The sequence below is a fragment of the Corvus kubaryi genome, unplaced genomic scaffold (genome assembly GCF_017639235.1).
Source record: "Corvus kubaryi isolate FWS band 111438036 unplaced genomic scaffold, C.kubaryi_AGA036_p1.0 37266, whole genome shotgun sequence".
NCBI lineage: Eukaryota > Metazoa > Chordata > Aves > Passeriformes > Corvidae > Corvus > Corvus kubaryi.
In genome coordinates this window covers 9,080,593-9,151,528 of record NW_024581081.1, presented here as the reverse complement: position 1 = coordinate 9,151,528, position 70,936 = coordinate 9,080,593, and the positions used below count along the sequence as shown (strand labels likewise).

The window sequence follows — 70,936 nt, the reverse complement described above, 5'->3', positions numbered from 1 at the left end:
GCTGCTGCTGCTGCTGCTGCTGCTGCTGCTGCTGCTGCTGCTGCTGCCGGTCCCTGTGGCTGACCCTGCGGAGGAGCCCGGGGCGGCTCTTTGCCGCGGGTTATTATCCCCGCCGGGCCGTCACGTGGCTCGGGCGGCGGCCCCGGCCCCGCCGCGGGCACCCGGGCGGGCAGGGCTGCGAGGTCAGCGCGGAGCGGAGGCTGCTCCCCTCAGCGCTCCGGCCCAAAACGACTGACCGTCGTGCCTGCCGGTCTGCTCTTCCAATCTGATACATACCCGTCCTTTTGTTTTGGTTCTTTCTCTCTTACTGACATGCAATCCCACTCCCCAAAACCCGCCTGCGAGCTGCTAATGCAGTTCGACATTGCTTATCGTTAGTCTGAAGCCCGTGTCCCGCCTTGAGTCACTTGGCGTTTTCAGATTAAGGATTACACGAGCCAGCGCAGACAAGGACACCCAAGAGATGAAACGTTTTCCAGTGAAAATAGGTCTGGAGTTAACCATACAGCATGGAAGCACAATTAAAAGGCAACACGTATCTTTTTGTCCAGGAAACACACTCAGTAAATCCAAAAGCAGGCACCAAGAAGCACATACAAAGCTCTGTGGAACCCAGTAACTTTACACGTGTGACAGGAACCATTTGCCGGTGCTTTCCACAGGGCAAAATCTCAAAGGATAGCGCTGAGATCAAGCATCCTGGCAAGCATGTCCGGTATCTCCCGTGCCGTATCATTTCAGTTGCTTTGGCAACAATGTTTCTTCTGGGAACTGGCAAGTTTACTACGTTCTTCATGTAGCTTGTCATTAATGCCTGCACCTATCATCAGCCAAGGTCATCTTCTCTAGCGGTGTTCACACTGGATACAATTCGAACCTCACTTAGAAAAAGAAAATGCTCACCAAAGCTGTGCTTTTGGAAGCCCTAAGTTACAAAACCAGGTGTAAGGGAAAACTATGTTCAGTAAAGGCTCAGTAGATCTCTAAACCATTGGGAATGAATAACCAGAATAATTTACACCTAGACAGCATATGCCCTCCATTTCATATTGCTAACTAAAGCTCTGCTTTCTTCCAAGTCACCTTCTATCCCATAACTCCAAGCAATATAGAAGAACATGCACACATGCACAGAAAATACCTACTCCTCAGTTCAAAAAAACTTCGTAAATGCAGCACTAAGGTTGCAAATTGGAATTCAGAAGAGGATTGCAACAACTTATGCAATAAAAGCAAGTTCAGCTTCTGAAAGACTGATGTGCATATTGTGAGAGAAACAGTCTAAAAATGAAATTCCAAATCTAAGCAGCCAGACAGAACCACATGCTTTTCCCCTGCTCAGTGCAAATATTCTCAAGGTTGCTACACTTCCACCTATGTAACAAAGTAAATGCTATGCTTAGACTTTTTTGCTCAAACACAAGTGAGCATTCCCTTTAGGATCCTCTGAGACAATATCAAATAGCAATTACAAAACAACATAACTCATGTACATATACATTATATGTGTGCTGGTGTAATTTGTGTGGTTTATTTTTATAGCCTGGTAGTCACTTCCGTTTGCAATACAAGTCTACCTGCAATCACGTAAATGATAATTCAAGTCTTCGAAGTCAGTAAAACCTTTTCTTCTTTTTCACTATATAGAGCACAGGAAAGTATCTTAAGGAAATGCAGGAAGAAGTCAGAGGAGTCCCAGAAGTACACACATAAATTGTAATACTGTGACCCAGAGCTGTTCCCCATGCGAAGAGCTCTCCTGCACTGATGAAACCTGTGACCTTCCATGCACTCCCTCATTAGAGGTGAGCCACTGCAACCAGCTTTGTGCCTTTCCTTGGCACTGCCTTGTCTGGGGATCTACATGGATGAAAATGGTTCTGCACCAGTCCCCACTGTGCACTACAGGTGAACCTTAAAGGTACTGATGGCTTCATACAGGGAGGTATTAGCTACAACCCATATTTCATTTGTTGGTCCTCACCCTCTAACACGGGCCAGGGTGCCTGTGTCATGAAATAAAAACTGAGGTGCTGTGGCAAAGAATTTATTTGACAAAGAATATCCAATCACACTGTGGATTAGGACTGGAATCAGACCCAGGCCTAGATTTCTAGAAGTCAAAGGACATTCTACCCAAATTTTCCAGAATTCTGAAAGAAGGCTATTAAGTTTTTTCATAAAATAACTGAATATTCTCAAAACATAGCTAGCCACTGCAGAAAAGGTACTGTTCATTTTCCCATGTTTACTTGGTACATAGGTAAACAGTACTTGATAACAAAGCAAATAAAACCAAAATGTCTTCATTGTTCCAAGGAACCTACAGCCAGAACCATAGCATCTCTCAGCTAGTCTGAGAGATTAAAAAAATCGAGTATTTCAAGACCCACTTTGGCTATATTAGCCAGGTTAGGTTGTATTAGTCCATTTTGGATCAAAAAATATTTCAGAATGAAAAATCTTTTTCATTCTGAAAATGTCAAAATAGGAGGCTTCAACATTGTCAGAGTGCATTTGGAGAACATTGGGGATTTTACCCATGAAACAGGAAGCTAAATGGAATAGCCTCATTAAAAAAAAAAAAAATTCCTGCCTATCTTGATGGAATCTGACCTGCTTTAGGTTCTCTAACTAACTGCTTACTGCCTCTTAATCAGACAGCATGAGTAGGCAGCAGAGATATTTATAGATGGAGCTTTAGAAGGAGTATCTGGTATTTTGTTTACTACTTTAATTTAATTTTATAAACTAACTGTGTGGATGGTAATGAGAAACATATGAATGGAGGTCCATAGTGGAAAGAGCCAAACTTGAAGTGGAAAGAGAGCTGCCTCTTTCAGCTCAAGAGAATAGGAAAGCTGTGCCCAGCACAACAGTATGAATAAGTTTGCTTCACTAAGGATCTTCTCACATCAGAGGTAGGTTAGGACTATCCCAAATAAAGCTGTCAAATAGCCATTAACTATGTGTGCCTAAGGAGAAAGAAAATAAAACCAAAACAGAAATTAGCAACCTGAGCAGGAAAGAAAGGACAAAAGCCTCAAATAGAGAAAGAAACACAATGAACCATGTGAATAGGGAATTTTAAGTTGACACGGCAAGACACCTGAGAGCCAGCAAGTATATTTAAGGCAGAAATGACACGGGTTATTTAAAATGTGACAAGATGAAAGAATACTCATGACTGCCAAACAGATTAGAAGAAGTAAGGTGGCAGGGGGAGATCAGAAATGGAGATGGCAGAGCTGAATTATCAATTATTTCTGTCTTTTATTTGGCAAAAGGTGTGCAGTTGTAGCTCATGCTAACATACACACTAGTAAAGGCCAATCCAGGAGAATGATGCCTTGAACCCAGGAGAACACTGTGGCAACCAGGCATCACTTCCCATGCATGAGGAGCACCAAAAAGGCCAGACCTTTCCTAGCAAGAGAAGGTGGTTTGTGAGTTCACACAAGTGAATACCACCCAAGTGAAAGCCTTCTGGTACGCTTTGCATGAAGTCCTTGAGAATCAAAGGGCTTTTCTGGCTAAAGGACATCAATCTTCATCATTCTTCTTAATGAAATTGAAAGTTTTTCACAGAGTTTATATTTAACATTCATTTACTTGTTAAAAGCCATCATATCATTCTTTCAAGAATTCTCTCCTTTGCATTTTTACTGTTTCTCAGACTTTCAATCCTTCAACATGTTTCTTATGCTTCCCTCTCACAAAATTGTAGAATAAACTGACAACTTCTATTAAAACTTAAAAAATGTTGAACACTACAAACAATGTTTCACCAGATCATTCTTCTATTTGAACTTAATGAGATCTAGAATAAGAAATGAGCCAGATTTCTCTACTTAAATAATAGCCTGTGAAACAATCAACTGACATGGAAATGGTCACCATTAGTTTTCAGCTGTAACCCTTCTGTGTAGGATCACAATAGTTTGTATCTGCCAAAACTGTCTCAGAAAGGCCACAGGAAGATAAAGAACCTTATGAGAACTCAATCAGTCATTAAGTCTTTAAGTAATCATCTTGTCATAGTCACAGCCTGTTTCTTTGTGAAAAAGAACAGTAGGATGCTTTCTCAAGAAAGAAGTCAATGAAAGGTAAAAAAAAATAAATTCAAAGTGACTATTTTTTTGTGTAAACTGTTAATAGAATCTTAAAAGAGGGATCAAAAAGCCCTTTTCTTTTCAAAGCATGCCGTAACTGTCACTGTACATAAAACATACTTTTGCTTGTAGCAAATATCCACTAGTTTAAAGCTTAACCAACAAAAATCTGAATTATTTAAGAAAATGATAATTTAGATTGGGCCAAAATGTTGGATTCTGTTAAAAAATTATGCATAAATTTCCCTAACAAAGCTAACCAGAAAGGTAAGGCATGTTATAAAATGTATTCATCATTTATTAGAGGTTTTGGGGTTTGGTTTTTTTGCAATACAATAAATATAACCTGCCTTCTTCAATGTAAGAAACACAATACATTGTAAGTTCACTAAAAGAAGAAAACCAAGGATCTAAATTCATTATGTAAAGGTAGCATGAATAAACTTTAAACTCACTTCCTATTTCTGAAATTAACACATACATAAAGGAAAATAGAGAACAGAGAACAGGGCCATACATCCAGGAACCAAAACCGTGATTTTGTCTGAGCTAAGGAAAAGCACTGTGGGCACTGAGCATATTTAGCCCTCCCACATTTAGCACCAAGAGGCACAAACTTTGACTGAAAAATCTCCATGCTACTTATACATGGTGATATTATCTATGCAGTAGCTAAATCCTTTTTTAAAAGTATATTATTTCAAGTGATAGGTTTGGAAATAAAAATTAAGAAAGAACAGAAAAAATTCACTTGCTGGCTTCATAGTAACAACTGTCATTGTCAGAAGATCCCAAAGTGTTTCATCAGCTATATATAGAGACGACTTACTCTGTCCCTGGAATTCAGCCACGGATGAAGTGTAGCAAGAAACATTTATGGGACCAACAAATACTACCAAAGCATAGCTTGGGCTTCAGGGGTATGGAGAAAATGCTGACTGCACTGACATCACTGGATTTTGCCAACCCTTTGTGCGGAAGGAAAATCACGGGGCTGAGACGTGGTGTGATAATGCCAGCTTAAGATGCCCTTATGTGACCTTGAGCAAGTCATGTCAGATAAAATTTTCCCAAAAATCTGCGTGTTAGCTCATCAGACTACTCTCACTGAGAGAAACAAGCTTATCATGCTGCACTCTGCCATCTCTGAAACAGTGTCAGCAATGCTTCCTTTGGTCCTTAATGTCCACCTAGAAAAGAATTCTCAGGAGCAGAGGCTTTGTCTGTTTAAAAGCCCCAAGGAATCGACACCAAAATGATGATTACGGTGTGCTTTACCTATCATACACCCTTCACCTCCATGTTCGCCGCTCCAGACTGGGTGTGGCCTGCACCCAAACACACCTAGCATTATTCTAGGACATCAGGCTTGCTCAGGCATTTAGGGTCCCTTACACCCTGGAGGCAGTGTTCCTACTGTTTGTAGGGCCCTGCTTAGAGCTCTGCATCCTGCACAGCAGATGGTCCTGGTTCTCAGCGAGGGTTCAGGGCAGGTAGCAGTAGGAAGCAATCAACATCTGGTCTCTGCCACAAAGTCACTCGGCAGTACTGTGATACGTACTAACAATCACAAACTGCAACGTGAGTGCTGAAAGATGTAACAGAGCTAGGCAAAGCCTCTGGCGATGGCACTGCCAGGCAGCACAGCACAAGACCATACCTTTCATGAATGAGAAGAGCCCTCAAACTTCACATACTGACACATTTGTATTCATAAGGAACCACGATATCTGAAGCCCCTTATCCCTTGAGCTAGCCTCTTTGAGGATGTCTTTTTGGTTTAAGCGTTCTTGTCAGGGTAGGTGCAACTCACAAAGACTGATCATGAACTAAATAATATCAGAAGCTTTGATAGATGCTTTGCACAAATTAGAAGTGGGTAAAGGAAAAACTGGGAAAAGTATATTGTAACTTATATACCACACTGCAGTCAGTCTGTTGGCACACTGAAGTCGTGGAGCAACATGCAGTCAGCTACAACGCAATACACACAGTAACAGGTGGGGAAACTACAAATAGGCCTGGCGTAAGAGTGGAAAAAATGGTGAGACAGATCCAGGATTTTAAAAATGGTTCAGTGACGAGAATGCAAGGGGCAGGACTAGGGGTATAGCATGGCCTATTACAAACCTTTTGAAGAAACCTTCTCACATAGTGTGTTCCCAGAACCCTGTCTGTGTTCCTATTTTATGTTGGCTTAGCCTTACCACACAGAGGTACTAAGCAAGGAAGAAACTGTGTGACTAGGGCAATATGAAAGCTGCAACTGATGATACAATTTGTAATTCATTAATAGAATCAGTTAAAAAAACCCCTTTGTAGGCCAGCCTGTGACCGTTAATGGTTTACCTGAGATTATCATCTAAAATGGCACCACATCGTTCAGCAATAGTTTCGGTCACAATGAGAGAGGAGAGCGTGTGAGAGACAAGGAATGCAAAGACAATATGCCTCTACTTATCTAGAAACAAACACCGTCAACTAAGTCAGAGTTTCCAGACAACAGTTATCTGAGGGGCACAGGTTTTAAATCACTGAGGTATGAGGTAGAGATTATGGGCACAGGATATCAGACACTGCTGTGTTCTAAACTCAGCATTTGTACAGATTGACTGACTGACCTTTGACAAGTTGCAGTCTCAATGCCCTCATTTCTCTTTCCAGATACACAAGTGTAATATCACTGACATCAATGATATTCAAGTTACACACACAGGAAGGCAATGTGATTGAACAAATTGCCAGTTTGTAAAAATGAATACTATCTACTTATTATTCATTCCACAGTAGAGATACAAAGATCAATAAAAGCAGTAAATTCATCCCTATACACAGCAGCGTTAGGCAGAACCTGAATTACTGCCAAACAGGGATAACATGTTCTTTACGTATAGCACAAATTTCCCTTTTCAGGAGCTGTTGTCTTTGCATGCTGTCCAACAAAGCTTTACTCTGACACTCATAAAGAACTGGCACTGAGAAAATGAGCAATGTTCCTGCCATGCCTGATGTGAAAAACAGCAAGGCCTGAATTTTCCAATTCCAATTCTAAAGGCAATTGTTTCCTCCCAGCTATGATCCCTCTCACCAACTTCAGACATATTCTTATGTCAGGAGAAATGAGTATCAGTTTTGCACACTTTCCAGTATCAGACTGGTTGCTCTTGAGATCTACCAGCAATAACCCACTCATGGTGAAGGCTCTTGTCTGTTCTCAACCCCTCTGAATGTGGAGAAGTCCTTTGTTTCTTAACTAGATCACCTCTCTCTCTGCCTAAGTTCAGTTAAGCATAAGCAAAGGAGGACAGGAAAGCATTTAAATGTTTCTTCACTTTGAAACTAGTTAGTCTATAGGATAAATGCAGTGGACCTGTGCTAAAGGGCAGTCTAGATTTCTGTTGTGTCTCATAGTTAAATTTGGAATAGCTGTAATCTTCCAGAATTTCACAACTGAACCAAATTCAACATGTGTGGGGTTTTTTTTCTAAGCCAGAAGCTGTTCTAGGTAATTTTCCAGTTCATATAAACAGTTACTGGAGGTGGAGTCAGCAACAAAGGTGAAATTACCCCTATAGCCTGTAAGGTTCCACATATATTTCTACAAACCCCCACATTAATTTTTCAGTAGATACAATCTGAACACATCTTCCCTGATAAAAATATTCTGCAGAAAGCTCATTGTGCAGTTCCAATTAATGGACTCAAATATATTTTAGATTTCTCTAGGGGAATTAATTTTGTCATGAATGTGCTTCTAGAACAGCATGACACTTTTTCATTTGTTCCCCACAGATCAGTAATCCCTCTTCTACCACTTTCATATGTAACCTCGGCACAGAGATGATCTATTGAAGATCAGGCTGTTCAGGCCCTAAATTTGTAGGGCCTGATTTTTTACTGTGAACGTACCACTGATGGGAGTCAGGAGAGTCACTGCACTTCCAATCACAGGAGAGAATGTTTAAAGCAATGCATGATGGAAATACCAAGAAAATAGAGGATTCTGCTGGGCCTAAAGGTTCAAACCATCAGGCTTACTCAGTGGGGAAAAGTGCAGTATGTAACTGTACTCAAGGGAAAAGACAAATTCCACACTAACAGCATTCATTACCCTAAAACTATCCAGTGTATGGGGAAATGGAAGTATATACAATTTGGAGCATGTGCCTCAGTTTTCTTTCTATAGACCAGGAATAACACTAATACTATGAAGTACAAGGAAGTGTGTGAAAATCAAATACCGGATAAATTTTGAATACTTGAAGACGAGTACAAATAATGTGATGACCAGAGCAGAAAACCATAAATTATGTATTTAGGAACATGCTTCAACTGAGTGCAACAGACGTTCACCGAATAAAGAAGAGGAATCACAATGCTGTTGAGCACTGCTTATGCAGTACACAGAACAAAGCACAATTTCTGGGAAGAAAGGTTTGTGACTATGCAAATAAAGTCTGCATTCTGACACATACAAAACAGCTTTGGCATAGTCCACTATGAATTAAATTGTGATCTTGATGTTTTTTTAAGATAACTGCCCTACAACTAATTATAAATAAATTATAAATTAAGTAATTATAAATAGGTTCTGAATAGGAAGACAATTCATACATAGTGTTAAGAAAAGCACTAAAGGCTTCCAATGCAACCCAGCAGTTGCATAACCCCTACAGCTTCTGCTCAAGAAATAGCATCGTGTTTTGCATTTCAGATCTGTCTGTTGCAGTTCGCACACAAGAGTCATTAAATGCGTTACAGTGACACAGACTAGACACATTTTTTGGATTGAATTAGCCCTAAATTGTTCAAAGTGTTTTGTTGCCCCCCTGCAAATTAAAACGAGGCACATACATCACCATACTGTTAAGAATCAGCAGGTAACACAAACCAAAGGGATCACACCATAAGTAAAGTGAGAAAGGTTCTGAAGTGTAACCTCTCCCATGCAGTACTTGAGAGTATGACAGCAGGAGTGTTTTGCCACCAGACTTATTTAAAAGAAATGTATCAGCATACTGATGCCAGAAGAACCTGATTCTTAGTGCTCCACTCTCCTGTTCCCTACATGTTCAAGTCCAGGCTGCCTTCCTAACCCTATACTAGGTGCCTGTCAAGCCTTTCTGTCAAGCACAGAAATAGTACCCTTGTCTCTGTGTATCCAAGGAATTGCCTCTGATGTCACGGGGTCTCTAAGTCTCTCTCAAATAGTTTCTCTGTAGAGAACTCCCTTAAGTCCCCAGTATAGACAGTGCAGGCAGAGTGTCAGAGAGTAATAAACACAGTGGAGAAACCACTGACATACACTTGTCAGTAAGAGCTGTTAGCAGTTATCTAGAACATTTCCAGTTGTCAAGACTACTTTATGCAAGGCTGCAAGGCACAGAGACAGCAGGGCCACTATTTTAAGTCTGAAAACACGACGCTTCTAGTAATCAGCAAATCTGGAGATGTAGGCTTATTAGTAAAACCCAGATGCATACCCTCATCTAACACAATATTTCTTCTAATAACAGGGATCTTTTTCCCCCAAGAATCCCCACAATACATAAGAGCATGAACAGTTTCCAGTTCACAATGAAAACAAACACAAAAGCCGAACATATTTTTAAATGGCACTGAAGCGCAGAGAAGATTGGGGGATTTATGTGACTGCAGATACTGTGTGACTCACTACCATGAAAATGCACTTTCTGACTCTTTAATACTTTTAAAATATAACAGTATTAATATCTCTCATATATGTATGCGCATATATCTATATACACACATTAAAAAATGTCCAGTTTTTCGCAGTGTTTACAGTGTCACTGTGCTAGGCATTACATAACTCATTCCTACACAAAAAAATATGCAAAATAATTAAACTTTAGAAAGCGTATAAACAAAATACATAACTGAATATAACTGAACAGCAAAACTGGCAGATAAATATTCTCCTCTCTGCTACGGAATGTGGATCATACCTGTTTTCAGGGATTATCACATAAAGTTTTGAGTTTATTGTCGTTCAAATCATGTATTCACCAGTTACAGAAAAGGCCCATGGACTAGAAGTGACTGGGACAAATGAAGAAATGTAAGCAGCACAGGCTTCAGTGGCCAGCCTGGGAAAAAGGCTGAAATTTGTATTTAGTGCATTCAGATAGGAACGACACCATTTCTTCTTCAGGGAAAGAGCTGTGATTCAGCCTAACTTTTTTTTTTAAAAAGACCCAGAAAGTGGCTGGCTGACAAGCAAATAGAGGTTTGAACAGCTGCAGGTCAGGAACAGGTGAGTGAGCTCTGCTGCTGTTCCAACACCTGCCAATTGCTTGATTAACAGGCAATTGAAGGAGGTGATAGCAAGACTGTACATGCAGTAAGAAAAGTGTGTTAAGCATGTTCCCTATTGATCACTTTTTCCTCCTTCCCATCCTTCAGTTTATTGTCTCTTTTACTGTTTACAGCCCTGCTATGAGCGATGAGACATGTCTAGTACACAACATTTTCCTTATTGTTTATTACATCCAAGTCCCCAATGGCCACATTGCTACACTCCAATGCATTAAACAGTGTGACTCACAACTACCCCACAGTAGATCTATGACACCTACTCTCTCAGTAGATTGTCTGGCACAGGTACCTTTTCATAATAATAAACAGTTAATTTATAGATGCAATATTGTATTCCCCAGCCTAAGAAATAGCAAAGCATGACAAAGGACTATACATTCACGGCAATCATGAGAGACATTTTCCTACTTTTCATTGCAACTGTTATGCAGTCTCTATAATCCAACTTTCTAGCTGACTTTCTACACAAACAAAAAAGTCACAATCCATCAAGCAGCTCAGCACTGAAAGGACAGCTTTTTTTTCCCATTGTTTACCATCTCCATTTGTCTTCCTTCCTCTCCCTGATGCTCCTAGGATAAACTAGACCTACCTCAAATGGATACAAATGGATTTACAAAGATGACTATTGCCTACCTTTTTCAAGACAATGCTCTCTCTGCATGTGTCTAGCTGAAGCTAGTTGGCTTATTTTGGGTTTATTTCTCCTTATGTAGAATATATATTTAAAAGCTTCCTTTACAGCAATTTTGATTCAAAAGCCTTTAGTCTCTTACCATATCAGAAAGCCTTTAATACAGTGAAATCCCCAAAACAGCTTTCCACCACCACATCTAGAGGGTTTCTATTCATTATTAGATCTGGAATGCAGCTAAACATGAGAATTTATGGCTGGGGGAAGCTACAAAAGATTTTCAAGGACATCCAGGAAAACATGACGCTGCCTGCCAGAGTGGGCAGTTAGCCAATGATGTTCTGGATGCACGGCCTAGCAGGGAAGCTTCTTCCAGACCTTCAGTTCAATTCAAGTATTTTTCTCCCTTCAGACCTAATCCAGCAGTGAGAAGTGCAATTCTCTGTAATTTCAACCACCACTGAGTGGTGATGGTGTAGAAAAAACTCAACACAACCCAGCAATGTGTCCTCACAGCCCAGACAGCCAACCATGTCCTGGGCTGCATCCAAAACAGCACGGCCAGCAGGGCAAAGAAGGGGATTCTACCCCTCGACTCTGCACTTGTGAGACCCCCACCAGGAGTGTAGCATCCAGCTCTGGTGTTCCCAACATAAGAAGGACGTGGAACTGTTGGAGCAAGTCCAGAGGAGACCACAAAGCTGATAACAGGACAGGAGCACCTCTCCTATGAACACAGGCTGTTCAGCCTGGAGAAGGTTGTGTGAAGACCTAACAGCAACCTTCCGGTATCTGAAGGAGGATACAGGGAATCCGGAGAGGGACTCTTTGTCAAGAACTGTAGTGATAGAACACAGGGAATGGCTTCAAACTGAAAGAAAGTAGGTTTATATTGGATGTTAGGAAGAAATTCTTTAATGTGAGGGTGGTAAGGCACTGGAACAGGTTCCCCAGAGAAGTGGTGGATGTCTCAACCTTGACAGTGTTCAAGGTGAGGGTGGATGGGGCTCTGAGTAACCTGGTCTAGTGAAAGGTGTCCCTGCCCATGGTGGGGAGGTTGGAACTAAATGATCTATAAGGTCCCTTCCAACTCAAACCATTCTGTGATTCTATGAATTATGCTTGATTGTGCCTGCCTCCAGTTACATCAGCTGTGCACTCATACAGCTTCACTGACCTCATCAGAATTACTCCTGAGTTTCACTGATGCAAGCATAAAAAGATCAAGCCCTTATGGGAGAAAGAGCAGACAGGAAAAACAAATCTTACCTCCCTCATTTTAGATAGGTGCATTACTATACGACAAAACAGCTCCCATCTCCTTGCTTCTAGCAAAAGCTTAGCCAAGGAAATAGGAGCCTCAAGGCCTTATCAATGTGTACCCTGCAGAAAGGTACTGCCTCATCATTTCACAATGCCCACTGGTGAACGGTGACAGCTGCAGCGTCACAGGGTACAGAAAGAACTGAAAAGAGAGAAAAATAGATTAATGCAGCCTAAAGAACACAATAAAGCACTGTTCTTCCTGATAACTACAGTAACTCTATAAATTCAGAGACCACAGGTGCATTCTTATAAATGATAATCTTCTAATAGGGAGCAGATATGTACATGAATTAAGAACAAAGGACATGGATTGGCTCAGAGTAGCAGATTAAACTGCACAGCCTCCCAAACTATAAAACTTCAGCATGCCTCCTAAAACCAACAGCAAAACACAATATATATTCCTTGACAATGAGATACTTTGGGTGAACAAGATGTTTAAGCCACTGCTCTGAAACACAGATTGATTTACAGTTTAGTTAGCAGCCACATACCCACATTAAACACATGGATCTGTTAACACCTACTTTTGCTTAAAACATTAAAGAACATCATACACTCCAAGAAAGTGACAATCTCCTTTGCATATCCTAGAAAGGTTTTACTATTACTTCATCATGCTGCAATCACATTATATTTTAGATGCCAGGCACTGTCACATTTCCAATTAGAAATGGCATGGGGAAATGTCAGGGAACACACCAAGATTATTAGCAAGTGATGGGGAAGCACAGGGAAGGTGGCTTTCTTCTGTCTCCTTCAGAACTGTTTATCATGGTGGTTCACTAGATTACAGAAGGTAGTGCAAGAAGGAAAAAAGAAGCACCATACTAGTAAATAAATTAGTAACAACTTGAGAATGCTTAAGAGGATTTAATACAAACACTGTAACTTGGTATGTAAACAGTAAATTGCATAGGTAGTACTCAGTTCCTTCACATTCATTCTGATGTATTACAATCAAATGCTACTGAACACTCCCTTTTTTTTTTCTATGAGAAAGGGATTCCCTTTTCCTCTCTAAATGAAATTCCTCCCCATCTCTTGCTTACAAATGAAACCAAACCAGAAAGATGCATTCCAGGAACACAACACACAGGAGTTTGATCAGAAAGAACAAGATCTGGTCTCCATAAAACCTCTGAAATGCACACAGTATCATGAGGGTTTCTCAGCACCACTTCATTCTACAAATCTTTTCCTGCTGTATTACATCACTTACCAAGGCAGATGAAGCTCTGCTCAATGCACAGCTGGTGAGGTGAGTTGGAAGAAAAGGAAAATAAACACTAGACCTCTAGCTATATAAAGATATCCATTGTATTTGCTCCAGCAGTACCACAAACTCACCCAAATACAAAGAACATTAAAAGTTTAATGTGTGTTGCCTTTCTCAACCAAACCATTTCAAACACACCAATGCTTACAAGTGAATAACCTACAGAAGATGCTTGAAACAGATCACCTTTTTCCCAATTAAAAGTTAGCACATGACAATTTATATTCTAAGACTCTATTAATTTTAACAGACAATATATTCGTTCAAGTGCAGTTTCATAGTAGCCATCAGCAGAGGTGATCTCAGCTGCAGTGTGGCTATGAGAATTTCACCTACACAGACCACCTGTGTGATGAGAAAATAAAGGGACTCCTTGAAACAGCTTTGGATTTCAGTTCCAAAGAGCACCTCTTTGGAGTCCAACATGGACCAAATCTCCACGAGGCTCAAGTTCAACACTGGATAATTACAAAGCCAGCTACGCATATTTCCTAATAGACTTTCTGAGCTTATACTTTTCCACAAAACATTTCTTTATAATCAAATCAAGAAAAAATATTTTTCCCTCTGCATAAGGTGTCTCTTCCACCAATTAACTTCCAAAGGGATCCAGCTTTACTTTGGAACCAAACAAGGATGGAATAGAAAGCACAAAGGTATAAAACCTTTGTTTTGCAGCTCTCCATGGGAAAGAATAGAGTGGGATAGGAGTACTGGAAAACCTGAACACATTTCAGCATTTACAGCTTCCAGTTTATCTTTCTGGCTAGAGCATTTAAATAATGAACCACCCTGCTAAAAAAAAGCAAGCAAACAAACAAACAAGACTGGTTTTCTTGTTTTAGAACCAACTTTATGCCCCTTGCATATTTTCTAGATATTTTAATGTTTGGTATTTTTAGGCATGGAAACATGCATATTTCTGCAGGTTTTAAATTATGCTAGCAGTAAGGTCACATGAAAGTTTCATGGAAGAAAAGAATGCACAGAAGTCACAGGGAACGTGAAAAAGTGCAATAAAACTGGCCTTTTGGTTTGCACCACCTCCAGCCAGCTCCTTTGCTAGATGATCAGTATCTCAAGTGTTAGAACAATCAGAAAAATAGTATCAATCCCTGTTAAATCAGTTATATCCTCCAAACACTTTAACACTGTTATAACTGCAGTGGTAGCAACTCTTACCAGCTCAGCAACTGCTGATATTACATCCAGATCATACCATGTCAGAGGGAACGTGACACAGAGTTAACACACACACTCTAACAAGTCACTGGTAAATATCATCAGGCACAGAGTCGGACATCCAGCTGCATTTCTTCCCTCTGCTCCCACTCCTACAATGGTTTAACCTAATACAAGCAAAATAAATCAGAGAGAAATAACAAAATATTGAAATCAGTGGACACTCTCAATGGATAAAATTAAGCATTTAAATAATTATCTGCAGTACCAAACTTCTATCAGCATTTTGTATTTGTACTGCATGTTAAATGATTGCCAAATACAGCAGCCTTACAAACAAATCTGTTACTTCTGTCATAGCTACGAAGCTATGCATATATTGCATATATTGTTGAGAACAACAATATATGGAAATAGTTTTACAGAACTGGTGCTGGAATTGTTATCTTTGGTATCATTTTGTCCATCTGCTGACACCAGTTGGAATACGTTTTATTTCTGATTTTTTGCCAGGCTTCTCCTGGTTTGTCACAAGCCATGTTCCCTTTCTGGTTTTGTGCACCCTCTTCCAGGTGCAGAACCCTACAACGTTGAATGCAAACGGATGGGAGATACCATGGGTTTTAACATTAGAAATTTCTTTTTAATCTGAGGGTGAGCAAATCTCGGATGAGAGGCTCAGTGAAGCCATGGAATTTCCACCCTTGGAGATATTCCAAACACAACCAGGCAAAACTGTGAGCAAACTGCTCTAAGCTGGCCCTGCTCTGGGGCTGGATCAGATGGCTTTTAGAGGACTCTTCCAGTCTAGATCATTCTGTGGTTCTGCAGCTGGGATCTAGCCCACACACATTACTGCAGCTTTCAATACCTTCTGCTCATGGGAATCCTGCACTTTCCCTAACATCACTCACTCCAGATATGGAAAAAACCCAAGGTGGAACAATTCTAGTTGTTCCATCTCTTCTCTGAAGAGATGTTTTGTGGATCCCCACTCCCAGCCTGGGCTGTTGCCTTGCTGAGCTCAGCACAAAGCCTGCAGCAGCCCCGCCACAGACACCTCACTGAGGTTTGTCCATCTCTCCACTGCTGCTGCCTTCACACTCTGGCTGGTGCCTGGACTGGTTGCTGCCTCAGTGCAGGCAGGCTGCCCCACACCTGCATGATGCCTCCACAGGGACACTGCCCTCCAAGGCATCTGCCTGGATGGATGAAACAATCCACAATGGCCACAACAGCTGCTTCCCTCACGGAGACCAGCTACATGCCAGCATGGCCATTCCTGGACGTGGCACATACTTAGCTGAATCATAGAATCATTTGGGCTGGAAAAGACCTCTAAGATCATTGCGTCCAACCACTAACCCAGCACTGCCAAGTCCACCCCTAAACCATGTCCCTAAATGACACATATCTAAAGTACATGTCTTCTAACTACCTCCAGGGATGGTGACTCCTTTACTTCCCTAGGCCTGACCATCCTTACAGTGAAACAATTTTTCTTAATATCCTATCTAAACTGGCACAACTTGAGGCCATTTCCTTTTGTCCTGTCCCTTGTTGCCCGGAGGAAGGACCAACTCCCACCTGGCTACAATCTCCTTCCAGGCAGTTGTAAAGAGTGAGAAGGTCCCCCTGAGCCTCCTTTTCCCCAGGCTAAACACCTCCAGCTCTCTCAGCTGCTCCTCACAGGACTTGTGGTCCAGACCCTTCACCAGCTTTGTTGCCCTTCTCTAGATTCACTCCAGCATCTCAGTGTCTTCCTTGTACTTAAGGGCACAGAAGCGGACACAGGACCTGGAGATCCCTTCCCTGGTCCTTCTGGCCACACCATTCTGCCACAGGCCAGGGTGCCCTGGCTCCCGGACACGCCGCTGGCGCTCTCCCCCAGCACCTCCAGCTCCTTTCCCGCTCCCCGGGGCGGAGCGAGGGCAGGGCCGGGGCCGGGGCCGGGCCCGGCTCCCGCCGGCGGGGCGGGAACTTCCCGAGCCTCCGGAGCAGCCGCTTCCGGGTGAGCGGCGCGCGCAGCCCACGTGGGGCCCGGCGGGCAGCGGCGGGAGCCAGGTCGGTGGCGGGGACCGGGACCGGGACAGGGACCGGGACAGGCGTCACCGCCGGGCGCTGTACCCCCTCCTCCCCGGCTGGGCCCGGCTGGGCTCGGCCTGGCCGCACGTGCGCGCCCCGCAGCGCGGCCGGGAAGGGGCCGGGAGAGGCGGCTGCTCTGCGTGCGGCTGCTTCATCCGTGGGCCTGCTGTGCTTTTCTGTCCCCAGTTTTCTCCGGAGGCTCCTTTCCCCGAAGCGCGAAGCCATGACGTCCCTGGCGGAGCAGCTGAAGCGGCTGGCGCTTCCCCAGAACGATCCCAGCCTCCTGGACCGCAGCGAAGTGGCATCGCTGCTGTTCAACTGCAAGGAAGCCGCGACTATTGACAGGGACACTTTTTTTGCCATCGGTGAGTTTGGCTGCTTAGATGCCACTGGTTTTAAAAACAATCTCTGCAAAAAAAAAATCTGGAGCAAGATAAATAGGAAAGGCAAACCCGTATTCAAAAAAGGCCAAAAGAATAATTCAAAAAGCTGCAGGCTAGTCAGCATCACTCCAGTCCTTGAGAAAACCATGGAGCAGTCGCTCTAGGAGCACTTTTCTGGGCACGTAAGGATAAGGTGATGGAGAAGAGCCAGGGATCCCCAAGATGCTCAAGGACTAGAGAATTTGCCGAATAAGAGAATGTTCGTGGGAGGAATGTCTCTGGTTTCATTCAGTCTGGAGAAGAGAAGGCTTTGGATGGGTCTCATAGGAGCTTGCCACTGCCTTTGAGGAGCTTCCCAGGAGATGCACCAGGCTGTCCACAGGAATGTATGGCTGGAGGACAGGAGACAGTGGGCATACATTGAAAGAACAGGAGTTCAAACTGGATAGAAGGAAAGGATTTTTCAGTGTGAGGACAGTCAAGCAGTTAACAAGATTGTCCAGGGAGATTGTGCCTGGAAAAAAAAAACCCTGGCAGGATAATGCCCTGAGCAACCTGGTCCGATTTTGGGGGCCCTTTTAACCCTGCTTTGAGCAGAGCCTGGGACTGGAAATCTCCCAAGGTCCCCTCTGACCTGAATTCTGTGTTTCATGAAAACATGCTGATGCCCTGCTCTTGGGTAACATTATGGTCACAAATAACGTGCAGTGGCAGTAGCCTTTCAAGCTGAAGTGTTGGCACACTTCAAATTCTTCATGCTTTATCCCCTTCCATTTTTGTATAAAATTTTATCCAGGAATGTGATACTCTTGAATAAGAAAGCTGTTTTGTTATTGATAGGCAGATTGATATCATGTACTGATTTTAAGTAACGGGACTGTAGATATATATTTGATGCAACACAGAGCATATTTTTAGTTTCTTAAATAGTTCCTCTAGAACTGTGTGGCTGAGTTTGAGGATGGAGTTTCTATGGTCCCTGATCCAATATTGGACCTCTGATCCAATGTTTGATCACTCCACTGTTAGAAAAAGTAGAACCTATACATTGGCTTTGAATTTCCTACGTTCCAGCTTGCAACTGTTGCCCTCCCATCCTTCCACTGTGCATCTGTGAGAAGAGTCTGGCTCCATCTTCTTGGTAACCCACACTATATCCTGCTAAGTAGTTGCAGACAGCAGGAAGATTTCCTTTTGACTCTCTCTTCTCCACGCTGAACAAACCCAGTTACTTCTTTTCCTTGTATGTTGTTTTCCAGTCCCCAGACCATCTCAGCATTCCTCTGCTGAACTCACATCCATATGGAAATGTTTTTCTTCCACTGATGATCTCAAAATTGCACACACTGCTCCAGCTGCAGCTCACGAATGGAAAGGGCAGTTCCCCCCTCCTCAGCCTGCTGGCTGTGCTCTCAGGGACAGCACAACCCAGGATGCTGCTGGCCTTCAGTGCTGCGAGAGCACTCTGCTGATAGTTGCTAATGTTGTTTTTCTTTGTTGGTTAAGAAATACTTCAAGTATATTAAGTTTTGGTCTTAGGTGTCTTTACTGTTTGTTTTGGTTTGCTTAGTGAGGATGACATATACCAGTATAGCAAAAAAGTTGGATATGCCAGTGAGGAGGTTGGAAGGTAGGACTGGGGAACCAAACTGTTGGGTTTTAAGCATCCCTCCCATTTTTATTTTTTTCCCCACAGGATGCACTGGCTTAGAAGAGCTGATGGGGATTGATCCTTCATTTGAAGAGTTCCAGTCCAGTTTGTTTAGTTCCACATCCAAAGGCCTTGAACGCAGTGTTCAGACTAAAGCAGTAAATCAGCAGCTGAATAAGAATATTTCATTGTTCCTCATTCATCTGTCCCCTTACTTTATGCTTAAGCCAGCCCAGAAGTGCCTCGAATGGCTGATTCACAGGTAATCCACTGAATATCCTACCTGTCAATAGATAAGGCTAGAAATGCAAGATTTATTTTTCTCCAATGACAAAAACTTCAAATAATTTTACTTTAGCTGTCTGAAAATACAGGTCAAAATGTTAATAATGTGCATTTGGGCTTAGTATTTATGGGGCCAGGTGCTCTTCTTTGCCAATTAGATTTTTGTCTTTTGGTGAATTTCTGTGAAAATTTTAACCTGTCATGGTACTCTGTATAAAAGCAATTACTTCCTTGCCTAGCTTTCACCAAAGTTGCCCAGCCCTAGGCATCTTACAGAAGACATAGAGAGGCAGTTAGGGTATTGTGCTTTTAGAAGTGGACTTCGTAAAATAGCAAGTTTTCAATATTAACTGTGAACCATGAGCCCTAACTATTCTTATTTCAAGATTTTGTTAGAAGGTGTGAAGAAAAAAGCAGCCAAGTATTTTGTGATGTTGTATTTATTTATATAAATTAACCTATCCAAATCCAGAAAGTGTAGTACTTACCATGAAAGAATGGGTGATTTTCTTGATACAGCCTTTGAATCACAATTTTTTAAACATCTGTTATACTGAGATTCATACTAGATTATTGTAACATCTGGTTTAATATTGAAATCTATGCAGAAGAAATTAAGGTAGTTTTTAGTCATACAGGGACCTAAAATGATTGACAGTGAGGGAAAAGAAGGACTTAGCACTGTTCCTTTCTTCTAGCACGTACAAGCTGGTGGCCACCTTGAGTTTCTGGACTGTAGGTGGACCATATTTCTGAGTCAGTTTGACAACCATGTCAGGTCTTTCTTAAAAGCAAGTAAACAAGGTATTTGGAGAAGAATGTGGATGGGTTTTTTTTTCCTTTTTGACTTCCAGATACTTTTTAACTCCATATGTATGTTCTTTTCCTTAGATTTCACATTCATCTCTACAATCAAGACAGTTTGATTGGTTGTGTTCTGCCATATCATGAGACTAATCTATTTGTGAGAGTTATTCAACTTTTAGATATAAAAAGCCCAACTCATAAGTGGCATTGGATGGATCCAATAAGGGTAAAGTATTTAACAGATGCAAAATGGGAGGAGCTTGAGGGATTTTATTTAATAATATCTTGACTCTTACTCTGCTTATGAATATGGTCCACCAACTTATGTGGTTAGTTGTGGAACTGTACTGAAAGATCTAACTACAGGAATGGAGCCTGGATGCCCACATGTTGTTTCTGTTATCTTTCTTTAGAGATGAAGTTGATATTAAAAAGCTTTGACTTTTTACTCTCTGTTTTGTCTAAGTTAAAGCATGCTTTTAAGGTGTAAGTATTTGCTACTGCTGGGAAGATACATCAATTACTAAGATGTATGTTTATTTGCATGTAGATTAAATGTGATTCTCTTCATCATCTGTCTTAATTTAGACGCAAAACATTGTAGAGCCATGTGTGGATATCCAGTACTTATTTCAATTTAAATGGTGTTAACTGATCAGTAGGATTAATCTAGAGATAATAGTAATTTTTACTTTCTGTGCTTTGCTTTACTCTGAGTGTTCTGATTTTACTTTTTTTCACTGTGTAAAGAAACCTGGAGTCCCACTGGCAAGGGGTACTGTCATTACACACTGCTACAAAGACCTGGATTTCATGGATTTCATCTGCAGGCTGGTGGCAAAATCTGTGAAGGTTGTTCATTTGTTCTAGAATGTTGTTCTTTGTCACTTTGTCTTCCCCATGTTTGTATAGTAGTGTCCTATTTCTTAGTATTTTGAACTACATATCAAAGAGTAAAATGACTCATTTATCAGTAAACAATATGAAGATTTCTTTTATTATAATTTGTGAAGATGACCGTCTGTCAGAACTTCGTATAAGGAAACAGCTGAGTACCAATCAGCCATGACAAAAGAATTTGGCAATACTCTATTATGTACTGTGTTGCCTCAGAGTACTTAATTGTCTTAATTTCTTTCATAAACTCATGGTATTAGTTTGTAACTGTGCTCTGAATTTCCATGTCTCTCCTGCGGGTTCTCATGGGTGTTTTAAATATACGTCTTCAAATATAATTGAGAACTTAAAATTGAGAATGTTAGAAGGTGGGCAAATTTATTTCGTTTTTTTCAGCTGATGTCAAATAGAGGGCTAGTTCTATAGTCTCAGAAGGGTAAGATGTATGACAGTTCCAGTTATTTAGAGAACTGGGATGCATCTGCTGTCAAACTAAGCAAAGCACACACAATAACAGAATTTATTCATAGGTGTAGAAGGAGGTTTTAAACATACCAGTTTGCTTCTTGGCTGTCCAGCTCTGAGTCTTGAGCAGTACACCAAGATCACGAGGGATTTTGGCTGCTTTATTCTGATTAACTACACTGACACCCATTTCCATATGCTGTATCTGTGAGGAGGAGCAATAACCTCTGGTGAGGGTTACTGCTGCAAGAGGTGATGACTTAAGTTGTGCCAGCAGGAGCTGGTGGAGCTTACAGGCTGGAATTCTAAGATTCTGATGATTGGAGGGAAGCCATATATGCATTTCCACTTGCCCTGACGTCTGAACAACTGATACTTTTCTGTGATCCAGGTCTTTTCAGAGTGTCCCAGCAATTCAGCTCAACTGAGAGTTCTCCTTGTATTTTATGCTTCCACGATTGTGTCAGCTCTTGGAGCTGCAGAGAAGATAACAGACACTATGGTCTCTCTGCTGCTCCCTTACATCCAAAAGGTAGGTGAAGCTCTGTTTCCTTCCTGTGTGATGAAGTGTACAGTGTTCTGCAGGCGTGCATCTGCAGGTATCTGAGAGAGACATCCTGTATGATACATATTGCACCACTCAGCCTGATTTGAAACCTCAGGCAGGTGAGGGTCCATGGGAAATAATGTTTCTTCACACCTCAGATGAGCACTTTAAGAACTGTTTTCTACTCTGCATGAGGAATGGAGCTGTGAGAAATGGGTACACAGTTTGAAGAATGTCTTTGCTCTGCGATTTATCATGCTAAATCATGAGGAAATGGAGTCAGGGTAGACAGGCTGCTTTAATGTCCTCTCTCCTCCAGGACTGTTGGCTTTGTTAACAAACAGAGCAGTAGTTAATAAATGTGTCTTCTTTATCTGAGCACCCTGCATGACAGCTTTTTCTTCTTGGAAGTGGAATTTATAAATACCTTGAACATTAACACATGGAAAAGAATGTAGTGTGATTCTGTGGATGTCAGAATAAAAATTGTTTTTATGTTAATGTACTCTTTCGTGTTATTCTGTGTTAAAAATTCACCTTTATCTCCTTTTCTAGGGCTTGAAATCCTCTGTACAGGATTACAGAGCTGCAACATATATGATAATCTGTCAGATGACAGTAAAAGTGACAGTGGAGACTTCCTTGGTGCATTCCTTGATGGTCCAGATAAGCAAGACATTATTTAAAGTGCCCTCATTAATCAGGGATGGGCTGGCTTGCTTGAACCTACTTCTACAAACTCAGAAAGGAGATAAGCTTGGGAAAAAGTAAGTCTACATGAATCAAATTTTCCCACTTTGTAAAATTCCAAACTGCACTTGGATAATTTGAAATTTTTATATCCTCATCATTAATGGGATACTTCCCTGTCAGAAGTTTTGGTAGTTGACATTTCAAAGGGCTCGGAAGTTCCTTTGGCTTACTTTGAAAATTTACTTTGAAAATTTGTATGCTCACTATAGCAAAGGAGTCTCAGTGGTACGAGTTGGTCATCTCTTGGTCCTTCTCCTGCTACTTCTCTTAGTAAGGTCATTGATGTCAATATGCAAAACTGAACCCTGTCAAGTAAGAGGTTTTCTGGAAAGTGCAAAAAAGTTCTGCCCCTTTAGTGGAAGGGCTTTGAGTTTGTGTAGTTTATTGCCTGAAGCATAAGTGCTTCTATACCACCACTTCTTTGGTCTCACTTCAGGTGAGGTGTTCTCCTGGAGGAACATGTGGTAGGTGCATTCCCATCTGTCTGCCCTGCCCTGGAACAGTTGGCTTGTGCTGTTAACATGCATTTGAACATAGTCCCACATGCTACATGGAATTTGCTTGCTGGCAGAGAGCCAATATTCCAATAGGAAAAATCTTATGAGGGATATATAGAGTGATTACCTTCCAGATACTTGAACACTGTCATAGGTTAAAAAGCACAGGTGTGAGGACCTAAGGAGAGGCATGCTTGATGCATGTAGCATCCAGCCAGGTGGGTGTAAAAGGAGACAAGATGAAGCTTTGTGTTAGCAGAAAGGGAAATGGCTTCTACTCAGAGGATCTGTCATTGCACAATTACTTCCCATCCCTTTTGCTACCACCGGGGGCTGGATACGCTCCTTGCAGTGTGAGGATATCTCTTCCTGCAATTCATAGAAGTATTTTTTCTTGTACTACCAACTTTGCAAAAAGCTTAGGTAAGTTCACTGTGCCATTGCAGCAGCTGTGTTCAACATGACTGGCAGTACTCTCTTTTCTTCTTGGATATTAAAAAACCTCTGGCATTAAGGAAGTGGAGCCCCTTGAATCATTGCAGTGTTTGCTTACAGTGGGGCTGTTACCTGATGCTGAAAATTGAATCCTCGTGAAGTCTGCGTGGTTTTGAAAGTGTTTGTAACCCGGATGAGTATACATACTTTTCTTTTTTCCCCCTTTCCATTGTGCAGGCCATTTAATTATCTGTGCAAAACTCCAGAACTAGTAACACTTTTGCAAGGCCTGTCAGCAGGTTATGATGTCTCTCCTCTTCTCCGCTACCTGTTGCCTCACCTTGTTCACACCATTGTGAAAAGTGATACTGGTAAGTTAACACAGGTTCTTTTTAAAACTTGGGCTAGCCTTAAGGACAGATATCTGTGGTAAATGTCACAGCTGTGTAATTGCTTCTTCCATTGAAACTGCACCAATACATGTGAGGACCTGATTGAGCTTTTGTGTGTTTGCTTTTTGTTTTTCCAGTTGTTTTTTTTGTTTTTTTCTCTTTTCTGACTCTTAGAGGTTTATTGTAGTACTGTGAAATCATTCTTGCGTAGATTGCATGTACTCCATATGTGGTTTAATTAGGGGACAACTGTGCTTACCCAGTGAATCAAATGTGCCTGGGAACAGTTTGGGGCAGCGAGGCTGACTGGCATGCAGTTGCAGCCTGCGTCTGCACTAGTGAGTCTGTTTGCACTGTGGCCTTGTTGCTGAATTGCGTCTGGGAAAGCTCTTTTGTTAAAAAGGTCCAGATTCACACCAAGGAATGCTGTAGGGAAGTTGCTGGCACAGCTTTTAGCAGCAGGTCTGGAACATTCCAAAGCATGCTTGAATTTATTGGCAGCAGTCCAGGCTTTGGCATTTTAACGACATTGGTATAAAGCATTGCTAATGGATCACAGAGAGTTAGTGCTAGTAATCAAGGAGCACTGTGGTCTTCAAGCTGCGTGCTTGGTTCACCAGAGGATGATGCCTGTACAAGCTGTTTGCTTTAATCAGTATGCAGGGGCTGTTCTCTAACTATTATTCCTCTTTCATGATTGTCCTTAGAGGAGCAAGAAGAATCCGGGGAGACAGAAAATGACATTTACATCAAGCATCTTCAAGTTATTCTTGAGAGTATACCATTGGAAAAGGATTTAGATTGCCTGTTGGCTTCGTGAGTTGATTCAGTTCTTTTTCTTACACAGTGCTGCAGTCACTTCTGGTTTAATAATAAATAATTCCTGACAATGGCATTAGGATTATATGAGCATGTTTTTCTGAGTTCATAAGTTAAATCCGCTTGTGGATTTTGAAATTTAAACATTCAGTAACCCAGAAGAGCTATTCTTTTAGCATTTGTGGGAGTAATTGTGGGACAGAGTGAAACTTCAGGCCAGGAGCAAATCTGTACTTGCAGTAAATAATGTATATTAATTCCAACCTGTTAAGCACTGTGCTTTATAATAGTAATGAGAACAGTACCATGCAAAACATAGTGGTTTTTCCTTCTGTTTGTAATTTTAGCAAGTTCCTTGAAGAGTTTATCTCCCATGGTACAGAGATTGAATCCAATCCCACCAAAATGGCTGCACTCAATCAAAAGATCCTTCCTCTTATCAGACTTCTTGAGAGAAAGTAAGTTCCATTTCTCTATGACAGACCCACAGTCTGTAGAGTTTTGTTTTACTGATCTGTCCTTACATATTTTGTTATCACTGTAATACATGGACACAGACCTACTGGCTTTGTACAGCTCTTTACTTTGTAGCATGACCTCTGCTAGTTATGTATCCTAGTGGTCTGCATCTCGTTCATCTGTGTTAAGACAAAATGGTTGATTGCTTAAAATTGAGCCACTTAAAATATCTGGTTCAGATGAATGCATGTGCATTCAGTTTCCTTGGTTTTCCCTGCATTTCTCTTGTAAATACACGTTTTTCTATAAGCCTCTGCAGAAAATATTGATGGTTTTGTCTTTTGGCAGGTATCCTAAAGCCTTAGACTCTGTGTTGGAGACGCACCTGGAAGATTGCACAGATGAGGCTGACCAAAATCTTTTTCATCAATTTATTTCACTTTCATTAAGCTGTGGCAAGTACGAGGTAGGTAGGATTGTGGTCCCAGCTCTTACATGGTTATACTGTCAGAAGGCTGATTTTTGACAGAGTTCTGCTCTCTATTCCTTCTTATAAATAAAATGTCTACCATTCTCACAAAAAAAGAAAAAAAAACCCAAATAAAAAAAAATTAACCCAACTTGATTAAATATTTTGGGGAGGAGCTTGGTCAAAACTGTGGTAAAATAAAAGCTGTCAGATCTTTTAAGTTTTTGTTTATCATAAGGACTTGTGAGTGTGAGCTTTTTTCACTGGTTTAAATTTATACATTTTCACCAGCTCCAATTGCTGCCAATAGTTTTTTTTTCCTTAGAAACATGGCCACTGCATATACCGTAGTGGTCAATAGTGACAACACAGTGGTGCCCAGCAAGGCCTCATCTTACTTAAGGATGCTGTCAGTGTCAAAAGTGTCTGTTTTGGGAAAGCTGACAAACAACTTTATCACTGTTGAGAGAAGATGGCTTGGTCCTTTTTCTTGAACTGATTTTATGAATGTTTACAGTCGGTAACATGGAAGAATAGAGTGACCACAGAGTTCTTCCTGTGCCATTATCTGAAGAGCAATTGAAACTCAGCCTAACACAGAATAACCATTACTGCAACAGATCTGGCCAAGGAATTTATTATAAGAGATGGTTAGTATTATGGCTGTTGTTTGCAATGATTGAAAGACTGAAAGCACTTAGGAAAATATGACAAACTACATAAAGAAGCGCTTCCTGTATTTTTGTACTGATTTAACAAAGGTGCAGATTCTGTGTCTGAGTAACAAGTGGATTAACAGAAAAACAAAGCATGCAGAACAAAGGCATATGATTCTCTTCCAGCTTTTAAGGTTCCTGAGATAAGTGCACGCAATTGGACTAGCAGGGATGCCTTTTTAACAGTTTCTATCTGTGCTCTGTCACACTGACATTGTCACTAGAGCTTTCTCAGAATCCTTAGATAAGTGTAATGCTTTTCTAGGACATAATGGTGTCCGTGGCTTACTGTACTTTTTAAGCTATCTTCCAAAAACTGTCTGCATTAGTGAAGAAGGCAAATTTAAAACAGTTATACAACATCATTGTACCGTAGTTTAACTTTCTAGGTCGAGATTATGCAGGTTTTCTTCTGGTACAAAAAATTGCTATAACAATGTCTCCCATTATCCTTGTGTGCATTTAAAGTATTTTTAACATGCAATGGGGGGTCACTGTGAAATCTGTATTTCAGTTTCTAGAAGACTCTGATACCTCTCTTCTGCTGAGTTTGAATCATCCTCAGCCCGCTGTGCGGGTCTTGGCTCTTCAGCATTTGAAAGATGTTATTGAAACTTCAAAGGTTTGTGTCTGAATCTCTCACTTACAAAACTGACTTAACGTAAAATGTCTTCAAAAAGCTGCTTTACCAGACTTACCAGTTGAAGATGAGTGGTATGTGAAACTGTGCTTTTGTCATCCTTACTGCTTTTCATGGTGTTTTCAGTAGGCTTCTGTCACCGTTTTCCCATGTTCTGGAGTCTGAATAGAGTTCTTGTTTATTAAGCTGCTTGCATGCTAAGATAAAATCCAAGCTAATGAATATTTCTAGTTTTCTTTCTTTTGAAAGAAAGTTGAAAAGTTGTTGAAAGTTAGTCTGCCTGTGAGGTTTCATTTAGATGATATTGCCACTTCTCTTCCACTAGAATTCAGATACTTCATTAAAAGCCTGTTAGCTGTTCTACCTACAAATGATTTTTTTTTCCCTTTGACTCTGTTTTCCTTTATTTTTTCAGGAAGGCTTTGATCAGGCTTTCATAGAAGAAGCAATTTTTGGTCGGCTCAAGGATGACAACAGAGATGTTGTGATGTCTGCTCTCAGTTCTTTGGAGGTAGGTGTGTGTCTTTTGGCATGCGAGATTTTACCTGGTCTTGAATGTGTGACTGGAATGTATTCTGTGTACTTGTCCTTCTTGTCCTTGTGTCATTAGCATATGACTTTTATCCTTTAACAGGATAAAGCAGCACAAATTTAGGAGACTTGTGTTGTTTGCTATCTCACAATTACCCCCCAAATCTCTGCTACCTGATCCTTCCCAAAGTGTTGGCAATTAAACTGAATTTATCAATTTTGCTTTTCTTTTTCTTTCAGTGGCTCCTGAAGCATACTTAAATCTTTGATTATTATTTGAGGTGTTCTTTCTGCTTATTCTGTACATTTTTCTATAAAAAGGCAAGCCACGCTATCTGTCTTTTGGATGGAAAGCGGTGCAGTCACAAGACGTTACTCTAGTGAGAGGTGCTCAGTTGAGTTTTTCCATGTGCGAGTCATTTGGTCAGTTGATAGTGGCAAAGTCCTGAGCTCCAGCTCAGGTTTACTGGATAGGACTCTGGTATGCATTGTACTGATTGTTTCCAGCTAGAGTAACTGTCTTTATGGCTTCTGCTAGTAGTAGTGGAGAATATTATTAGCAGTAGTGGAATTGGTCTTGTGTGTTCATTCATTCTCAATCGCTAATAAATAGGAATAGAAGCACGTGAGTGCTCCTTTAAACTTTAGTATCTTTTGTTAATGTGCCTTCTATTATTGGGATCCAGATGGAATGTAAAGTAAAAGCAATTCTTATTTAATTATAAAGTGGTTTGCATATCGTTTATCAATTTTACCGAACATTTCCACAATCAGTGAATTCTCCATACTTTAGCATATCAACAGGGCATACTGGGCAGCCTATTACTTCTTTCTACCTGATAATATTTTCATTACATGAACATCAGTAGGAATGCAGTTAGTGATGTTTGATCTCTGCTTTCACTTGGTATAGCAGATGCATTTTCCATTATGATGTGGTAAATTGTTTTGTATATTATTGTGCTTTCATTCATTTTTCTTGATTATGGTTCAGTCTTTCAGGAAACAAGTCAATCCAGAAGTAATAGTATCAAGTCTTTTGAACATTTTCCAGAAAGCTGATCTTTCAAAGGATGGAAAGTGGTATGTTTGTGATTTTTTTTCAGTCTACATTCTTTCTATATAAATTAATTCTTTTAAAAGTAACTATAAAGAATACTTAAAAAGCTGTGTTTCTCTGCAAATGCTTTTTGTTACACTATTTTTATGCTGAGTTACAGGAGAGATGTTCAATTATTTGCATACCATTTCCCATTAATTCCTTATTTGTTCTTGGTCTTATTTAGATACAGAAAATCAGCATGGAGAATAGAGAACAGATCAAAGAAATGTTGCCGGCATGTTTGAATAATGTATTTTCAACATGATTTGTGCTCTTTTAGGTACAAGGTTTTGGAGCAAGCAGTAAAAATTTTAGTCAAAGAGGAGATTTTAAAAGAGAAGAAAGAACTGCTAGATGAAGCAGTAATGCAGTTGTTACCTTTTATGATAATCACTAATGCAAATTCAAAATCTTCAGATTGGAAAATGGCTGTTTGTCTGTCAGCGTCTGATCTCTGCTCCTTACACCCTTTACTGAAAGGCTGGCCAGAAGGTAAAGCATTTCTTGTAACTAGTTTGATAAGAGAAAAATTGTGGCAAGTTAGGACCTCATCCTTATTGAACCTAAGCAAATTTAAGGAGACTGGCTGTCATTAACAGGCTGTCATGCTGTAACTGTGAACGCATTTCATAAAAATACTCTTTGAAAAGAGGTAGAAATTGTTTAGTGTGTTTCTGACTAAATATTATTGAGCCACCAGTGTGTTAATATGTGATTTTTTTTTACCTAGATTATCTGACTTTTCTTTTTTCCCTTGGAGTAGCTCTTGAAGAGGCAGTTAAATCTACCAAGTCTGCAGAGTTGGTTGGAGTGGCCAATGAGAAAATGATTCTTCTACTTTCTGGAAACTTGGCTTCAGGGGACCCTTCCTTACTATTGCAAATGGTACGTGTGCCATGGTACCCTGACCTTAAGAAGTTTTACTTTTCAGGTGGTGACTGTAATCGAACAAATGTGATATAGAAGAACTTTTCATGGCTGCTCTAGGCACTAGTATGCAATCATCAAGCTGCTAGGCAAACATATGTATATATGTGTGTGTGTGTGTGTGTATATTAATTTTTTTATATAGATATGTATGTAAGTATTTATATACAATTTTTGTACATATATATAAAATAGTAAACCACAATACCATCCAGATAAAACCAATTTCTTCCTTAACATAAGGAAAAGAAGTGAAGTTATTACCTTTTTAGACAAATGATTAGTGTATCTAAATTCAAGGAATTTTTAGTTTCCTGAAAAAAAATTCTCTAGGGAATAAGCAAGTATACCTGTGGGTTGTTCATAGAAACTGATGGTTGTGCATTGCCAGGTTTCAAAGAGTACCATTACAGCAGACAGTAACTTGTTACCTATGATAGAAGGTAAACATTATTACACCATTTTTCATTTACATGTTCAGTTTAAAGTCATAATGAAGTGCCACCGTTGTACTGATTTTTGTTGTCCTCCACTCCTTTTTCTAAGGTTGATGACCTGATACTCGTTGCTGAAACAGAATCTGACAGTGTGAGACAGAAAGTAACTACTCATATAATTGGTTCAGTGCTTGTTCAGTGCTGCTGCAATACACAGATGAAGGAAAATTATTTTCCAGTGGCTATCAGAGTCTTCCGCTTCTTGGATAAAAAAATTAAAAATCTCAGTACTTGTGAACCTGCAGAGGTAAGATGTAGACAGTGTGGAGAGGACATTTTCTTGGTATTGGAAAACAATACAAAGAAGTATTTTTGAATTTTATTTTTTAATTGCTTTATTGAAGGCCAGGTTCAGAAGCTTTGAGAAGGAGTGAAAAATCTCACTTTCATTTCTTCTCAGAGCAAAAACACACACTTGGCAATAGTGCCATTAAGAATTACTCTAATGTTTTACCACTCCTGTGAGTCTACATTAACAAATTAAGAACTCCAGAGCTTTAGGCTAGCATCCCACCAACTGATTCATTGTTTTGGTGCTGTGGGCTTGGCACAAGGTTTGTTGTGTTTCCGCCAGTTGCCCTGTGGTGTCATATGATGTCATTGTTAGCCTTAGGAATATTGGGGGGTTTAGTCCTTGAGTCAAGGTTTGCTGGTTCATTCAGTAGGGGAAAGAAGGAAATACTAAGATATGTTCTAGAGGAGGGCCATGAAAATGGTCTGAGAGCTGAAACTGTGAATTGCAACCTCAGGCACGTCCTTACAGCAATATTAAAAGGGTTGTTCCTGAATTTGCTGGGTTTTGATTTATTGTCCAGCTCCATGAGTAGATGTACTGGCACTTGTTGTGGGGTAACATGGAGACACAAGGAAGAGCCATCACAGGGCTAGGAACAATGTTCAGAAAGAGCACTTTTGTATCTTTCTCTGCTACCTTTTTTTCTTAATTTTATGTGTGTTTCCATTGGAATTTTCTTGACTTATTTTGTTGAGAAACAGTGCTAGGTTTTTTCTGTGTGCAAGAAACCCACGTGAGCAGGGCTGTGTTTCTGTGTGTATATCCCCTTACACACACACACACATAGTGACACATGGTAATTATTTATTCTGATCTGAGGTTAATCCATTAATGATTTTCTGTATATGCAATATATATATATATCTGAAAGATATGGATTATTTTTCTGGAACAGAGCTAGATTAAAGCGTTAAGCTGAATGTTGAAAAATGCTGCAATTCCCAATCTCTTTGAAGAGGTAGTTTAGAGAGATTGATATTTTACTCTTCTGTTACCTCATTCATGTACACTGTAATTATGGTAGAAAGAGCTGGCATAGATTTTAAAACTGCAGATGCAGGTTTCAATGTAAAATCAGAAATGTAATTCATTCCATAAGGATACCTCTTTGGAGGTTGGAAATTAAATGTTGCTGAATTTTAGTGCTAAATTTCTGTTTTCTGTTGCAGAAATTGTGACAGAATACATTAAAATCAAGTTTCATTCACAGGAAACACCCCTGAATTGGTCTGTTGAAACAGTAGAGGAAACTTTGGTGCCTAAGGACTTGTTAAGTGCATATATAGAAAAGCTCAATAGTGATGAGACTGCTCAGGCGGAGGAGTCAGCTATGGTCCTGTTCTTATTGAAAGACTTCATTAATGGCCTAAAACCTCCCCTGTCCTTTTCAAAAGGTAGGTGTTAAGATTTTGCCTGTCCCTTACATCAGTGAAGAAGGAAAGTTAATTTTTTTTTTCCTTCAGAAGTTGTTGGAATCAAGGAAATGTTACTTCCCTAACCTTCTCCTTTGTTATTGACATCTGTAAAGATTACTTACTTGTGAACATGAAATCAACCAAATGTCTTCTTTTAACTAGAGATGTCTGTTTTCTCCTGGTTTCTGAGGGTGTTCCTGTGGACCCACTGTGTCTTAACTGTAACCTGTATTTTTTAGAGGAATCGTGGTGGAATCCCGAATCTCTGAATCAAGATAGCCAAGACTACCTGCACCTCCTTTTGGGGCTGTTTGACCTGCTTGTCAGTGGAGCTAGTGAGGGAAGCAATGCTCTTCAGTACAGAGCATTGATGAATCTCTTATTCAAGGTATTATTTTTGCATTTGTTACTCTGAATTATGAGCTATCAACTATTACACAGTTACATTAATTTTGAGGAAAACTGAGAAAAATATTCAACAGGTCATGCAATACTGCTTGTGGCATTCAAGTACTGTGAGGAGCTGGAAGTGTAAGCTTCAGCTGGGTTACTTAACCCTAATTAAATGTAATAACGGAAAACTAAAGCTACAAAAATCCCCCCCAAAACACAAATGTACCAGTTGAGGCAAAGGTGAAAACATAACGCTGATTTGCAGGACAAGATCGAGAGCCTAAATTTTGAACCAAAAGTTTTGGTTCTGTCTGGTAGCAAGACAAAGGGTTGCTTTGTAAAATTTGTTAGTGTTTAAATACAGAAACTGAAAGGAAAACTTCTAGGAGAAATTTTGTGTTTCCTTATTACGTCATCTCATGGTTTTTCATATGCATATTTAAGTTACGTCTGGACTTGCACGTACATGCAACATTTACTCAATGACTTTTTCTTCCCTAAAGACAATGTTTCTCTGTTTTTCTGAGACAAAGTTCTCTTTCAAGTGTACTCCTTTGAAGTGGGTGGGGTGGTTTATCAGATGTTTTCAGTAGTAGTTTGCCAAATAAATAAAACAAGTGCTTCTCTCTTTTTTCTGGTTTTTTTCATTGTGTTAAATTTAAGGTACATCTAAAAGATTCAGAGGTTCTCTTCAAATTCCTTTCCATTTTATGGACTTACGGTTACAACCTTTCAAATCATCTGAACTATGAAGTCAGTGCAATGCTACAGACTCAGGCTCTGTATATTGGCTATGCACTGCTTGAATCACAAACAAATCAGAAAAAAAAACAACTCCTATCACCATCATCTCCAGGTAAAGTAAAACAATATCTATCTGTCTTTCTATCTGTCTGTATGTCTGTCTATCTATCTCTCATCTTAGAATTCAATCACAGTACTTTATAATTTTGTGCAATTTTACTATATTTTATACCATGAAAGGTATCTGTAGTTATTTATGTTTGGCTGCACTGGGCCGAGACAGCTCTCTCACTGATTCACTGCTGCAGTTATCAGTCCAAGCTTGAAGTAAGTGAAGCCACTTTTTTTTTTTAATTTTGAAAGTGTTAAAGGAGCACAGTGCTGTGCTGAAGAAGTTTTTGTTACAGGACGTTACTGTCTGGGCAGTGTCAGGGTGTGACTGGCAGTAGCAATAAATGAGCTCTGAGCTTAGACATGAATATAAGGACTGTGATGAAGTTCAGAGTCATGGATCTGTGAGACTCATGTTGGTTTTGTGTACCCTAGAGGTTTACAGTGAAAAGAGAAGACTTCTTAATTCCAAAGTAATGTTGATGCCTCTTCAGGGACAGCTACAGTAAAATTTTCACCACTCATTTTACTCTGTTCTTTTCCTCCTTCCTTCCTTCATTCTTTTTGCAGTGATGATATCTTTGCTAATTAACTTGGGTAGTCCTGTGAGTGAAGTTCGAAGGGCTGCTCTCAACTGCCTCCATTCCTTGAGAGGAATAAAGGAGTCTCTATTTCATCCTGTCCTTCAGCATTTGGAGCAAAAGACAGAAGAGATTATATCTGACCCTACATATGTAGCACAGGTATTTTTTCTTATTAAGGTGTACATTAATGCAAGTTTTGTCTGCTGCTGTGAGCTTCTGACTTACAGAAAAGAAATCAAGTTAAGCAGGAAAGTTAATTGTCTTTATATTCTATAGCAGACTGATGTATAATTATTTTAGGAACTATAAAAACATTCAAGTGATTTATTACATGCAGAGGGCTAAGAACCAAAGGGGCATTAACGGTGGTTTATCTCCAGATGAAGAGCTCTGCTTATATCTAGATTGCATTGTTATGAAAGCATCAAATAAATGTTGTTTTAAGGCATTTTTATTGCAGGAAAAAACTTAATTTTCACTTTGTTAATGAACTAGATTATGGAAACTCTATTTGAGGAGCTTGAGACACAACCAAAACAGAAATCCCAGAAGAAAAAATTGTTGGAAGCTTTGGAAAACATACTTGATTGTGTACAGAACCCTGTTTTCCCATCATATATTGCAAGAAACTTAATGAAAATTCTTCATGAAATCCATGGTGAAGTAAGTGCTGCCTTTTGAGTTGTTTTATGGGTTCTGCACTTGAGTGAAATGCTGAAATCAAATTTCATTTAGTAATAATGCTGTTAAGTAACTCCATAATGTATTAGATTATTAGGTATTGACACCTCCAATAATAAGCAGTAAAACTGCAAAGTACAATTTAATGAAACACAAAACATTTGCATGCTCCTTCCAGGAGTGTAATGGCTGCAGAATTTTGCATTGGAATTTTTAAGGAAACTCCCTTTATATTACTAAAAAAGATCTGTTTCAGAAGAGATTGTTACAGAAGAAAAATATTACCTTGATGAGGTGTCAGTGAACATGAGAGTTCTGTAAAGAATTGCAAGGTATTAAGTAGTACTGTGAATTTCTTTTGTATATATTAACCTACTCTCATCTAGCATATTCAGAATTCTCCAAGTGCTGGAAAATATATGGCTTCAAAGTTCAAAAAATGAATTAAATTAGAATTTTTATGCTCTGTTCAGTTATATGTGTCTTGAAAAGGTTGTGAACTGCATAGAGGGGGTAAGTGGTTTTGCCTCACATTTGAGTTTTGTGGAAAACATCAGTCATAAATTGGTGGGAAAATTACCTTGTTTCTGTACTTTGAAAATATGAAATACTGCTCTGCAAAGGAGAATAGCTGAGGAGCAGATGAGCAAGTAATGGGGTAATCTCACATTATGTCTTGTATTTTTCCAGTTGAACAGCTGTTGCCTAAAATACTGTATGCAGTGTGTTATGAGAGAGGGGATGCTGCAGTAAAATGAAGCTGTGCTACTGGAAAGGTCTTAAATTAAGAATGGATAAAAACTTCTGTTACACATTTTCTCTGTTTGCAGATGGTTCTCTCTCACCTCTTGCCTGCACTAGACCGTTTGCTAGAGAAGGTCTTTAACAAACCCGAAGCAATGTTGAAAGATGAAGTTATTCTCCTGCATCTAATCCTTGGAAAGTTTAATGAATATTCAGCAACGCTCCTGTGCAAGAATCAGCAGAGTCTGGATTTGTTTATCAAAAGTCTGCATGCTGCCAAGCAAATATATGAAGAAATTCCACCATTTCAGATCACAGCACTTGGGCAGGTATGGCTTTATGAAAGACTTTTCATTTATTTTTATCCTTAAAGCAGCTAGCAGTGTTTAGGATTGGATTTACGAGGGCTCTTTCTATGTGAAGGAGTCCATAGCTTTCAACCTTTCTTTTAGTACAAGTTTTCAGTGTCTCCATAGTGTCTTTGAAACATCTAAACAGCCTGCAAAACTTGAACTCTTAAAGCTATCATGAGGAGGAATTGCTGCTTGCTCTAATTTTTGCATTTTGACAAGCACAGAATAGAAATACTGTATTTACACACAGATGAATTCCTGTATCATTACAGATACTACTGTTATACAGGTTTTAGGTTTTTGTCAGTCAGGCAAGAGCTTTACCTAATGTTTTTCTTCTGAGGAAAAATTGTCAACAAAATACAGTAGGTGAGAAATAGTTTCGTTTGAAGGAGGCTACAAATTCAGGCCTGTATTAGCCAGATGTGGCATATATTTCCCAAAGGCTGGCAGCAGCAAGTCTGTTCCACACACCAGTCGTGTGAAAAATTTCAGGAATCAGTTTGTCTGTTGGATGTTTCACATGTATGTGATTTACATCTCTTAAGATTCCTGGATATATACAAATACATAGTTGATGTGCAAATTGATGGGGTGTGCCATACAGAATCCAGTGTGTATTAATTCCACACTTTGTGATTTTGTTACCTTCTTAAAGTAAACCTCTCTGCATCCTTTTTTTCCCCTTTTGTAGATTACTAAGCCATTCTTTGCAGCTGTGTCGGATGGGATGGTGCAACAGAAGCTGCTAAATGTATTGTTTGACTTACTCTTAGACTGTAAGAACCCGCTTTGTGCCCAGACAATCAGCAGTGTGTTCAAAGGGGTAAGTGGCAACCTCCAGAGCACAGAAATATGTTCAAACCTACTGCAGTGTGATTTTGTGTCACCTACATTCAGTAATACTCATTGTTTGTATCATTTATAGCAGGAAAGGAATGGGAAGCTTTTTGTCAAATAATAGAATAGCATTAATGGCACGAAAAGTTTGTTAAATGACTGCTTTTAGAAGGTGTTTTTTTAAAAGCCACCTATCTGTCATTTACAACACTAAGTGAATGAATTCACCAGAAGTCACTTCTTTCTGCTGCACTGATATTCATTTTCTGGGATATGAAAGGACTATGTGGATTATATACCCATATGTGCAGGAAAGGGACGTGTTTTTAAAAAAAGGCAGGGCACAGGTGTATGATGTGACAAATTGTTCACTGGTGCTTGCATTGTTACTATTCTGTTTCAGATTACAGTGTGTGCTGAGCAGATTGTCAGAGAACTGGAACTTCCTGAGAAAACCAAAAGTCTGGCCACTGTTCAACAAACTAGAAGGCAGAAAATGCAGCAACAGAGGTAAAATAACTAGAAACCCACAAGTATTATCCGTGCAGTTTGAAAACACCACTTGTCTTAAAACATCGCATCGTTTGTATTGAAAGCACAAGCAACTGTTTCTTCTTTTCCTCTGCACAGTAAAGATAACTGCAAGTTACTTCTAGCATGAGAAAACCAACTCATGTTGCTATTTGAGAACCAATGGAAGTACAGTCAGAATTTAAAAAAAAAAAATCTAGCATTTTTAATGGTGACATTTGATTTTGTAGAATCTGGCTTGATGCAGTTGTCCTAGATCCATTTTTGTTAATAATAAGTTAGTTTTAAGTATAGATGTATGGACAAATTACATAAACTTGGCTGAAACCTACAGAGGTACATCAAAATATTTCTGTTAGTTGACTGAAAGACAGTATTTTGTTTCCATCAAGATGGTAATATAACCACTAATTTTTAGATCTTTGTCCTGTTTCTTCTCTCCATTCTCATAAGGAACTGTTTTGTTCACTGTATTTACTCTCTTTAAACATTCTTTCAGCCATATTGAAACAGGATATTGAGTTAATTTTCCTGGTTTGACCTAGAATAGCTTTTCTAGTTTTCCTTCACTTGACCGTTTTGAATAATCATCACCTATTAGATTGATCCATCTGTAAACTGTACCTGTCACAGTTTACAAACACACAGGCTCACACACACCCCCATTGCCTGCATAGTCAGTGTGTTAACCACTAGTAGTTCCAGAGAAGCAAGTTTCCTGGATGGCAAGCAGATCATCATGTGGACAGTTACCTGGTAACAGATTTTTTTTTCCCCACTTCCAGAAGTGTTTCCAAGAAACACTTGTTTTTTCAAGTTTGGTCTGATTTTTTTGTTGTTGTTGTTGTTTGTTTAAAATGTGTTGCTGCTTCAGTCAAAAGCCCACACATTGCCACCTCTCCAGGGAGCAGCAGTAAAGGACATACATTACTATGTGAAAGAAAAACGGTCTTTTTTCACTTGAGGGGGTGTGTGTGTTTCCTGAAGCACTGTAGCATTTCCTCTGCAAATCCCTGATTGTTTGTCTTGTCTTTTTAGAAAGCCTCAAGATGCAGAATTGGCACCAGAAACAAGCCACTTCAGCTGGCAGAGGGTGATGCTTATTCTGGAGTTACTGCAGCATAAGAAGAAGCTTCGGCGCCCACAGGCGTTGGTACCTGCACTTTTCAACCTTCTGAGCAGGTAACTGCACCCACAGCAGAGCCCTGGAGCCTTCTCTTCTGCAGCCAGCACCCTGAAGCGTGGACATATGGGCTACTGTGTCTCTGCTTTGTTGCCATGTCTTGTAGCTTAGCTTGCCTCTTTCGACTGAACTTCTTTTAGGCAAATCAGAGGGGAGGAATAGGAAGTTATTATGATTCTTTTCCCTTTGAAACAAAAAGGTTTTTACCTAATGCATAGCTTCTCTTGTGTGAAAACTTTATCGGGCAGAGGGCTTGGGATTGCCAACAAGGACAACAGCTGTCCTCAAACTAGAATAATTGGCAGGACTCGTGTCTTCAGCAGAGCTATTATAATTCTCTAAGCTTTGAAATTCCTCCCAACACATTATGGAACAGTCTTAGTCCAGTGCAACCTAAGGAAACAATTGTTTTTCCTGCCAGCCCTATCTCCAAGCATTTAAGAAAGTTTACATGTAGATTGGGTGTTTGTCTTCCTTTCCATATGACTTGCTTGTATGTAGACTGACAAATACAGTTCAGGTTAGACTTATGTTTTTGACAGTGCTTTGATAAATGCCTTTTATTAGACCAGTTGATGCATTTGAAAACACAAAGAGACACTTTTTTGGCAAAGACTTTTTGGAAGCTTCAATTTAGAATGTATGTGGAATTAAAATCACAGTTTCTTATTTGTATCTTAATATGCAGTTTGGTCACTTATTTTTCCATCTCTGTTTTTTTTCCTGAATGTATAGATGTCTGGAACCCATGGCATCAGAAGAAGAAAATATGGAATATACAAAGCAGCTGATCCTCAGCTGCCTGCTGAACATTTGTCAGAAATTGTCATCAGATGGTAGCAAGGTCCCAGCAGGTAAAAATCACCAGACTCATTTCTTGGTAATTCTCTCACCAGGACAGCACAAAAACAATTGTATCTATCTTTTTTCTTCCTCAATCTACACTGTATTGTTGAGGAGAGAGAGATTCCTCTATAAGGGTGTACAGGTTTGCCTTCCTAATAATTTTTTGTAGATCCATTAGGTATGCTTTGCAAATTGAAACCTGTTTGAGTGTACTGTTTATTCCTACAGTGTTAATCAGTGAATATTTTTACCTGCAGATATCCTGGACAAAGAAAAATTCAACGTGGAACTGATAGTTCAGTGCATCAGGATTTCTAAAATGCCCCAGACACACCACCATGCTCTGCTGCTCCTTGGTGCTGTTGCTGGAATGTTTCCTGTAAGTAACACCTGGAATTTATGCTTCGGCTCTTCTCTTTGGTTTCCAAATATTGGGTAGGGTGAAGAACATACAGATCTGTTCTGTGAGGAAAAACTTCCTGAAAGGAGCAGAGGCAAAATGGGCAGGTTCCCTGCTCCTTTAGGGCTTTCTATTCCATTTTAGTTGAAAACAAACCTCTGTCTTGATGCTTTGGTCACCAGCCATTTATGGCTTGCAGTGGAGCGCAGTAGAAATGGAAGCAGCTTTCTGACACCAGCCCTGCCTCACCCTCCCACTGCTCTCATGCTTGTCACAGCTCTCATGCCTTGTTTCTTCTTTCTCCTGCTTTTTTATATAAAGAGGGAAAGCACCTAGCCTGGTAGCACATGCATTCTTACACCTTTCTATCTTGTACAACACTGAAAAATGTGGTTGTAGTTGATGATAAAACTGGGTTGTTCTGATTTTAATTGGCCAAGAAACAGGCCTTTTCTTGTATGCATTGAAATTTGACTGTACACTAAGTAAGGTTCTTTTGCTTTGAAACTCTAAGCCAGCAAAATGTATCCAGGTGTATCAAACTCAGTTTGCATCTTTATATTCGCCTCAATATTTTCTCCACACATTTGGAAAGGTAGCATTCTTTCCAAAAGATAAAATGGTAATGTTTTTGGTAAATTTTTGGAGGATTTTGTGGTTAAATTGTATGGGGTTTTTTGCCTCTTATTTTACTGCCGTCACCTGCTATAGAACTAGGTGTTTATTTTACATTAATATTGGCTCTTACAAGATTTTCGAGGTCAGAATACAAGGAAACATTTTGTATCCATCTCATCTCATCTCATCTCATCTCATCTCATCTCATCTCATCTCATTTTTAATATCTAATACTTCTTCCAGTCACTAAACTAAGTGAAAAATGTGCCCATAATTTATTGCTCTAAGTTCTGGCAAAATCTAGGAAATAAGCTTTTGAGCTAGGTGACACCTCTAATTCAGCCTTCTTAGAATTGGTTACTGTGATTACAGTCTAGGCCACCAAAAAGCCAAAAATTAAATTAAGCATGGTTGGTTTACACTGTATGATTGTGGATATTGCAGATGTTTTACAGATACAAAAAGGGTGGGTGGGAAAATCACTGGAATCCGTGGCACAATCACATTTGTGCTTCAGCAAGTCTCCTCATAGCTGGTTTTACTCGTTGTATTCACATGGCACTGAGTGGAAGGATACAAGGTGTCTCATCACACTAAACTCTCGATTTCCACTCTTCAATTACTTGCTTAGGTGTGTGTCTTGGTTTCTAAGTCATATTTAGAACTCTACCAATCACACAGTGAGTAACATTAAGGGACAACATACATTCAAAATTCATTTAGGGAGATTTTGAAAGATACTCAAGATTATCTTTCGGTTCTTTGGGCTTTTTAATAGGAATCTAGTGTCATTTGTGGGAATGAGAAATGCCTTAAGGTATAGTAGGCGCAGCAGCATGAACTAATTGGATCTGTTCTTTTCCAGGATAAAGTTCTTCACAACATTATGCCCATTTTTACATTCATGGGAGCAAATGTCTTGCGTCTGGATGATACCTACACTTTCCAAGTAATTAACAAGACAGTGCAGATGGTTATTCCTGCTCTTATACAGGTAAATTTGTCTTCTTAATGAAAGATTATTAATTAAGTAAATTATTTAGAATATTGGTGGTAGAATAAGTTGTCACCTACTCTAGGATTATTTTTGGATAGACATTAAATTATGTGTAGCACAGTGTAATTCAGATGCCTCTGTCTCTGACCGACTGAGTTCATCAGGCTGCTGCTTCTTTGCAGTCTTTTGGGTTCCTGCACTTTATAAATGGTTTAGCCAAAATTATCACAACTATACATTGAGAGGACCTGAAACATACTTCAAGTTCAAGTTTTTGTCATAAAAAAACCAGACAAGTTCAGTAGAGGAACCGTGGGAAGTGACCAGGTGGTTATTAGTCCTATCATATGTCATGGTCATAGGCATAATAGACATGGTCTGAAGGAAGTGGAAAGGTATAATATTTGACAGATGCTTTTATTCTTCCAGCTGGTGTTTGTGGGGCTTTTCTTGGTTTTGCCTGGACCTTTTAGATAAATGGCTATAAACCAAAACAAAAATAGATGCTTGTTTTTTAAAGCAACATTTTCTTCATTCAGATTTCACTTGCGCCTAAGAAATCTTAATTCTTGATCATTACTAGATTTAAACATGAAAAATGTTGTATAAGTGTCATGTAAATATGAATTGGGGAAAAAAAGTTGTCTTCAATAATGGGCTGAGGATTCCCTGGACTGTTTTTAATTATACGTGTACACATTTTTCATCCTCTTGCAGTTCTCTGTTATATAAAAAGAGAGACAACTTGATTTCTTAAGTTTTTTTATGGAAAGCCTTTCATAGCAGCCCACACGAGTTTCTGTGACAAATTATTTGTGGCACACGATTATTATGTGGGAAGAGCCTACTGTTATTTACTTGACACCATGTAGCCCATGTTTATTATTTTTCCTGAGCCCTTGAATCCAAGTCCCTAACTCAGGCAAAGTTTTCTGAAGGATGTGGCTTTGCTTTCTCTTGAAAATGTCCTCTTTGTTTCAGCTGATGCCAAGTAGCAGTTTGTCTCCTTTTTCTTTTTTTTTTTTCTTTCTTTTTCTTTTTTTTTCTTTTATTTTAAACATCTTCCTTTAAAACTGACAAGGAGCTGTATGATTGAAAACTTCAGAACACTTGCATTACCCTTGAGGTTATACATTTGGCAATGCCGTTATCTGGCACGTAGTCCTTTCTCCTGTTTTCTGAGATTGCCAGAAAGACCTTGTACCCATCTGCAGTAACCTGTCTGAACTGCTGTACCCGTGTTTGTGCACAGGCTGAAGACAGTGACTTGTCAGAGTCCTCGGGAAGTGTGGAAGAGGTGGTGATCAAGATCATCCGTGTGTTTGTTGATGCCCTGCCCCACGTGCCCGAGCACCGGCGCCTGCCCATCCTGTCCCAGCTGATCACCACGGTGGGAGGAGACAAATTCCTCTGGGTTCTCCTGGTGCTGCTCTTTGAGCAGTATGTGACCAAAACTGTGACAGCAACATCAAGCACAGACAAGGTTAGCAGGCTGAGGGGGTCAGCTTTTTCCTTGACAGCCTGATCTCTCTCTTCTGTTCATGGTCTTGCCTTTAAAAAGGTTCTCAGTAAGCCCCAGATGATGCTGGAAAAGGTAGTGAGCTCTGGGTTTGTGCTACAGCAGAACCTGATGGTGATGTTGGCTATGACTTGTATTGCACATTCAATAGTGTTAGGTCCTGGAGCCTGAACAATAAATCAGATCATATTGTACAGCAATCCGTGATCTGAAGAGCTGATAATCTAATTAGGTAGTGCTTCAGTATTAATGAAGTTGGAGTTTTTTCTTCAATTGTGTTTGTGAAACATGATACTGGTCTTTCCCTACAGACTAAGATGAAAAGCCTGTTATGTTTTTGTGTAGTCAGGCCCTGAGATCAGGTGAAAGCGTAATTTATGGGGAAAACTGAAAGAATTGTTAAAGGAACATTGGTGAGAAGAAAGTCTTTGCTGCAGTAGTTTAAGCTCTCTCTACACCCTCTGGAGCTATGTTCTCTCCAAGAGCTTGCTGCTTTTACCACTAGTGTTAATCCTGGCAGTGTCCAGCTCAATATGGCATTTTCACAAGCTCACTGAGGAGTTTTTGAGTATTTTTATTATTATGATGATGCCATGATGATTTTTGCCTTTTTTTTTATACCCCTTTTATATACCTTTTTATAGCTTTTTGTATTAGTGTTTTTTAGCTCACATTCTTAGACTTATTTTGTTAAGCTAGGAGACTAAACATCTTAGAAGCCTCTTAGTTAGGGGTTAGTGTGCCCCAGACTCCAAAGTCCTCTCCAGAACACATTCTGTAAACTAAGATAGAACCATCCAGGGGAAGGCTCCTTGGGGAGGGAGGGCTCACTCAAGCCTCTCATTGGGGAATCTTTGATAGATATGGTAATTAGTAAGACCTATACAGTTATACCCCGTTGATTGTGTGTGGGCATTGCAGTGGGCATTTCGGCCCATTCCACCTGGACGTGGTGCACCTAAGGATCCTTGAAACAAATGCTGAGGTAAAACCCCTTCTTCCCTTCTAATTGTGTTTGATTCTTGATTTTAAGACCAGGAAAAGGCATCAATTATTAGAAATACTCTTTCTTAATCCTTGAAATATTTCTTTTTTTTTTTCTGAACTGTTAACAGGATGCTGTTCTGGAAGCAGACACTGAATTTTGGATTTCCATCTGCTGCGAATTTAATGTACGTTCACAGTTCCAGAGTGTGATGAAAATAATCCAGTACCTGACAGAGCTGCCAGAGAACAAAGAAGGTAACCACAAAACAGAGCCAGCAAATGCATGTAAACCTTCCTGTTATAAGAGGCAAGGGGTAATGGTTTTAAACTAAAAGAGGGTAGATTCAGACTGGATATAAGGGAGAAACTAAACTGTGGGAGTGGTGAAGCACTGGAACAGGTGTCCCAGAGAGGTGGTGGATGCCCCATCCCTGACAGTGTTCAAGGCCAGGCTGGATGGGGGTTTGAACAACTGTAATTTTGTTTCTGTGATCAGAAGTGAAGTAACATTTTCTCTTGGATGCAAATTTTTCTTGTCAACGTCTTCAACAGATGATCCTGGGACAAAAAAGCCAAGAACGTGTAAGACGAAGCCGAAAAATGAGGATGGGCAGCTCTTTAATGTGGAGTCTCACTCCGACAAACAACTCCGGCACTTCAAATTCTTGTCCGTCTCCTTCATGTCACAACTTCTGTCCTCTCAGAGTTTTGTGAAAAAGGTAATAATGGCAGATTGCTTCTAAACTGGTCACAGTAAGTGACTGTGCCATACAGTAACAGATGAGGTGTAATTTACCTTTTAGTATGACTTCATTTTTCAAAGGGGCGGCACTGTCCGGTGTATCTTGCTGACACCTTGTGGTGGTTTTAGCAGTTTAGAAACGCAGTTTTGTATTGACACAGTTTTGAAACCTCTCAATAATGTTATTTATTTTTTAATAATGCTTTTCCAGACAGACTCCACTTACGTGACTGATGAATAGGTAACCAAGTGAAATTCTGGTCCCAGTGTATTCCCACTGGCTTCATGGAGGCTGGGATTTCACTCACAGCCTGTGTAACTCCAAGTTCAGTGTGGGATTCATGCTGTAAACTGAAAAGACAAAATCTTACAAATTTCAGGATCTGGCTCTAGCTGGTAGTCCCAGTTTTTCAGCTGAATCATCCACCAGCACGAAATGTATTTGCTAATGTGACTGCATTGCCCAGGGTTCCCAGATTTCCTTCTAGAATGATGGCTTAAGTACAAATGTAGGGACTCATAATTACCACGTTAGTGGACGTTTGATTCAAAACAAACAAATTTGTGTATTCTGGCATTTCAGTTTAATGAGGGGAGGTAAGTTTCATATTTTCATTCTTGCTTTTTAAACCAGATAGTTGAATATGAAGAAACAGAAGAGCTGCAGGAGATGGAACAGAGGTATGCTTTAAATCTGCCCTATTCCTATTTTTAGCTTTTACTGCAGCCCAGGAATACCTTTAAGTGTAGTGCCATTAGAATTATCTTTTACACTAATGATACTTTTTTAATGTCCTCTGCAACAAGCAGTATTTATTATGTGCAAGTTACTTGTGTTTGGTTTTGGTTTGGTTTGGTTTTTTCTTTTAATAGAATGTAGAGCTTTTTATTTCTGAAAGATTGCTCTACCTAATATACACTCTTCTTCTGTATTTTTGAAAGAGGTTATTTACGTGCTTGGCCATAACTGTCATGCTATTCATGTCTGAATCACTGAAAGAATTCCACATTTTAGCAAAATATATTGCTTAATTAGTAGGAAAAAAAGAACTAACCATTGTTCACAGGTACCTCTGTATTGGTGTAAGTACCAGTAATCAAAGATAACAGTTGTAGCCATTGCGCTGTAAAAGCCAGTGATACAAAATTGAGGGTTTCTTTTGCAGAGGCCTAACTTGTATGTTTGTTCCAAGAGAAAAAGGGTGTAAGATTTATTTTAAATGCTGTGTTCCACGAATGCTCACTTTAAAATTTTTCTGATTCATTTTCTTGTATTTTTGTTGTCTTGTGAAATTTTATGCTTTCTCGTAATAAAAATGGACTTCTTTAGTCTCCCTGTTGCTTACTAAAAGTTACTTCCTTTTTCCCTAGGCTGTTAGAAGAAGTTCTTCACTATATAAACACTGTGGCATCTTCTGTGGAAGGAAATGTGGACAAGCCAACGGCCAAATTTTGGAGGGTTCTGCTTAGCAAGTGCTATGATATGCTGGATAAAGTATGTCTCACTAGCCCCATGTTAGCACTGAGACATTGCTGCTTTTGCTCGTTAATATGATTATAAACTTCGTAGGATTTCTTGTTGCATTAGTACTGTATTTCATTGGATGGTCTGCCGCCTGGTGCATCAATGTTTAAACTCAGCTAACAGCTACACTAACAGCTAACTACAGCTAACAGCTTCTTAGAACAAGCAGAACAAAAATCACCAATGCTTGTTTCCTTTAGTTTAGTATTCTGCTGGCTGTAAACAGTCATTTCACTATGTCTGGTCGAGAAGAATGGCTCTTGGCAGCATTTTTCACTGTTAACTCATAAAATGACTTAACTAATGCTGTTGCGTATTTCTACATGAAGTTAAATCTTTACACTTTTCACCTCACTATTTTTTCTGATTAGAAGTATATTTGTAGAATTTGAGTGGCTGTCTTTTTGCATAAGTCAGAACATACATCTTTTTACAGCTTGGAATTTGTTTTTTTCACCAGTAAAGCATATTCCAGTTTTCATGATGTACATGCAGAGGGCATTGGCAGAATTATTTTGGGTAAAGAGGGATAGCTCACCAGAGCAGACAAAAGGACTTGCTGAGGAAATGTCGGAGCTAGTGGATAATGGCTGGTTAGCAGCCAGTGAACACAGACTAGCTGGAACCTGTTTTGATTTTTTGCTTGCCTCAGATACAGCATTGCTGGCTTGTCCTCTCTCCTCTGATCCTGAAACCCATAAGGGAAGTTGAAGAGTGTCGTATCAGGAGGCTGCCATGTCACAGTGCATGCAAAAGGATTTATGGTATTGTTTTGTAGGTCAATGCCTTACTACCAACAGAAACCTTCATCCCTGTAATTGGGGGACTGATGATGAATCAGCTGCCATCGGTGAGACGCAAGGCCATGGACCTTCTGAACAACAAGGTGCAACAGCGCACCAAGTGGCAGAAGAGCCAGGTGAGACAAAGGGGTTAAACCCAGTTCCTTTAGCAGAAGTACCCAGAGAGAGACTGATGTGCAAGTGCTTGACCCAGTGTAAGGGTGCCCAGTACCAGTGCCAAGCCTGGCAAGGACTCCTGAGCAGTGACATGTAGGCTACCTGCCCTGAGTTGCCCTTGCAGGCCCTGAGTTTGTAACTACGTCTGATGTGGGTGTTTTCTTGTCCTCTCAGATCCTGCAGCTCTTAGAGCTGGTTCCTGAGCTCATTGCCATTGTCAAGTGTAGAAGAAAGGAGGAAGAGGAGGAGCAAGCCATCAACAGGCAGACTGCTTTGTTCAGCCTCAAGCTGCTCTGCAAAGGTTTTGGCACAGAAAATCCGGCGCCATTTGTGCCTGTTCTGAAAACTGCCATTGATCTCATTTCTTCAGAGAAGGAGGAAAAAAATGTGATGGGAAGTGCTTTGCTCTGTATAGCTGAGGTCACCTGTACCCTGAAAGCCCAAGCCATACCTCAGCTTCCAAGGTACTGTTGGGTTCTTTTAAACAGAACCAACTGCAGCAGGAGTTAGTTATACTAAAATGCATTAGTGAAGGAATGCTGATGAAAGCCAAATGGCAGTCTGCCCCCTCGTGTGTTTTGTGTAGACAAGATTTAAAGTATTTCTAGTGCTTGAAGGTGCTTTGTCATCATAGAACTGAGAAACTAGTGGGGAAAATGGCAAGACTTTTATAATGCACAGTAGAGTTCCTTATGGAATCTGCTGCTGTTGCTAGAGAGGCAACCTTTATGGCTTTAGAAAAATCAGACCATAGTCTGTGTTTTTTCTGTAGAACAGATTGCATTTAAAAACATGAGAACAAGTACATTTGAAAACCCTTCAAGCTGCATTATTTTATTCTCCCTATTCAAGAAGAATCCAAGCATCTAACTTGTTGCTTGTAAGACTATTTTATCTCTTTACAAATATAAGTCTCTTATTGTCGTTAAATCTTTAAACTAAAGACAGGGTTTTGAGTAACCTGATAGAGTGAAAGGTGTTGATCTAGATGATCTTTAAAGATTTCTTCTGACCAAACCATTTTGTGATTCTAAATCTAATATCCTTCATTAGCTCGAAAATACGGCAGTGAGCCCAGAATACTGAGTTGTCTCAAATATGCATGTAAAAACTCATGTGAAAATTGTCCCTGCAGGCTTAACAGATGTATTTATTTGATTGGAAATGTACCTCCAAATGGTCAGTTATTTCACCGTTCTCTGTTTGTGTTTGGTTATTCACAGGCTGATGCCAGCACTCTTGAAGACTTTAAAAAGTAAGAAGGAGCTGGTCTCAAATGAGATTTACCTGCTGAGTGCTGTCACTGCTCTGCTAAAGGTTGCAGAAACACTACCACACTTCCTTAGTCCTTACCTTTTGGAGTGCTTGTTGCAGGTGAGCTGTGTGACTCCCCCAGGTGTGTAAAGGGGGGAGGGGATGTGCCCAGATCCCAGCAGAAGCTGTAGAGATTACTTCTTTCTCTGAAACTGAAGTAGGAGTGTGTGCCAACTATGTGAAAGTTCGTAACATACGACTCTTGTACTCAGTTTCTTGTGCAGGTAACTCAGATACGAACCTAAGAGCATCTCCTTCTCCTCCCTCACATAGGTTGTATTTTGCCTCTTTGGAAAGGGAGATGTATCCCGAAAGATCATTCTGTAATATCCACAGTCTCCTCAAATGTGTATCTAACACTCTTGTTAGAGTCATTCTGGCCCTCTGCTGTTGGCATGGGCGTTTTTTCAGTGTCTTCTGAAGAGAGTGAAGCTTTGTACAGACAGCTTAATCTAAGGTGCTTCAAGTGGTGCAAACAGCAAAATTCCTGTCTGACATTTGCAGCAGACAGCTACTGTAGAATAAGTTCTTTAGTTGCTAAGTAGGCCTAACTCTTGTTGGAATTCCTCATAGGTTGTTCGCTTGGAAAAGATTGTGGCCGAGTTTGGTCCTTCTTCCCAGATAAGCGTACGTGTAGCATCACTAAAAACCATCCTAGCAACAAGGCTGGCTCCCCGAATACTCCTGCCTGCAGTTACCAAGTGTTACAGTGAGGTGGTGCATACCCGCAAGGTAAGGGGTTTTTTCATCCTTTAGCACTGAGATAAAATAAAGAAGGACAAGAAAAAAAAAGAAACAAGCAGTGAAAAATTTGGTTCAGCCTTGGCCACCACCAGCCTGCTCACTGTGGCAGCAGAATGAGAAACAAAGAAAGTCTTACAAGCACTGTTCAGCAACAGCTAAAACACCGCTGTGTAATCAGAGTTGTTTTGGTCACAGATCAAATACACAGCACCATGTGAGCTGCTATGAAGGAAATTAACTCCATCCCAGCCAAACCTACCATAGTCTCTATATTATAATCTGTGGGGTTTTTTGTACTGCTGTGGTGATTCGGGAAAGGTAGATCTGGGAGAGATCCAGCACTTCAATGTCCTTTGCATCTTAGATGATGAATGCTTGGGAGATCATCCCATTCATAAGGGACTTCATTTATGTGCTAGGAACATGTCAGAATTCTCTCCAGTATGGCAGAGGGTAGACAAAATACTTTTCAGGAATTCTACTAACTTAAGCTCCCAAAAGTACAGGGAAGAAGCTTATTTATTTTATCAACAGTATTTTAATGAGCAAACGCATGAAGTGCATAAATCCAATTTCCTAGTTACGTTTCTCCGTTACTGTCAATATCACAGTTGCCTTTGCATTGTTTTGCTTTTGTTTTGGTAGAACTGCCTGGGTCCCCTTATGAATATTTTGAAGGAGCACATTGCTGGTATGGAGAAGGAGCACCTGATCTCCCATCAGCCTGAACTGACAGCATTTTTCATGAAAGTCCTGGACTTCCGAACAGAGCATGCCGAGGTAGCTTGATTGGGAGGATGAGCAGCAGCTGCACCTCTCTACATGCTAATTCTCTCACTTGTTTAAAAAAAGAGTAGTAGATTGTATATGTGCTGTTACGGATTGTATGTGTGCTCTGAAATTCTGGGTATGAAACACTCTGTTCCGAATTGTTCTTGCAGTAGAAAACATGATAGTTAAGTATTTAATCTGAAATAGACAAAATTAAAATGTGCTTTGAAAGCTCAAATTCTTACATTTCAAACACAGAATTATGTTTTCTGATTTTTCTAGGATGATTTAGAGGAAGTTGGTAAGATAGAGGCTTATATTATTGACTGTCTAATCAGTATGGTTATGAAACTTTCCGAGGCTTCTTTCAGGCCCCTCTTCTTCAAGGTAAGAAGTCTAAATGTGATTCATCTGCATCAGCATGTTTGTGCTTTCCAGTGCACAGACACAGGGAACAGCTAATCTGCCTTTCACTTTCAGCTCTTTGATTGGTCCAAAACAGAGGCTACCCTAAAAGACAGGCTGCTGACATTCCACCGAATAGCAGACTGCATTGCAGACAAGCTCAAGGGTCTCTTCACCCTCTTTGCTGGTCATTTAGTGAAGCCATTTGCTGAGACATTGAACCAGGTCAACATTTCTAAAACTGGTAAGTTGTCAGTTACTGGCTACAGAGCAGCTTAGTCTTGATTGCTGAGAAGTTAATTTTAATTGCTGAAATTTTAGTCTTACAGGATTTATTTCACAGCACACATAATTCTTTACTTTCTTCTTTCTCTGGTAAATGAGAAATCTTCCTCTGATGGAACCAAAGGACATTTTTTATCCTTGGGCACTATGCTTTCAAAGTTGAGACCACATGAAAATTTTCAGTGTCAGTCCCAGGGAGTTTCCTGAGTATGAAATTGTGTAGAAAGAGGGAGACTTGTTTCTCTTTTTGCTTTTTTCTTTTTCATTCACTGACTTCTCTTACATGCTACCTGGTGTATTCAGAGTCCTCTGCTTTCTGGGCAAAAACAGGTGTTACTGTTTTCTATGGGAAACTATTTGCCCATCCCAGTTGTAGTGACCTGAAAAAACTCTCCATATCCACAGGTATGGCCAAGCACTTTTCCTGTAGCCTGTGGCTGTTCTCTTTTATTTCCATCAGTAGCAGACCTGCTGGGGCAGTAGCTTAAAGCCAGATACCCTATCACATCCATTCTGTTGTTCTGAGTGATGAGTACATAATTGCTATGTAATCCATCCCTTAGCTACATTCACAGACTACCAATGTTTCTGTCCTGCAGGGGGAACTTTTGTGTTTTCATTCTGTTGATGATTTTTTTATTCTTCTCCTTGGCTGGTGTGTAGATGAAGCTTTCTTTGACTCTGACAATAACACAGAAAAGAGCTGTCTACTGTTGCAGTTCACCATGGACTGTCTGCACAAGCTCTTCCTGTTTGACACCCAGAAGTTCCTGAGTAAAGAAAGAGCAGAAACCTTGATGCAGCCTCTGGTCGATCAGGTATTGACAAACCCCTAAAAACAATTCATAGCTGGCTTTTTTTTCCCTTTGATAGTTAAAAAAAAGAGATCAGGTGTCAATCCTCCCCCTTAATGAAAAGGGAGGGATTAGGTCATTGTCTTTGAGCTACAGACAATATTGACTGTTTTGCCTAAGACTCTGGATTGCTGATTAATTTTTTATCCTTTTCTAAATGTCTTTGTTCTGTAAGGTCCATGCATGCTGTTGAGCTCTTGCAGACCAGTGCACTCCCACTGATGACCTTTGACTCTAATTCTTGAGTACCTGAAAGCCAAAGCTAGAAGTGTTTTTGGCTGGGTTTATCTGAGTCTGGATCTGTTTTACTTCCACAGCTAGAAAATGTGCTTGGAGGAGATGAGAAGTTCCAGGAAAGAGTGACAGCACACCTGATACCCTGCATAGCTCAGTTTTCAGTGGCAATGGCAGACGATTCTCTTTGGAAACCTCTGAACTACCAGATCCTGCTGAAGACAAGGCACAATTCTCCTAAGGTTGGGAGCTATCAGAATTTGAACTGGTTTTCTTTGTTATGCTAGAAAATGGGAACAGTGGCCCCAAAATCAGAAGTGAGTTAACCAAGTCACTGCTGAAATACTAGACTAAATTAAAATACTGGTGCTGTACCACAATACTCCCAAGTTGTAGAGATGGGTGCAACATGCTCTTCTGCTCTCACTGTAAGCAATATCACTGTCAATATTCCACATGCCTTTTATACTGTGTGGTTTGGGTTTTTTGAAGATTGAGTATCTGTTGGAATAAAGAGAGAATTATTTGTCTATGAAGACAGGGGCACTTTAGAGGGTACCTGGAAGACAGTTACCAGCTTTCAGACCTGTTTATTATATAGACTTTTGTCAAGACTCTTCTATTGACAGGTTATAGACATTAAGGGAGTGTACTTGGTTTTTTGTAGTGCTGAGCTAAGCCCTGATACAGTGGGAGTGGCATTGTGACAGGAAGTTAAAGTCCATTATATCAAGTAACTTGCAGCAACATTACCTGCTTCTTCCAACCTGTTTTTTTATTTGCCATTATGTTAACCCAGATCTTAATATTTAAATTAGCATAAAACTAGTTCCCTTCAGTAATGGAAGATTTTAACCTTATAATGAATGGAAAGAAGGCAGGGGTGGGGGAGAACAGGGAACCATATTGTAATGTTTGTTTCCATACATAATTGTTTTGGTTTAGGTCCGGTTTGCTGCCCTGCTTGCTTTGATAGAAGTTGCACAAAAACTGAAGGAGAACTACCTGGTCCTGCTACCAGAATCTATTCCTTTCTTAGCTGAGCTTATGGAAGGTAATGTTCTAAACTGGAATTAGTGAAGGGTCACTTACTTCGAAGATTCAGACAGGCTCATTGTTATAACTGTTGTAAATCTTACAAATTGGTATATGGTAGCTTATACTGTGAAAAATGCAAACTGAAATGGATTATATCAAACACACTCATGAAGTTCAGTTAAATTACAGTAATTTCTTCAGTGTTGTAGCCTGTACACATCTCCCCGTTTGCAAATTTTAGATCAGTGTCACAGTAGTTTACCTAGTTCAGTGACAAAGTATTTCTGAATAATGATTTCATACATGGTGTTTGAGGATGGTTCTAGCCTTAATGAGTGATGAAGCCTTCTTAGGGTAGCCTTGTAATCACTGCTCTACTTAATTCCTGCTTAATTTCTTTTTCTAGATGAATGTGAAGAAGTTGAACAGCAGTGTCAGAAGACAATTCAACAACTGGAAGTCATTTTGGGAGAACCACTCCAAAGCTACTTTTAAGTTGTTTTCAAATTTTGTCTGAATTGTGTAACTTTACACATTCAGGTGTTACAGGCAAACTGTCATAACTGTTTTTATCAGAGACAAGATTTTAACTTTTTAATAAAATATTTTAAGAATCTGGCTTTATCATTTCTGGATGGACTGGGTACTTTTCTTATGACTTTTCCTTAACTGCTCTTAACAGTGGGAAACTGGAGCAGGCTATAAAGAAATCCTGAGTGACAACATGTGAGACTCACTGAATTCCACTGTGCTTGGGGTATACAGTTACTGTGGAGGGGCTGTCGTGCTCCAAGCATGGTACTCACTGGACCAATGCACTGCAATCCTGAGAATCTGGGTTTTTCCTGTCATCTATAGGGAAGTAAAAAGTATACCCACATAAGATACTGAAAAAGAAGTTCCAAGAAACTATGATTCATGTAGGAACTAAATCTGTTTTACAGTCTTTAAAGACTGCTACTGATTAGCTGAAGTTCAAGAATAAATTGCTTGCTATGATAATGAATTTGCCCAAAAACTTACTACTTGTTTTGCACCACGAGGTGCTGGTTCATTCCACTGGTACTAAGAAAAGCAGACTCTGTAAAATAGGGTTTAAAATGCAACTGGGTAGAACTAACACTATACAGTGTCTTACATCCCATTGGGTGCTGGGAAGAAGCCTCTGTCGAGGGTGCATCATGCCATGTAGATCCCATATGTGGAAAGATTACCACATCAAGCTCTTACAGGATTTTCTTAAAACTGTTAATTGTGTCTGCTGTCAAAGCAAAAAGGACATTCCCATGAGAATGTCTGCTGAACTCTTAGATAAAGGCAAGGACACACAAGTGGCATTAGTGCCATGAGGAGCTGCCTACCAGCTCCTCTGTTCCAGTGAGTTTATCCTGCAGCCAAGGGGTACATACAGCACAGCACTGCACTGTCTTGAAGGCCACCCCAGCACAGCCACAGCCCAGCCCCAATGCCTGCTCAGGTTAACTGGTCTGTGGATCAATTCCTTGATGGGGAAATGGTTCTCCAGTCAGGGTTGCTTTGCCAACTTGGAGATACTGGTAAGACAATAAGCAAAACAAAATAGACCAAAAAGGGATCATAGCTACTTAACTACACTTGGAGAAAAGCAGAGTTCACATATGTTTTTATTGGTACTTTTTATACATTAAATCTGGTCATTTAAAGTCTTTCAGTGTACATCTTATTCTTGAAATTGCTTCAGTTTAGCAGTCTTAAGATATACAGGGACATCTTTCAGGTGTGTATTGATAAACAGTAGTAACTTATTTTTAAAAAGAATATAAAAAGACTGACATTTGTATGGAAAACTGAATAGGAACAGCTTATTTCACATATATAGTATTTTAATACAAGACTGAAAAAGGATTCATTCTCTAGTCCACTGCTGAGTAGTCAAGTGCCCTCTCAGCTGAAACCCTACCTGGACTATCTGGATTCACACATATTTTAAAAATGAAACCCACAAACATCTACTTCAGACCCTAAGGATTCTTAACCCAGTCAGGTGCCACTTCAGATCAAACAAGCTTTCAAAAGTTCACATAATTGAAACCAGCTAAATCACTTTCCCGTGTTTCACTTTGGAAAACTAAAAGGTAGAAATCTTGGGCCCTTGTAAGCAGGAGGTGACACAACCATAGGTGTCAGAGAATGTGCTATTGCAGCAGCAGGCTAAGAAATAAGATCAAACTCCTTGCCTTTTGCCAGAAGTTACAGGTCAACTGTTTGCCTAATCCAGCCTCACTGTAAAGGTTATAGGTGCTAACATAAATTAGGACATAGAAAATTACAAGCCATAGCTCTATCTTAAATAAATAATGAACATCCCTTTTGAGGTGGATAACTCTACCTTTGGATCCTATTTCAGTCTCATTTCTACTTCACAAGATCGAATGTATGGTATTGAGGAATGCCAAAAAATAGTTAAACATACAGAGTGCAATTGTTACACACAGTATGATGCAGCATTTTCATATTGCTGGGTTCAATAATACAGGAGATTTATCTGAGCAAAACTTACTTAGCTTGCCAGGAAACTGTAAACTAGAGAAGGATTTAATCTTGCAGTTAGCATTTCTGGTACTTGCCTAACTCAGAGAGGCAAATGCAAAAGCCTAGATAGATTAAAGGCAGGCTCAGCACAAGTCAGCACCTGTTTGTACTTGACAAGGAGGCACTGTCATTAGAAGAGGTTAATTTCTTTTAGTACTCATTGAAAAGAACTACCAGCTCCTCACATCTAACAAATGAACATCTCCCGTGACTTCCACTATGTTGATCTTTTCAAGCTGTTTAAAACGATGCTTGTACTCCAGAGTGTGAACACCATTAACAGCAACTTTGAACTGGTAGGCATCACAGAAAATAATCAGCTGGAAAGCAAGAAGAGAAATAGTTAACATTTAAGCTCAAGTAAGATGTGAAAAACAATCTGATGACCTAGCCTAGACTTGGGTAAGACCTGTTTCTGTTACAGAGAATGTTTCATCCAAAAGCAACATTTAAAAACAAAAATGGAGCATCAATAAAATTCATAGAAGCATACAATAACTTAAGTTGCAAGGGACCTGTAAGAATCATCAAGTCCAACTCAATTTAATTTAAATTTCCTCTGAGCACAGGTTGAATTTTTGCAACTACTTCAAAAGAAAACTGTTATTAAATAAAGACAAATCTCTGCTCTCTACAGTCCCATTTAATCCTGAGTATTTTCAAGACATGAAATGCAGGAATAGCAGTTTTATTTAAATCTGTATTAGTAATAGGACATTTAAGCACCAATGCTAATCCGTTTGGCAGATTTTCCCGTTTGATGCTATGCTTCAGTTAATCTTACCTCAAAGTACATCCCCCGACTGAAAGGGAAGTTAGCAATTTCCTTTTCTTCTTCTCCCCAGCTGTCATGAAGGTAGGAGTTTCTTACAAAAACTTTATTTTTCATTCGGGGATTCAGATGTAAAGCAATGTCCTTTGAGTCACTTGGTCTCAGATTTATTGCAAAGCTGGAAGATATTTTTTTAAAGTTTACTGCACCAAGGGTTTACAGACATGACACAGCAGTCCATGCCATTTACCAAGTCCTTAGCCAATACTCGGGCTGCTTGGGAGCCAGGGCTGTGATTCACCTGAAGAACCGAGCAAGCAGCCAGCCAGCATGCACTGGTCTCCTTTGCACAGAAACCTTTGCTGGAGGCAACAAATGTAGGATATGACCCTGCTAGATCCACTTCATCACTCACAGCTTTCTGTTCCTGACTCTGCAACAAGCTGTGGAGCCAAGAGCTGCTCCCCTACTGCACTAGGAAGCAGCATTCTCACAGGAACATATGGAGCTGCCTGCTCCCACATCTCCTTCACTCAGGGAATGGAGAGTGAGAGGCTTTGTTTTACCGAAAGACATGGTATTCCTTCTGCCAACAAACTGGTTGAACTCTAAAGAAAAGTTCAAGGATTCTCTTCATATATTTAAGACTGGTGGGACACCATGCATACAAAATGCTATTCTGTAGGCAGCAAAGCTCTGCCCAGGCTGAGTGAATACTCTGCCATCTCAGACATGTCCACAAAACAGGGCTCCTAAAGGGGAGGGAGCTCTGCAGAAGGGTGATCAAAGGGAACAGTCATTCAAATTCAAATGAATGCTTCAACCTGTCACGAAAACCTTACTGCATTTGAAGAAAAAAATATTCCCTCCCCACTCAAATTAGCTCCAGCTGTCAGACTGTCACCCTCTTTTGAGAATTGTTCAGTCCAGATAGGAAATATAGCAACACTTCCAAACTGTGAAGTTCTTTTTTTCACCAAGAAAAAGAAACATCTACAACTGTGTGAGCTGAGTGAAATACATGAAATAACTTATAAACTCTATATAAATACTTAGGTTTAAAAGCACAAACATAAAAAGCAGACAATCTGCAGTCCTTTAACAGCCAAAAGCCTCTTCATGCTTATAAGCATTTGAGCACATTCAGCACTTGAGCACATTCAGCACTTGAAAAGTGCTAATAAACTTTTCAAGCCAAAAGAAGGAAAAGAAATGCTACTCTCTAAGTATTTATTATCCTATTAAATCTGAAGTCCATCCAAACTTTGTGGATAAGGATTCCAGACCGTGGATTCCAGTATGAACTCCAAATGCTGTTCAGGGAAGAAATGTGCCCTGAGGAAGTATGAGTGCAATACACACACACGCACAATGTGAAAAGTATGCTTCTCATTTGCTTCATTTTAAGGCATGTTTTTGCAGAGCCAAAACCACCCTTCAAGTAAAGGGCATGCTGAAGCACAGACACTTGCTCAGCTCCATTTTGACTGTGTTATGCTCCCCTCCTCCCTGACCTTTATTTCATGCTTGGAAAATGTCTTCTTTGCAAGCCATTGTTGCCAATTTGCTATCAAAATTATTGCTCATATTTCCCTATCAGCTTTCATGGAATCACAGAATGGCCTGGGTTGGCAGGGACCTTAAAGACCATTTTGTTCCAACCCTCTGCTGTGAGCAGGGACACCTTTCACCAGACCTGGTTGCTCAGGGCCCTATCCAACCTAGCCCTAAACATGGCCACAGATGGGGCATCCACAATTTCTTTGGCACCCTGTTCCAATGTTGCACCACCCTCACAGTGGATTTCTTCTTCATATCTAACCTAAACCTACACCTATTCTCTTATAGGTGGAAGCCATTCCCCCTTGTCTGTCACTACATGCTCTTGCAAATAGTCTCTCTCCATTTTTCTTATAGGCTCCCTTCATGTACTGGAAAGCCACAATTAGGTCTCCTCGAAGTACTTTTTTTCCCAGGCTGAAAAATCCCAATTTTCTTAGCTTTTTTTCTTAGGAGAGGTGCTCCATCCTTCTAATCACTCAGTTCATCACTCAGTTATTTTTAGTTAGGCACCGTCATGCTTATACCAAGGAGGATTTTCAGAGAAATATTGTAATACACAGCATTTGAGCACACCAGCAACTCACCTCACTTCTGTATCACCTATTTGTGCCAGTTCCCTTACTCTTGGGTCTCTTTAGAATAAAAGCTGTCTCTGTACAGTACATTTGCTCACACTTCCTGCACAATAGAAAGCCCTGAACAAACACACAAATTTGTGAATGACACAGATTTAGTAGGTAAGACACTCAGGTTTTACCTTCACTTTTCACAATGGAGCTGCTCTTTTAAGTCCTCTCTAAAGCGGTATCCTGCTGGTTCCTGAGGAAACTGCATTGAAGTTTCAGATGATACCAGATGCAAAGTTGCAAGTGAGTAAGGATATATAGAGGCAATGGAAAAGCCTACTCATTCTCAAGAATACCTCAGTTAAATAACAGAAAAAACCCACCAGTAACACATACCTCTTTGGGTTTTTATCAACTTCTCCTTTGATGGCAATTGTGCATCCTGGACGAAGTGCAGTATCAAGCTTCCCAACATAAGGAACACCCTGGAAGTACATCCCCAGTAAAAATTTTGACTGTGACTTACTTTTTTCAACATACAAGCTGGGCTTTACTATGGCAGGACGAAATCTGGCATACAATTGCAAATCTGCACTTACAGCTGAATTTATTCCTACCAGCATATTGAGGGATCCTAACACTATAGTGGAAAACTTACACTGAGATAAATACATCAGTGTTTTGAGCTTTAATTTAGACTACCACCTTGGGTTCAAAACATTATTTACAACTACTTCTGACACCATTAACAGTGGAAGGAGGGGAAGAAGGGGAAAGAAAAAAAAGAAAAAAAGTAAGCATGAAACTCCCTGTAATAGTTTAAATTCCGATCACATAATTATTCGGATTATACCTGACTTCTCATCTCTAAAAGTATCAGTTTTGCTTTCAAGAGTAAGGCTCACGCTAAGGTGTGTTGTTGTCCCATGGTTGCATAAGTACTAGAAGTAGGGTCACTAAGTGTTCTGTCCTGGCAGGAGTTCATAATGATAGTACAAGTATTTTATTCATCTTATTTTTTCATTGTATTAGAAGTTATTTTTATCAGGGAAAAGAAGGGAATAGAGAAGCACTTCGCTTTCATGTTTTTGCTGAAATCCACCACTTACAATACTGCCTGTTATTTGGTTTTGAAAAAAAGACTGAAGAAGGCAGGCTGTCAAGTGACAAAGCATCTAAAATTATGGCACTCGCTGCAACTTCACCTTCTCCACAAATTCTATTTGTATATATTCCTGGATTTCAACCCCTTCTCAGTTTGAGTGTGGTCCTTACTCCAGTGTGAATACAGTCCACCTGCACACATTTTTGCAAAAAGATGAGCACTCACACCACCTATACCACATTATATGCTATATGCATGTTAGCTGGGTGCAAGTTTCCACCCCTAAGGTTAAGGTTAATCCAGCTACCTAAAGTGTACACAAGGATCTGTTAGCAAGAAGAAGATGTAGCACACAGGTTCCAAGACACACGTTACCATAATATGACTGCAGAATACTTTTGCTTTGCAGGTACTCCCTAAGGCAGAGGAAACAAAGCATGCTTATCTGAAAAAAAAGTTTTGAATGTGACTTGGTCCTTTAAAACTTCAGGTGCTTCACTCTTTATTTCTTTATGGTTGCGGATGCTGTGTTTATCTTTTGGGTTTTCTAAATGATTTAACAACACTCTCATTTGTACTACCAGCAGAGAAGAGGATTACCCTTTACAAAATCTCACTGATGATCTTTCTCCAGTTGACTCTCAATTCCTTTTTTCTTGTCTTCTGTGCATGTCTTTTTATGAATAACTGAGGTATTTTTTATTTTTTTTACTCCACATTTGCCACAAATCTACAGGAGACACTTACCAATTGCGAACCATTTGGCATTTCCCCCTACAAAAGAAGAACATTATCTAGCTTATCAGACAACAGGGAGATTCATTCAACCTTTTACAAACATACGTACATTTTCTGTGCTTATCTTTGTTACTCCTAGAGATGATGGCTGAGAGCCTTGTAAAGACTGCAGAGAGAGAGATATTTAGGTGTCATTGCTAACATCATCTTTAACATATTGGTTTAGAACAATGTAAGGATCATCATGTTGAATCATGAACTGTTAAGATGATAATCTAGGGCTATGTTAATGAAAAAGATAGCCTACAAACCCCTACAAACTACAGAAAAGTTCTGAAGATCAATTGCTGAAGCCAAATCTCTGGAGATTTCTGAAGATCGCCTCATTACAGTTTGAACCTTTATTTAACAGTTCGGACTACTGTCAAGCCCTCAGCATCTGAGGGTACCCACAGAGTTTTCCTTGCTGGGATAGAAATACCAGTATGGCAGGTCCACACAGGGATTCTTGGGATTCTAAGCAGCCCCCTACATCCTTGTCCCTTTCTATGGGAAGGACAGATGAGCAACATGGCCATGCAGAGACAGTTCCAGCTAGCCTACCAGACTGTGTCCTCAGGTTGTTTATTTCAATATAAACCTCAAATCTCCTCCTCAGAAAACTAAGAAGAAAGAATCACCTTTCTCCATTCCTTTCTTCCACAAAGGATAGAGCATCAGCAGCCACATATTAAACCAAGTGTACGTTTTGTGCCTGGGTCAGAAACCAACCTAGAGCACCTGCTTGCCCTCAAGCACTTCTTGGAGTCAGTCCTCCAAGATCAGGATGCAGACAGCTTTTGCAGGAATATTATTCTGGCAACATGCTCAAGGCCAAGTGATGGGACCCATGAAAGTCTGTTTACAGGCTTTGCAGATGATCTTTAAACATAGTAGACCTATGTTTAAAGCTTAGACTTCATTATGTTCAGCTTTGCCTCCTACCAAAACAATTATTAGTCTGCTGACCTGAGTTAGACCTGATATTTGGCAGCAAGAGCCAAAAGCTTTGCCCACAATGTAGTGAAGATGGAGCAGAACAGACATAGAATATTCAATAGGAGTAGATAGGCTACCTTAGTGAGAGGCAGAAAAGGGAAAAGGCATTCGCATTCTGTATCTCCCTGGAATTTATCACCTCCAGTTTCTGGTCTAAAAGTCTAATTCTTCAGAACAAAAGGATCTCTCCTTCTTTCCAGGGAAAAACTCCCTGTTGGTTTACTATCAGTAGCAGAGCTGGCAGCTGAGAGGAGGCACAGCACAGACTTCACTTCAAATTCACTGCAGTTTGGTCCATGTACAAGTCAAGCTACAAAGTCTGAGAAAGAATACCTCTTCTTATCCCCATAAATGTACACTTCTGACTTCAATCAACAAACCAGTCGGTTTAGCAGGAAAAACAGGTCTATGTGCACAAGGAGTTCCAGCTGTCACTGATCTTGGCATTTCAATGCCAAGCAACAAGCTACAGCCATGGCTAAACTTGTCACTTAGAAGCACTGAATACTCAAGAGTTCATTCTGGAGCCTCTGCAATATTTGAAAAGTCTAATCCACTCCTAGACTAAGTATCCAATCAATTCTTATACCATCTGTCCTGTTAACTTTGTAAGCTGTAAACTTTAGTCACTTTCCTGCCCCTAGCTGCAAGACTGAAACAGGAAGACAGAAATCCTCATGAGACTCACATGCTGAAATGTGGGGAAACCAAAATCTCCTTACTAAAATTAGACTGTTTTGCTGCTTCTTCTTCCTTCCTTTTCACCACAAATCCTACTATGCAGTTTAGCAGGACAGAGAAAAGGAATCAAACAAGTCAGCTCTCTATACAACTTACCTTAGAAACAAACTCTATGGTTTTGATCTGCACCTTGCCATATATTCCAAGAGTATCTATTTTTTCAAGGCTAATTCTGTGGTTGTAGAGCACCAAGTGCTTTTTGTTTACCATCACCTAAAGAGACAAGAAACAAAACAGAAAAACTGTATTAAACACACACTACACCAGCCAGGTATCAAACTGGATGCACACGTCTCGGGTTTACACTGGTTTGGTACAGAAGCAACTCCATGAGTGTCCTAGAAATATCAGATCAACTAAGTTCAGCTCATCCATGATTCAGTCTCTCTCTCCATCACTGTGAGGGAGATTTATTTGCCTACACTAAAATTTTCGTTTCACACCTTTGTTTCTAACACCTGGTCATTTACCAGTGTGGTATTACCAATGTAATAGAATCCGTTATTGCAGTCTAAGAGCAAGACAAATACACCTCACATATCCCCTCCAAGAGGACTGTCCTACACTAGTCACAGAAGAGGTTTATCCCAAGATTAGCCCTTTGCACCTACAGAGGGAAGGGTGGAGCAGCCATTAGTCATGGCAGGAAGCTACTTGCCTACTCATCCAATTTAGAGGGAAGCAATACAAAATTAAAGGTCTGATTTTATTACCACCTCTTTAAAGAAAAGCTCTAAACTTTTCTGTAGTGAGACTATACCTAGGTAACAGAGACACCTAGACCTCCCATATTTATTTCAATTATACAAAATACCTTTATTTTAATGGCCTGACAACCGGATGTAGATGAAGAAGCGACCCACCTGGAATTTATCCTTTAAAATCATGATGATAATCTCAAATGACTTTCCTTTTTCAAAGGGCATCTCATAAGTGATCTCCTCCCAGCCCCACTTCTCCCTCTCCAGTGTGTTGCAAACAATGCAGCCAGACCTTTTGAAGCGGGGGTTGAAATGGAATGCCACGTCAGCTCGAGGCTTTATGCTGCTGCCACACTGTAAATCCACCTGGAACCTAATCATAAAAATCAGAGAAACCACATTCAGCTCAGTCTCTCAAGAACTCACCTAAAAGCTCGGTACATTTGTGTTTTACTGTGGAGCCTCAGAACAGGCAGATACAGTGAATGTCATTGGATAAGAAAAAATCCCCAAACAAACATTTGTCCTCCTCTCTTCCTACCTATTTGTGAAAGGTTCTCCCATGATTCAGTGCAGTGAATATAAATGTTTAAGTATTTATTTAATGGTCATCATTCATATCATGTAAACTCTTCACTGTGTTCACTACCTTCCCTCCCATCACCTTCAGCAGAATATATCAAATGAACCTCAGATAAAGTCAGGGAACAGAACCCCCTCACTGGGTACAAGCACTAGTCCATACCTCCTTAGCCCAGTTTAAGTTAATTCCTACACACTACACATTCAGTTATCAATTTTTTTAGTCTCAGATAACCCTTTAAGCCTGCATTCAATCTGATGCTATCACAAGGCTTTAGATCAAGCCTTTGTGCACCATCCTAAGTAGAACTCCTGGAAACATTTTATCCATTACATTCTTGCTCACATGGTGACATTGCTAAACATGACACCATAGCCACTACCTGTCTGCATCATCAGGAACAGTCCCATGTATCACAATCAGCTCTCCAGGAACAAGGCCACCATGTATCGTCCCAACATATGGAATGGCCTAGAAAAGGGAAGAACAAAAAAAGAAGAAAAAATTATTCCAATACCATTTTGTGATGGAGGCGAAAAATCCCAAATTAGTTTAAAAATTAGTATTCTAATCCTTAATTATACGATAATCTAGAACATTAAAAGAAACACAACCAGCTTTTAATATAAAAGAAACCACAACAGGAAGGGGAAATCTGGCATATGTTCCCCTATGAAAACCAAGCTTTTCAGATCAAATTAAAATTTCCATCCTCCATTCCCAGCTCTCAAATGAAGAGTCGTAATATGTTATTGCCTCACTATTCACAGAGCATAAGGAGGATTCACATCAAATTAGGTCATTCTCAAGGGCTGGCTATTATCAGCCCCTTCCTGGTACCAGGAGGCAATTTCCACAACCCTCCTGACCCCAGACTACAGGAGCTGCCTTTTTGCTTGTTCTTGCTCCATTATGGAAAACAGTAATAGGAAGACTATGTCACAGAATGTCTTCTTAGTAAAACTTACACAAACACAACAAAATACCTCATCCTGATCAGCTAAGAACTGCAAAGTGCACTGAAATAGCCCCGTTCAAGAGTCTGGGACTGTATGTTGTCTACAGTATGCAGTCTGGCTCAAAGCCTCACTATCTTTTCTTCCTTATCAATAGCTAGAGAAGGTAGCATATGGATGTTACACTGAACTGAAATGGCAGCATGGTGAGAGTTGTTAAGCCATTGGGAGGGATATGCCAGTTAAGACCCTGGCACAGCTCACTGGCAAAGACTCAGACATGCTGACAGAAGCCCTACTCTGGTCATCCAGCATTTCAGGAAATGGAAAGGGATGGGAAGCATTTTAACATTAAACCGTGGAAGTTCCCAGGTGTCTAGCCCAAAAGCAAAGCAGTAAGTCTGCATCTCATCACATGTGCTTCAGATTGAAAAAGGAAGTAAATGGTAGAAAATGTTGCATTTGCTCTGGTTAACAGACAGGAAATTTTGCCAAGGTTGGTTTTGGTAGTTTGTAAGATTTTAGGATACCTTTGAAATGAAACAGCAATTGCAAACAAGAGCTCCAGTAATTTAACAACAAAAACAATGAACACATTGGAAATACTACTCTTGAATGGAATACTGGACTATAAAATGACAAGTTGAGATTATTTTAAAAATATATAGATCATTGCATGAAACAGGCAGATATGAAAAGGATGTGTGTTTGCTGACACATACTCTTGGTAATCTGTGAGGAAAAGGGAAAGACAGCAAAAATTGTCTAAATCCAGAGTGTTGATCATTTCTGCCAGTAAATACACATCCTTTTCTGCCCGCTCTCCACTTCCCTTCTCAGCTACCCACCCACTGCATAAAACCTAATTCAGAGTCATCTTCTACATCAGGAAATAAAAATAGAACTTGCTTCTCAAGAAAATTGTCAGGTTGTTTTAATTCTCATCATTTTTATTGGCTTTAGCAGGTGCAGTAGAAGAGGACCAAAATGTGAAATTGAGTGTTAAATGTGAAAGAAAAATGAAATCCCTTTGCTTACTGGTAGTGGTTTGGTTCCTTAAAACACAAGCTGCACACCCAGAAGATAATTTTTATTCAACTAAGAACAATAATAATAAAAAAGAAAAAGTGTATCTTGATTGTTCTCATTTTTACACTCTGCTCCTGAGGGGCAGTAGCTCTATTGCAATAAAGTAGTAAGTTACTGATTCAGTCTCCAAAGACAAATCAAAGAAACACACACAGGTCAGGGATACTGGGACTCAACCACTTCAGTGAAGCAAAGTTCTTTCTATACTCCTGAAAAGGAACTGTGGCAAAAGCACTTCTTTATATTCAAAAGGATGCATTTATTTAAAAGAAAAGGTGGCACATCAACTCTTCAGAAGCTCAGATGTGGAATCCAGAAGACCATATTAGAGCATTTTCTGGGTGCAATACTATAGACTTAATGAGACTTTGTCATCACAGAATGTGCCTGTAATTTCCTCATGTCTCAAGATGCTCTTCTACTTTTTCCTCCGTTATTAAGAATAATGCTTGTCACATGACATGATCTACTATCATCCTGTCTTTCTTCCAGATCGCCAAAACTTAGCTCTAAAGCCAACTGATCAATGTCAACTGAGTTTGAGAGGTCTCAAAAATTATGTTCTTCCTAAAAGAAAATGCCAATTTTCATAAAACAAGAGGGCAGTTTATAGTCTTACAGAGGAAAGGACTGTGATAACAGCTTTTATCCAGCATGCTGGGCATCAGACAGCTACCCCACCGGATGGGACATTACATCATTTCTTGTCAGATGGGTGACATAAAGGGCATAAAGAGGAAAGCAGATTTTCTGGATGCTTGAGAACAGTAGAGTAATGAAGAAATACATCTCAGTCTCAAACCTGTAATAAAGCTCTGAAGTTTTGCTGCTAATGGAACAATGTACTGAAACAATGACATTTTCATAGCCTCCCCTGCTACAGAAGGGCTGAGGTTCTGGCCTCTCTAGCCGAATGCCTTGCTCAGAGCAAAGTCAGATAGAGCAGGTTGCTCACTGCCTTGTCTGGAGACTGCCCTGAGGTTATCAGCACAATGTCTCCATATTACAATCCCAAATACTCATTCTTTTTCCCCACAACAGGCTCTTGATCCCTAAGCTCTAGTTGAATTCTCCTGCTAAGTCTTTTAACTCATCATACTCATCAATCCTCTTGCAGCCACTCAATTTTGCTGGACTCTTAGTCTCTCTCTTACACTACTCATTTGTCCTAAACATCTCCTAATCCTTGTTTTCACATCTCCTCTCCCACCAAGATCTCCATCTACCAACTTCCATCCTCTCTTTCCTTTCACACATCTGTCCTTCCACCTTCTGGTTAATCATACAGCCTTCCTTCCTCTTCCAGCTGGGTTCTTGTGAAGGAGGTTGAAACTATTCCCCCATCATCCCTAACTCTATCCACTTTGCAAGCAGTGACCATATACTGGGAATAAACAATCAGATTCATTGAGGGCCCAAGAGTGTGACAGTGCAAAGCTGCAACAGACAAGAAGTCCTGTGCATGTCTCTGTTACTGTACATTCCCCACGAATACTTTACAGATTTTAGTATTTTTAAAGGGGTCTAGCACAGAATGATAAAAATGCTACTTCCTGCAGGTTCAAATGAACTACTTTTTTTAAGACACAACAAAAAACACAGCTCCAGGTCACCCCTTTAGGGTAAGCCAAAGTCAGGCTGCTGTCACAGATCATGAGAATGATAGAACTTTTCAGAGAAAGTTTCCAGACTCTGAGCTAGGCAAACAACATTCTGTCAAATGAAGTCTTTGCAATTGCTGAACCATGTCAGCTCAAGTCTTCCATAGAAAACAGAATTTATTAAAAATTAAGATATGAACTATGAAAAAAGATTCCAAGCTTAGTTGTTCAGACTGAAGTTACAGGCACCACAAAATAAACACTTTGTGAGACGTACCAGGCACCACCCATGTTTACAGAGAATTAGGAGTGAAAACACTTCTTATCATACTTTCACTTTCCAGCACATCTATGTAAGCTGCACATGAAAGAGGATTATCCTCCAAGGCTGACAGAACGTCTGTCCTTTTTTGGAAGTCCTGTCCATTTGCTTATAGCACAACTTCTAAACACCATCAGCTCTTCGTGTCACCTGTGACATTCTCCCTCAAACACCTGAGTGATGAAGAGCTCTCAGTAGCATCCCTCACTGTGCAAAACAGTACTATTGACACAAAAGAGCAAAGTCCCATTTCCCAAGGGAGGCATTGTTAACAGGACAGAGGAGTTACCGGGTTACTGATTGTCTTCTGTGATGTATCCAAAGGCAGTTTACAGATTTCTTTCTGTGGTGTATCCAAGGTCAGTTTACGCATTTCCTGCTGTGCTGCACCCAAGGATGTCATCTTCCCTCCTCCAGCTGAAGTCTGTCAGTCCTGTGTGGCCACTGCTGGAGTGTATTTAAAGAACTCACGGATCAGGCAACACCAAAGGAGGGATCCCTTCGAAAAAAACCCAAAAATTTTAATTAAAGAGAAACATGGTGACACAACATGAAGTGAAACCCTCCAAGGTACAACTATAAATACCACAAGAAATGATGCAAACATCTTTCCAGTAAATCTGCTGGAGTTTTGAAATATGAAATTAAAAGGCTTGCTTAAAGCACTAAGATGCCACACTGGTAAACAATGTAATCAGCAGCATGCTATCCCCAGATTTCCCATGGCAGACAAGCCTCAGTGGCTGACCTTGCCTTTTCCAGCTTTGTCTTACATAAAGTTAAGAAATACTAGGCAAAGAGAAACAGAGGGTGTTTTATATTTCTTCTTCCAACACATAAAATCCCTGAACACCACAAGTAATTGCAGGAGTTTGTAAAACTTGAATTAAATGCACAACATTAATAAGAAATAAAGCTTGTGAGTATACTCAGCTATACTGCAACTTTTTTAGCAAATCCTTTAACAAAGTGACCAAAATTCAGGGCCCAATAGAAACTACTAAGCATAATTTCTGGCTTATTCTGGAGAAACAAGGTAGCATGTAAGCTGTGTGGTGATGACAGGCAAACAGGGAAAAAGTCAAAGGTGAGGGCTCTAGCAGCATTACTGTGTGACAACAGCAGGCAATGTCAGAAAGAAGAAAAAAAAACAGAAAAAACTCCGAAACAACACAAAACCAAAACCCCAAAGGTCTGTGGCCTGTTCCACAGGGGTTAATCTTCTGCAGTGATTAAACAATAGTGGTCCATTTTGCAATATCTGGCTTATCTTGTTGGAGATTTGGACCAGATGGGAATTAACTCACCCACTTCAGACCAGTATCTAGAATACAATTCAGAGAACATAAGGTGCCAACACTTTACAACTATTTTGTCCTTTGATCTTCTCATGGGACATTACCATTAATTCACTTTTGCCTGTGCACGCAAATTTTATTGATTTCATTTTTTTAAGGAGAAAATAAAGACCAAAGCAAACAATAATTTTGCCTTTACACTGTGAAGTCCAACAGCAGACCCCACGAAAATGAAACCTACAACCCAGCAGCCTGCTATCTGAACTTTCTGGGTGCGCAACAGCAATCTAGATCCTGCTAGGAGAGGATCCTGGCACAGGATCTTGGCAAGCCAGGTGGCACTGTGACAAAGTGATGAGTTAAGGGTTTTCTTGTTTGCCTATTAGTATTTTATTGACAAGGTCACAATAATGAAGGAAAGCTGCAAGTCAGGCTCTGTTTGTCAAAAGCAGGACAGGGAACTCCTGTATTCTTCTGTCAGAGGAACCACTATCAGTGTAGGTGTTACACCAAATCTGCAACACGGCAAGTTAAGGTTCCCTGAGTGTGCTTTGAGAACTGAGATACGTAGGCTGCCCTGTTATCTCACACACTGCAGGGGCTGGAAATATCTTCCACAGACACACAGGAAACTGTAGAGGCCAAAAAGCAGCTATTATGCTTCCCACTGGGACACAGAGAAAATGTGTCCTTCATGAGCTACCTCCATGAGGGTAACTCCGGCCAGTCCTTACAATCAAAGCGAGATTTTGCACCAACGCGAACAAGGCTTCTGCAAAGAGAATTACCGAGATGCCTTCTGGATATCTGCAAGCAATTAAAGTACAAAACATCGGCGGTGTCCCCCCATCCCCCGCTATAACCCCAACACTCCCAAACACTGGAAGGACACAGGATCACTTTCACCAAGCAACCTCGGCCACTTCAGTTTTACAACGACCCGAGGCATTCTCGGCTCCCCAGAGCCCCTCTCCCCAGCCCCTCTCCCCGACACGCACCGGGGCGGGAAGGGGCGCGTCCCTGCATTCTCCGCTCCCTCTCTTACCTGCAGGAAGCACCGCAGCGATCAGCAGCGCCCGCACAGCCGCGGGACGCACCCGCCCGGCGCCGCCATCGCCTCCGCTCCTGGCCCGGCCCCGGCCCGTCCCTCACGGCGGCTTCCGGCCCACGGTGACCTCCCCGCGGCCCCGCCCGCGCGGGGGCGGTCCCGGCGCCTCCTCCTGCAGCGGGCGGGGTGGGACTGACTCGGGAGGGCCCGGCCGCCGCGTGCCCTTGGGGCTGGGATTACGCCTTGGGAAGTAAATGCGGCTCTTTCCCCTGCGAGCCCTTCCCTTCCTCTGTGTCGTGCTTCCTCTGAAGGTCCCTTGTTGCAAGCCCAACCCCATCTCGTGACAACACACAACTCACACAGAATCACAGAATTGTTACGTTCTTTCCAACCCTCTGGTGATCATCAAGTCCATCCCCTCTGCCAAGGCAGGGTCACCTCGAGCAGGTGACACAGGAATGCATCCAGGTGGGTTTTGAATGTCTCCAGACAGGGCATGACCTCCCTGGACAGCCTGTTCCAATGCTGTGCCACCCTCAACATAAAGAAGCTCTCCCTCATGTTCTTGTGTTTCAGTTTATGGCCATTGCTCCATGCCCTGTCACTGGGCATCACTGAAGGGAGTCTGGCACCATCCTCTTGAAACCCACCTTGAGATATTTATGTGCATTAATGAGCTTCCCTCTCAGCCTCCTCCAGACTAAACAGGCCCAGCTCCCACAGTCTCTCCCCATAAGAGACACTCCAGACTCCAAATCATCTTTGTGACCTCTGCTGGACCTTCTCCAGGAGCTCCTTGTCTTTGTTGTACTGAGGCGCCCAGAACTGCACCCAGCACTCCAAATGTGGCCTCTCTAGGCTGGAGTAGAGGGGCAGGATCACCTCCCTCGACCTGCTGGCCAGTCTTCCCAATGCACCCCTCTGCAAGCTGCTCCCTAGTAGGTCACCCCTCAGCCTGTGCTGGTACTTGGGATTATTCCTCCCCAGGAATAATGCCAAGGTACTTGCCCTGGTTGTACCTCCTTAGGTTTCTCTCCACTCAGTTCTCCAGGCTCTCCAGTGACCCATGATGACCATGGTCATTTCTGTGACCAGACCCAAACACAGTTTCAAAGTTCACACTGAGTAATGTGTTGCCCTGAGTGAGTGCCCAGAAACACCTTTGTGTTTCTGAAACCTGGAAATCTTACACCCAACTCAATCTTAAAATCACCACCACATGGCTGTGCTTCCATCCTTCTCTTCCCTCGCAGGCCCCACTAAGAGTGATTTTGGCAGTTTTGGTCCAGTAAGCAGGAAGGGCAACGAAGTCCCTTGAGGTTTTAGAGGTCATGATGTATAGCGACAGTCTACTTCAAATTCTCCCTGTTAATATGCTGGATGGGGAAAACATGAGCACAAAAATAAAGAATGCAATATAAAAGGCTCACAAGCTTAAATCACCATGTCCTATTCGATTAAAGGCATTCCGTATTTCTTTGCCATGCAAAAAGCACTGTAGGTGGCTATAACCAAGTTAGAATGACATTCAGCCCCTTGTCACAAAGACCACTACAGTATCTTAGCTAGATAATATCCAGTCTTCTATTCTACAATTAACCAACACAAAAGCCCCATCTTAAATCATATCTACTTGCTCGAGTTCTGCTGATAGTTGTAGGATTGCTGCTTTAAAGGGTACATCAGCTTAGCTTATGAGATTTGAAGGATTAATTCACAGAAAGGTATGATAACACTTCTTTTGAGGAGAACTGCAGAAATGAGGTACTCAGATAAAAGAGCAGCAAAGCAGATTGCCTGGGGAAAGATACCGTAGAATCATGCATGGTTGTGAGGACTGACAATTCTTGTGTGTAGTCAGGTGCTAGCAAAAAACCTGCTATTCTACTGTTCTGCATAATTCCAC

At 40.4% G+C, this 70,936-nt stretch overlaps 3 protein-coding genes and 1 long non-coding RNA gene across 14 annotated transcripts in view; 1 reads left to right on the top strand and 3 right to left on the bottom strand.

The window, feature by feature from the left end:
• Positions 1-37, bottom strand: part of ACTN2 (actinin alpha 2) — a 69,530-nt gene extending 69,493 nt beyond the window's left edge. For 3 of the 8 annotated variants that reach the window (XM_042025311.1, XM_042025307.1, XM_042025313.1), the window contains exon 1: positions 1-35. This exon is cut by the window's left edge and continues 444 nt beyond it. The gene's annotated coding sequence lies outside the window, so the exon portion shown is untranslated. The other 5 variants (XM_042025314.1, XM_042025309.1, XM_042025308.1 and 2 more) reach the window with 3 other exon arrangements.
• A 12,268-nt stretch (positions 38-12,305) lies between these two features.
• Positions 12,306-16,826, bottom strand: LOC121663250. Its single transcript, XR_006015577.1, has 3 exons — positions 16,457-16,826; positions 14,870-15,036; positions 12,306-12,547 (listed from the first exon to the last, which is right to left on the bottom strand). It is a non-coding gene; the product is annotated as an uncharacterized LOC121663250 (long non-coding RNA).
• Positions 16,827-16,873: 47 nt separating this feature from the next.
• Positions 16,874-52,965, top strand: HEATR1 (HEAT repeat containing 1). Its single transcript, XM_042025295.1, has 45 exons — positions 16,874-16,933; positions 17,141-17,319; positions 19,034-19,250; positions 20,165-20,306; positions 20,831-20,932; positions 21,834-21,974; positions 22,545-22,756; positions 23,912-24,045; positions 24,774-24,882; positions 25,233-25,343; positions 25,693-25,810; positions 27,044-27,151; positions 27,585-27,680; positions 28,695-28,783; positions 29,083-29,294; positions 29,566-29,687; positions 30,276-30,473; positions 31,732-31,915; positions 32,176-32,324; positions 32,993-33,185; positions 33,755-33,927; positions 34,264-34,431; positions 35,280-35,522; positions 36,241-36,372; positions 36,790-36,896; positions 37,956-38,099; positions 38,836-38,954; positions 39,204-39,325; positions 40,830-40,958; positions 42,214-42,444; positions 43,596-43,722; positions 44,020-44,186; positions 44,844-44,890; positions 45,581-45,704; positions 46,513-46,653; positions 46,868-47,157; positions 47,917-48,067; positions 48,581-48,739; positions 49,397-49,531; positions 49,805-49,909; positions 50,003-50,171; positions 50,876-51,030; positions 51,384-51,542; positions 52,246-52,354; positions 52,745-52,965. The coding sequence occupies exons 2-45, from the start codon at positions 17,178-17,180 to the stop codon at positions 52,831-52,833; spliced, it is 6,474 nt and encodes a 2,157-aa protein (XP_041881229.1). The 5' UTR covers positions 16,874-16,933; positions 17,141-17,177; the 3' UTR covers positions 52,834-52,965.
• Positions 52,966-53,963: 998 nt separating this feature from the next.
• On the bottom strand, positions 53,964-69,141 carry LGALS8 (galectin 8). Of its 4 annotated transcripts, XM_042025297.1 has the most exons (10): positions 69,028-69,141; positions 66,974-67,183; positions 63,099-63,187; positions 62,296-62,506; positions 61,529-61,645; positions 59,763-59,819; positions 59,663-59,689; positions 58,207-58,295; positions 55,694-55,859; positions 53,964-55,229 (listed from the first exon to the last, which is right to left on the bottom strand). In XM_042025297.1, the coding sequence occupies exons 2-10, from the start codon at positions 67,085-67,087 to the stop codon at positions 55,080-55,082; spliced, it is 1,020 nt and encodes a 339-aa protein (XP_041881231.1). In that variant the 5' UTR covers positions 67,088-67,183; positions 69,028-69,141; the 3' UTR covers positions 53,964-55,079. The 4 variants fall into 4 exon arrangements, with proteins under 4 accessions (XP_041881231.1, XP_041881232.1, XP_041881233.1 ...); XM_042025298.1 differs by lacking the exon at positions 59,663-59,689; XM_042025299.1 differs by lacking the exon at positions 59,763-59,819 and having other exon boundaries at positions 69,028-69,139.
• Between the last annotated feature and the right edge of the window lie 1,795 nt (positions 69,142-70,936).

Excerpts from the sequence above, each read along its gene's own strand:
- LGALS8 (XM_042025297.1), bottom strand. The coding sequence starts at position 67,087 with ATGACATCCTTGGGTGCAGCACAGCAGGAAATGCGTAAACTGACCTTG. Across the intron at positions 58,296-59,662 it reads TGCCAAATGGTTCGCAATTG|GGTGTTCCTTATGTTGGGAA; the intron begins GTAAGTGTCTCC and ends ATGTACTTCCAG. Across the intron at positions 55,230-55,693 it reads GTCGGGGGATGTACTTTGAG|CTGATTATTTTCTGTGATGC; the intron begins GTAAGATTAACT and ends CTTGCTTTCCAG.
- HEATR1 (XM_042025295.1), top strand. The coding sequence starts at position 17,178 with ATGACGTCCCTGGCGGAGCAGCTGAAGCGGCTGGCGCTTCCCCAGAAC. Across the intron at positions 20,307-20,830 it reads ATTGGATGGATCCAATAAGG|AAACCTGGAGTCCCACTGGC; the intron begins GTAAAGTATTTA and ends CACTGTGTAAAG. Across the intron at positions 44,891-45,580 it reads CTGCAGGAGATGGAACAGAG|GCTGTTAGAAGAAGTTCTTC; the intron begins GTATGCTTTAAA and ends CTTTTTCCCTAG.